Source organism: Zosterops lateralis (genome assembly GCF_965231275.1).
Source record: "Zosterops lateralis genome assembly, chromosome: 4".
In the NCBI taxonomy this organism is placed as follows: Eukaryota; Metazoa; Chordata; class Aves; order Passeriformes; family Zosteropidae; genus Zosterops; species Zosterops lateralis.
Window position 1 is genome coordinate 6396194 of NC_139765.1, and position 70760 is coordinate 6466953.

The 70760-nt window shown below is 44.2% G+C and overlaps 3 protein-coding genes across 5 annotated transcripts; 2 read left to right on the plus strand and 1 right to left on the minus strand.

Moving 5' to 3' along the window:
• Positions 1-8702: 8702 nt before the first annotated feature.
• LOC310908985 (protein mono-ADP-ribosyltransferase PARP12-like) lies at positions 8703-32293 on the plus strand. 3 transcript variants are annotated; one of them, XM_083860479.1, is made up of 17 exons: positions 8703-9037; positions 12388-12520; positions 14321-14573; positions 14685-14801; positions 15181-15249; positions 15797-15865; positions 17009-17077; positions 17346-17459; positions 18683-18784; positions 19815-19938; positions 21143-21308; positions 23060-23180; positions 23729-23825; positions 24235-24316; positions 28099-28229; positions 29721-29872; positions 30464-32293. In XM_083860479.1, the coding sequence occupies exons 1-17, from the start codon at positions 8757-8759 to the stop codon at positions 30844-30846; spliced, it is 2463 nt and encodes an 820-aa protein (XP_083716605.1). In that variant the 5' UTR covers positions 8703-8756; the 3' UTR covers positions 30847-32293. The 3 variants fall into 3 exon arrangements, with proteins under 3 accessions (XP_083716605.1, XP_083716606.1, XP_083716607.1); XM_083860480.1 differs by having other exon boundaries at positions 24238-24316; XM_083860481.1 differs by lacking the exon at positions 15797-15865.
• Positions 32294-33482: 1189 nt separating this feature from the next.
• On the minus strand, positions 33483-48927 carry TTC38 (tetratricopeptide repeat domain 38). The gene is made up of 14 exons (XM_083858817.1): positions 48868-48927; positions 46598-46675; positions 46079-46160; positions 45556-45727; positions 44411-44584; positions 43493-43568; positions 42371-42490; positions 40723-40782; positions 39933-39971; positions 39095-39176; positions 38064-38229; positions 35932-36091; positions 35571-35644; positions 33483-35110 (listed from the first exon to the last, which is right to left on the minus strand). The coding sequence occupies exons 1-14, from the start codon at positions 48889-48891 to the stop codon at positions 35017-35019; spliced, it is 1401 nt and encodes a 466-aa protein (XP_083714943.1). The 5' UTR covers positions 48892-48927; the 3' UTR covers positions 33483-35016.
• Positions 48928-49230: 303 nt separating this feature from the next.
• PKDREJ (polycystin family receptor for egg jelly) lies at positions 49231-55254 on the plus strand (the record flags this gene model as incomplete). Its single annotated transcript, XM_083860312.1, has 1 exon — positions 49231-55254. One exon carries the CDS (start codon positions 49231-49233, stop codon positions 55135-55137), a length of 5907 nt encoding a protein of 1968 aa, XP_083716438.1. The 3' UTR covers positions 55138-55254.
• Positions 55255-70760: the final 15506 nt, after the last annotated feature.

Genomic DNA, 70760 nt, shown 5'->3' on the forward strand with positions numbered 1-70760 from the left:
AAAGCACAGCCACCGGTCCGCCGTGCCCGCCACACTGCCGTAAAGCACAGCCACCGCCCCGCCGTGCCCGCCACACTGCCGTAAAGCACAGCCACCGCCCCGCCGTGCCCGCCACACTGCCGTAAAGCACGGCCGCCGTGTCGCTGCTCCCGGCGCTCTCCTCCCTCCCGTTATTCCAGAGCCCCTGGAAAGGGCTCTGTGAACCTGGATAGTGCTCAGGAAAAGCCTTAAACAGTGGAGTCCCTTCAAAATGACGCGCATCAGCCCCAAAATTATGGGAACCTCCCCAAAACAACGGAGGCCCCACCGAACTAGACCCCCCCCCCCCAAAATTATGAGGCGCTCCCCCAAAATGATGGAGAATCCCCTCAGAATGACAGGGGAACTACCCAAAATTACGGGAACCCTCCTGCTAAATAAAAGCGACACCCCGAAAATTATTTAAAGCTCGCCAAAAAATTACGAGGGAGCCTCCAAAATGATAGAAACCACCGCCCGAAATGCGGTGAGTTGGGGGTTGGGCACCCCCAAACCCCAACTCACTGACCAGGGAGGTTTTGGGGTGGCTCCCCCAAATAATTCTGTATCAATAAGTCTGTAATAATTAAGGTGGTGGGGGATCCCTAAATGAACCCACCGGGGGGCAGCAGCAGTACCGAGGTCTGTCAGCAGGTGGCAGCAGGGACACAGAGCCCATCCATATCCCATATCCCATATCCCATATCCCATATCCCATATCCCATATCCCATATCCCATATCCCATATCCCATATCCCATATCCCCATATCCCAGACTCGTCCCTAAGAGTGAGCAGAGAGAAAAATCGGGATTGACAGAGGGAGGAATTAGTGATGGCCACGGCAGGCGATAGTGGTGGGTGCAGGAGTGTTACCATCCAATTTAAACCCAGAAGAGCAAAGAAAACTAAGTCTCTGTGTATAAATCGGAAAGAACTTTGAAGGTTCTTTGAAATATATACCCCAAAAGGAGATTAAAGCCAAATGAGGTTAGATGTTGCTGCCAAAAAATGATATGTTTCATTTAATAGTAAAAGAGGCACAGAGAAAGAGAAAAAGAGGAAAGAAAGAAACAGAGAAATAAGTGTGCTTGGGGAGTGAGGGACCTGGGAGTGAGTGACAGGGGTTAGGTGGAAGTGTATCACCCATCCGAGGGTCCCAGTGATGCCCCATTTCTCCCCTCCATCTGGTCCTCTTGGTGGTGAGGGTCCCCTGCTGCTGCCACACGCACCAAAGAGTACAGAATTCCGTGAATTAATACAGGCTTTGGGGTAAGTGGGAACACTCATGTGTCTCCCTTGCAGGGGGCCAGTTTGACACTGTCCCTTGCAACCCTGAGGGTCTGTTGCATCATGCTGCAGTGTTTGGGTGCAGGGTCTGGGGACCCCTTTGGAGAGGGGGGCCCTCTGATGGGCCGTGTCACCCCCTGAGCTGTGGATAATCTTTTTCCCTCTATGCTGTGGATAATCTTTTCCCCTCAGCTGGGCTCCTCTGCACAGTAGAGGATGGGTGGTCACTGCCTCTGACCAGAGGTTTTCCAACACACACCCAAAGCCTTTTTCCCCCCACCCTCTGGTGCAAGGGGCTCTTGGAGCCTGGCAGCTGATAGTCCTGGGGCTGTGGTCTCCACCCTGAAGGTGTTCGGCTTGTGCTTTTTGAATGGGTCCAGGCCTGAGTTGTTATTTTATCTTACCTTCATCAGCAAAAGGAGTAGGGCCTCTCAAAGCCCCAGTCAGGGTGTGGTGGTCTTCTCTGCAGCTTCTGTAACACAGTTTTGCTATAATAGACAAATGTTTAAGTCATAAACGATAATATTTCAATCTCTGACAATGGGGAAAGAGGGCAGAATGAACCAACAGGGACAGGCAGCTGGACAAACAGATGGAAAAGGTCAAAAAATAGCAGCAGGGTACAGAGCAGAGAGGAAGGGATAAAAAGTGGAAACAGCAAGATGGATGGAGAGAGAAAAGAGACAAAAAAAGGAAAAAGCAACAGACTATGCAGCAGGAAGGAAGGAGTTAAAACACAGGGCTGGGAAGCAATAAGATGCAGGGAGTGTGTGGGACTCAAAGCAAGGGACAGGGAAATGGAAAAGGAGAGGCAGAGGAGGAAACAGAACTACACCATCCACAGGGCTGAGAAGGAAGAAACTGAATTACAGGGAGCAGCACAAAGAGAATCAGAGTAATTAAAAATACTGATGGGCTACAAGATAGAGAGGAAGGAATGAAAAAAACAGGGAGCTGGAGCCAGAGAGAGAGATATGGAGAAATTAAAAACAGCCAGAGGCAACAGGGCACAGAGAGGAGAGAAAGAAAAAACAAGGATATGGAGCCAAACACAGAGATGGCAAAATAATATGATAGCAATGGGGTAAGAGAGGGAGAGTAAGGAATTAAATGATAGGGATAAAGACCTGACACAGCACCACCTGCACAGGAAGAACAGCACCAGCTAGGGAATGAAGAATTAAAACAGGGACAGGGAGCCTGAGGTGGGCAGAAGAAAGATGGGCCTCAGGGAAGGAAAGGAGGAATTAAAGATTGTGACCCAGTACCAGACTGAGAGATGAAAAAAGAAGTAATTGATAAATAGGGAGCAGGAGCTGGAAGAAGGAGAGACAGAGCCCAGTACAGGACAGAGAACAAGGATTTCAAAATGAGGGGCAGGGAGCAGAGCAAAGAGAGATGGAGAAAGAAATAGGCTCACTCCATGCTACAGAGCCAAGCAGGAAAACCTTGAACAGGGACAAGCTGTCAGACAGAGAGACAGAGATGGTAGAAACACCAACCTCCAGGATAGAGAGGGAAGAACTCCAAAATTCTGCCTGGGAGCCAGAAACAGACAGCAAAGGAAGAAGAAACCAGGGACTGGAGGGCAAATACAGGGACAGGGAACTGTTCAGAGCAAGATGGAAAAAGGAGACAAGGGTGATATTGGAAACATATATGCATATGAAAATTCAGAATTTTAGAAACACTCTTAAAAGAGTGAAGGGGAAACAGGAATATCTAGCTTATTTAGCAAGTTTGCAAAAGTAGAAAACCAGCTTGTAATAGAAACGTGACTTGTTAGGTAGAAACAATTTGTAACAGAACACGCAGGAGTTTAAGTTCTAGGTACAGGCCACAACGATAAGATGTATATTGTGAAAACTCAGTAAAGCAGGACTTAGGCATTGTGAAGACCCGATAAAGCAGAACGGGTTGATTAAGAAACCAGCAAGAACCAGGCTCCCGGTTGTGGCCAGGACAACCTAACCCGGGAGCGAGCCAAACCCCGCTGTGCCTGCCCAGAAGTGGAGGTCAAGCAGCCAACACCGAGAAAAACGACTTTTACTTCATCACAGACCCCCGCCCGCCACCACCAGGAGGCAAATCACCACAGAATATAATTATAGTATGAAGCCCAAGGAGGAGGAGAGCGGGCGGGCAATGGGCGAGGAGGGAGCTGTGGGCTCGATGTGTATTTAAATCTGAAACCCGTCTGAGACCAGGTACGCATAATTGGTGGAAATATCCCCTATGCGTCCCAGCCGGAATAAAACATACTGCTTTACAATTTTAATTGTAAAGTCCTTATTCCGCAACACAAGAGAGCAAAAATAAAAAAACTGCAGCTCTAGGAAAGAGGGAGGAGTGGGGCAGGGAGGGTCCTGGGACACAGGAGGGGAGACAGAACCCAGAGTACTCAGCACAGCTCTCCTTCTTGGCACTGCTGGGAGAATTTGCCATTCCAGGTGCATCTTTCTCCTTCTCTCCTCCCTTCCTCTCCTGTAATTCCAGCTGCTGGGCTGTCATCCACCTAAAAGAACTCAGTGTCTCAGATCTCTTATAACATGAGGCTTTCCAGGCACATGGCTCCACTCTCACACTGCAGCTGTCCCACGCTGTGCTCACACAGAGGGATCCACAAGGCACAGCCATTCTCCAGTTTCCAGAGCAGACTGTCACACAGAGCTCACTGGGATGTTCCAGGTCCCATAGCTGACCTCCCCATGGTTTTGGCTCTAGAGACAAACAGGTCCCCTCACATCCTGAGCTGGTCCCTGGAGATGCACCTGCCCCCAGCTCCCAGGCCTTCACCTTTACCCCAGCTGCTCCATCACATACACATCTGCACTCACTCCAGTCGATGACTATCCCCTCATTTTCCCACACTTCTTCCTCCCCTAAACTTTTCATAATATTTTCATCCTTTCTTGTACAATCCAAATTGGCTTTTTCCCATTTTGGCTCGTGCTCCTTTTCCTCCTCTCTGGACAGGGACATGGGAGCCATGTCCCTGCCCAGCCAGCCCCACAGCCCCAACCCATTCCAGGCAAGAGACCTGAGCAGAGTCACAGTTAAAATTTACAATGAAGAGTGTGTCTTCTTCCAGCATCTTCTTCCAGGGGATGAGACAGTCTGAAATGATTGCAGTTATTGGGTGTGTGCAGGGGCAGGCATGCCAGGTGAGAAGAGAGCCCCTGTCTCCCATCAGCTGAATTTTTATCACACAGCTCAAAGAAGCCTCAAAAATATTTGGAAAGCCTCAGGCAAGTTGTAAACGCAGCCAATTAGCTAAGTAAGCAAACAGTACTGAACTGGTGGAGGGCTGTGTAAGAAATGGAGAGGGGGAAACAAGAAAACAGTGCTGCCAGGACGTTCTGCAAAATGCTATTTGAAACAGTCTGGGGAGTCCAAAGCAAGAAAAAGAGTTGGATGTGGGGCAGAGAACTGTAAGGTGAGCCGAAGTTCAGACCAGAAAGAAGCGTCTCAATAAGTAGACTGGGGGTGATGATAAGAGAAACTGAACAGGTAACATGCCAGAAAAAAAAAAAAAAAAAAAAAAAAAAAAAAAAAAAAAAAAAAAAAAAAAAAAAAGAGGGGAAGCCGGTTTGACAGCATCATTCCCAGGCTGTTTCTGCACGCTTTAGCCATCCCCTCAGGGAAGAGCTGCTGATGTGGTCAGAGCCAGCAGGGAAGCTGGGCTACACCAACAGTTTAGAGCAGGAATAGCCTCGACTTCACAAAGAGCAGGGCAGCTCCAGAGACAGGATCCAGTGTAACGACATCCTGCACTTCAACTGCAGATACATCAGACAAGGCGCGGTTTTTTTCAAAATCCATCTGCATCCAGTCAAGCTGCAGAAGTTGCATTTAGGTATGCACTCATTTCACTCAGCTCCCCAGCTTTCATTCACATTTCATTCAATTTACCCGACTCTGTTCACACTGTCAAAACCCCATACTCACATCCCCTGAGGGGTGCTGGTCTCACTAGGTTCCATGTTGACTGTAACAAAAGGGAAGATGGACACCAACCATCACAGCCTTTTGTTATCTCCTGTATTATTTTCCACTGGCAGTGGAAAACTGCCTTAGAAAGGTTGTGGAAGCCAGCACAGACACTTGCAGCATCCTTGTGCTTCACAGTCTGGCTACTCCTGCCTCCACGCACTTCTTTGCGTGTTTTCTGTTGTTTCCACATTCTGTGATCTGCTCCCAATCGAACTGAGGCATTGATTTGGAAGAATTAAAGACTGTAGTCAAAATAGATAGTGCTGAGATAATGTAGCTAGGACTTCCCTTTTGCTAACAGAAGCCAGACTGAAGGAACTGATAAATCTTGGAAGGAACTGATAAATCAGGGAAGCTGTCAAACTGGGCTTTTGCATCCTGAATAATCAATAGACCCCATGAATACAATACAATCATAAATCAAACAGTCCTGGAAAAAACAGGATTTAGCTGTCACGAACACTAAAGGTTAAAAAGTCAAGGGAGGAAGACCCATCTTACTTCATCATTTTGGGACCCCACCCTATAAAAAAGACCACCGACCCATTTCAAAGAACAAACTACACATGCTTGATGGCTTTTTGGGCTAATTACCATACGAAGCGGGGAATGGGAGGTATCAGAGCTATGAATATGCATTTGTGGTTTGTGTATTCAATACTCCTGTACATAAAAGACCCTGTGATGATCTGTAAATTGCGCGTGTGTTTTTGGGAGCGATCCCACGCTGCCCAGCGTTGTAATAAACATACACTTTCTAACTTTAAACTGTTAGAGAGTCTTTGTCCGTCATAGTTGGATATTGGTATTAGATCAATGTCCATAGTTTTTTAATAAATCAGAACCAACAAGAAATAAATGTTATTTGTGATGTGCTGTATCTTCTTCCCACGTCCAGCATGTCAGATGGTTGGATTTCCTGCTGACAAGTGGTCTGTGCTACAGAATGCAGAACTTCCGGTTTGAGAAAAAAAACATTTCTCGATTTTATTGCCCTAAGCTGTGGGTTTGGTTATACAACACAGGCCATTCTCTTAACCTTTGCTCTGCTGTTTCTTCTGGTGCTTCCAGACTGCCACTTCCATTCATACTTTGCTCATACCAATCAATATTTCAGTTTCAAGTCTCTGCAAGCTGATTTTTGCTTACTATAGAGTCAGCTGAATACCAGAGTCAGGGCAAACAAGGAAATACTACAGCTGCAAGTGTTGAACACCAGAGACAAATGTTTACAGGGTAGCAAGAGGTCACAGCAATCCAGCCACACTGGTTTCTAACTTTAAGCAAAGGGCTTGATACTTAAGGCTGGAATCACTATGCAAATAACAACATTTTGGGACTGTTTCATACAGAGATCCTTTTGCCTCACCCAGTTGTGTTGTTTCACATAAATTGGTTCTGTTTAAAGTTGCTAAGGAAGTCAAGTATTTGGCCATTTGTATCTGCAGAACATAATAACAAACAGGATAAATCCAGCAATGTTTCTTTGTTTGCTTTTAATCAGGCCTGATCCAAACCCCTTCTTGAATGTATTTAAGTGGAAAACAGAACATGCTTGCCAAGACTGCATTTGTAGCTTCTTTCTGCTTTCAGTGCTTCACTTTGCTGCTCCATTCTGTTAATACTGTTCCAATAAAGTATACAGCAAGGTTCCTCAGGACAGCAGTTCAGATTTCTGAGTGGATTAATTCAGAAATGTATGTTTTCACTGGAGCTGTCTGAAAAAAACCAAAGACAAATATCGATGAGCAAATTACTGTACAGTTTGCCTGATTCATTATCTACTCTTTAAAGCTGGCAATATATTGCTGACTCAATGTTTGGATCATTTTCTACCTTATCAGTCAGTCCTGAAACTACCTCGAGTATGAATCTGAGTTTTATTATCCTTGACGATCTGTTGACAACCTCAGAATGCCAATACCCACACCTAGAGCATAAACCAATCCAGAAATTCAATTTACTTCTCTAAAGCTATGACGTGGCAAACTCCTCCTTCTACCTCTCCTTTTCTATTGCTTTTTAAAAATCATTTCATTAGTTCAATTATCATAGGAAGAGGACAGGTATGGGGAAATATGCCCAAAGAAAAGGTTTTAAGTAGCCTTCAACAACAAAAAAGGAGCATACCACAGGCAGTACCACCTTGGCCTTATTCCTGGAGGTGGTTTTCTCTTTATGACAGTGACTGTGACTTTGTAGCTCACATGCCTTTCCAATCAGGCATCAGCAACAGGCAACAAAGACTACTCACTTTATTTTCAAGGTTAACTTCCTGATCCAGAGGGAGCAGTTGATACTGTCCCCTGAAAATTGTGCTGCCAAAGGGTTTCAGTGTAAAAGTTCATCTCAAATGGATTTAATCCTCGACCTTCTTTGGATTCAGTGTTTGCTGTGCTTCCTTTCCCATCCCCAGCCTTACTTCCACACTAAGAGGAGCCTGGCAGTGCTCCTTCTGTAGTGGTTTAACCACAGACAGCAGTCTGGCCCAGGCAAACACTCCCTCCCCACCAGTGGGACTGGGGACAGAGTCAGAAGGGTAAATGCCAGAAAACTCCTGGATTGAGATAAAGACAGTGTAATAGGGAAAGCAAAGGCTGCACACACAAGCCAAGCAAATCAAGGCATTAATTCCCTGCTTCCCAAGGGCAGCCAGGTGTTCAGCCAAGCCTCGGGATGACAAACTCCAAATGTCCCAGCCTTCCTCCTCCTCCCAGCTCCTCACCGTGGCTGTGCAAGGAGCAGGAAAAGACCTTGGCTCTGTGCAAGCCCTGCTCGTCAGTAATGAAAACATCTCTATTATCATTCCTGTGCTCAGGACAAATCCAAACACACAGCTCCACACAGCAGCAGCCACTGGAAGAAAATGAACCTTATCCCAGCCAAAACCCCAGCACTGGGGACTGTCCCAAACTTCAGGACTCTGAAGAAAGAAAAGTAATGGCATTGCTACATAAATACTGGAGTTATTTGTACTATTTGTGCATGTTATGTGTTTTATCCTGAATTATATGCACTAGACTCGTGTTGGTGCAGAGAAAGCAGAAGTTAGCCAGGTGAGGAGAGGTTAGGAAGGGCGGCGGCCTCATCTCCTCAGTGTTCCAGGCCGGGTTGGATGGCGTGTGGAGCAAGGAATAGTGGAAGGAAACTCTGCCCAGCGTATGGGGCAGAACGAGACGACCTTTGAGACTTTTCCAACCCAAATTGCGATAACAACAAGGAAACCTGACAGCGCTTTCAGTCACTTCTGGCACTATTTTTCTCGCGCTGTTGGGCCAAGCAGCTCCAGGCCTGCAGGTCCCTGCGCCACGCGGCCCAGCCCAGGCCCCGCCCGCGCCTTCGGTTTCGATTCCCGCCCGGCGCTGCCGAGAGAAGAGTCCCCGCCCCGCTCCTGTTCCTGTCCTGTTCCGTTCCCCGCAGTCCCGCTCACAGTCCCGACTCAGACAGAGCGGCACGATGTGCGATCCCGCCGTGTCGTGTTTCCTGACCCAGGCGCTGTGTGCCCACGGCGGGCGGCTGGGGCTGCGGGAGCTGCAGGAGACCGTGGGGCTCTCGGCCCCGCAGCTGCACGACACGCTGCGGGCGGCGGGGCCCCGCCGGTTCCTGGTGGCCCAGGGCGGCACGGTGGTGGTGGCCGTGACCGACGTGCGGGTCTGTGTCCTCAAGGAGTGCGACGGCTGCGAGCGGCTGCACCTCTGCAAGCTGCACCTGATGGGCAGGTGCAACCTGGGGCCCAGGTGAGCCAGGGCAGCCGGGGGGGGGCTGGGGGCGACCGCAATCCCCTCATCCCCAAACAAACCCCTCACCCCAGTCCCCTCACCCCCAAACCCCCTCACTGCCCCCTTCCCCTCTACCCCAATCCTCTCATTGCCCCCAATCCCCTCACCCCCAAACCTCTCACTGCCCCAAATCCCCTCATCCCCAAACCCCCTCATGCCCCCAATCCTCTCACCTCCAATCCCCTCATCCCCAAACCCCCTCACACCCCTCATTCCCCTCACCTCCAAACCCTTCACTGCCCCCAGTCCCCCTCAATGCCCCAAATCCCCTCATCCCCAGTCCCCTCCACCCCAATCCCCTCATGCCCCCAATCCCCTCACCCTAAACCCCCTCATGCCCCCCAAACCCCTCACTGCCCCACAAACCCCTCATGCCCCCAATCCCCTCACCCTAAACCCCCTCACTGCCCCACAAACCCCTCACTGCCCCAAATCCCCTCAATGCCCCAAATCCCCTCACCCCCAAACCTCTCACTGCCCCAAATCCCCTCATCCCCAAACCCCCTCATGCCCCCAATCCTCTCACCCCCAAAACCCCTCACTGCCCCATAGACCCTCATCCCCAATCCCCTCACTGTCCCCAATCCCCTCACTGTCCCCAATCTCGTCACTGCCCCCCAAACTCCCTCACTGCTCCCCAAACCCCCTTACTGCCCCCCAAATCCCCTCACCCCAAACCCCCTCACTGCCCCCAATCCCCTTGCCCCCAAAGCCCCCAGTAACCCCTCACATCCCCCAAACTCTCTCACAACCCCGCTCATGCCCCCAGTAACCCCTGACACCCCCCAAACCCCTGACACCCCACAACCCCTCGCATCCCAAACACCACTGCAGGTGCTGCTCCCGCCCCGGTGCCCCGGGAGGAGCGGGCACTAATCCCGTTGGATCCTTGCTCCGGAAGGACTCATGTCCTGCCCCCCCTGTGTCAGTAGAAGCCGGCTATTTGAGGTTTTTTAATTTCCTTCCTTTTCTTGTTTGTTCAAATCTACTCATCTCCGCACCCATCGCTCAGCCCCCACCCTGGCATCTGGGTGAGATAGTTTACACCTATTTATTTCTCGGAAGGAAAAAGCAAAGTGCTGACGTTGCCCTCTGGTTTTGGTCTCTAGAATAGAGTTACCAAAGTTGAGTTTTGCAGTAAGTCACTGCTTGGCTTGTGGCCCTTTCTTTGAGAGGCACTGTTTGATCAGCCGGGTACATCAGTCTCGGTTTCTGGAATGGGCCACAGGTGGCCAAAGGTGGTGCCTAAATTAAAAAACATAAAGGAAACCAAAGGCAAATGCAGAATGTTATGAATGCTAGGAGACCAGCTGTGATTTCAGCTTTATTGGAAACAGTCTGGGAAGAGCAGCCCAGCTTTGCCACTGCAATTACTGATGGAAGAACTTTGTAGTTGAAGCCCCCAAGCCCCAGGTCTGGTGCTGGTGCAGTGTTAGGAATGTGCATGATCCCACTGGATCCTTCCTCTTCTGCCCCGGCAAAATGGATCTCTGTGCACTAAGATCTGGATAGCACGAAGGGGAAAAGCCATCTCTCGCTCTCTCTCATCATTAGGATGATAATATTTTCATATTTTTTTGTTACAGTACAGACAATACAGTAAACTCTCATGGCATTCACTATTGGAAATGCCTTGATGTGTGTGCAGACACTCATGATGGATGACTTTGTGTGAATTACAGTTTGCAATGAAGCAATTCCCTTGAAAATGATAAACCATTCTGTCCTCTCCATAACACCAAACATTTAAAATCACTTTGGTATGCGTTAAAAATTAAAAAAGCAAACAGCATACCTTTCATGGGAGGGAGCTTGATTAAAATGAAAGGGCAGAAATTCTGCTAGGTGGACCACATAGATCAGAACAGAAACTATTTTTTAACTGATGAGGTTAATCTAGCCTTGCTTCCAGGTCTTGCATCCTTTTTGTTTTAGAACACCTGGAAAGAAAAATGTCCAGGCAAGTTACTTGGGTCTTCTGTTTCTGTTTAGTAGAATCATTATTTTAGTCCAGTTAATCCTGTTTTTAACTAATGTCTGGCAAGTAGCTTTTCACTGTTACTTTCTACTTTTCCTAAACATCTTATTAAACTCAACTGTGTAGTTATCATTGTATTTGTAGAGTTTTTCAACTCTTTGATTTGGAAACACAGACTCGAGTGATGTAGATGAGTGTGACTGTCAGTGGAGTCTCAGGCTGCCTGTGGAGAGACACTGGTGATGCTCTGTAGCTTACCTACCTCCACTGCCATTAATTGAGTGCCTGCAGCATCTAATACTCTTGGAAGGTTGTTCCTCAGGACCAAAGACAGCACTTCTGCCTTTTCTGTTTACTTGCATGCAAAGGACGTGTCCAACAGGTAGCAGGGGTCAAAGGGAGAAATACCTACACAAGGGTCTGTACAGAAGGATTGGATCAGACACAACTTGGGGTAAAATTCACTAGGAGAGCTTCAGGAGTTAACTAGAGGCTGAAAGAGTGAAGGGATAGACCTGAATCTGGTAAATCAACAGGTACTTTTAGTGTTTGAGTATGTCTTAACTTAAGGCTGTATCAGATTCTGTGTTGAAGATCAGGACATATTTTGTTGAAGATCAGCCATATTTTACTGCATTGAATTAATGCACAGGCCGACTTTGTGTCTCCTCTCTGTTACTGATGTGCAATACCATTTCAAATAGATGTAAAAAAATCTGCAATCTCCCTCTCTAATTCATACTCATCAGACTTTTGGCTTTGTAAGTGGCAGCACTGACATAATTATTGTAGCTTAATTGCTTCCTTAATCAAAATTTTAAAGTTAAACTTTCTTACCTGCTTTTTGGTAAAACTTCACAGCCACTGAAGATAACAAAATGTGTTGTTTTCAACACATTTTCACTGTCATTTTTGTTTTATGCAGACTCTTGCATATTTCTTTACTTGCCACCCCTAGGACAAAACCTTTTATGTTAACAAAATTAAAGCTGTTACAACTTCAGCACTGTTGGTGTACTCCTTTAAAATTAACTTTCTCTCCAGCTGTTTAGCTCGTGTGACTTGACTTGGATCTTCCTGGAGGCAAAGAATTTGTGGGGTTTGGCTGCATTGAAGTTAAAAATGAGGAGGGATAGGGTCACTGCACTTGACAGAAGAGTTCTGATGTTTAGTCCATTCTCTGGCTAATTACAGGCACCATCTAAATATCCACAGAGACTCTCACCAAGCCACCTTTCTCTCGTGGCTTTTTCCAAGTCTTTGCACATTATCTGAGGTTCTTTAAATCGACTGAAGGAGTAAACTGATATTTCTATGAATTTTCTTGCAGCTCTTGTAAGTACTCCCATGACATCCTGAACGCGGAGAACAAAAAAGTTCTAAAGAAACATGATTTGTCTGGCCTTAGTGAGATTGAGCTGCAAGTCCTGCTTCTTCAAAATGATCCATTCTTCCTCCCTGATGTAAGTTGTACTGATGTCTTAAGAGAAAGTTTTTGTTCCTTAGGAATGGGAGAGGGCAAGAGAGAATGTGGAGTTCTGATCCTACTGTCCAGCTGTTAGGATATGAAACAGGATTAGTCAGAATGAAGGAGGAATGGGAAGGGCAATGTGAAACAATATAAATCCAGATCTGTGAAAGGGCTGTGTAATTTAAATAGTAAAAAAACCCACCCCACAGCAGTAAAAGTGTTTAATAAATACCCAGAGACATGCATCTGGAGAGGGCCCTGTCATCTGAGATGTGCCAGGAGCAGACCTGCCCTCTGATAGCAGGAGGTGGGCAGCCAGGCTGCAGCCTGCCTTGTGTGCCATTTCTGTTATCCCAACAGGATGGCCATAAAGCTGCTCAAAATAAGTAAACAAAATTGTCAGCAGCTTCACCAGAGGTTTACAAAGGGTGAGATAAGAGAGAGTTGAAAGATCACAATAATTGTACATGCTTTCAGAGTAAAAGGTATGACCAAAACCCATTTTGTTGCTTCTTCTCTTTGAGATGATGGAGGCTAGGAAGTGAGTGCCCCTTCCCTTATCCAGTCCATACAGGCCTGCACACATTTTGGGGCTTGAGGGTATAAGAGATAAGAAGAATCTGTGAGAAAATGACCAAATGACTGCAGTCAGTTTTGTGTCAAATCTGTCTCTTCCAAAGTGCATGGAGTTTTTGTATTCTGACTTTCTACAAAGGAACCTTTGCCCAGTTTGTATGCCACTCATTGATTTTGTTAAATTTGGCTGGACATTCCATTCTGGTTCAGCATGTGTGTTTATAAGGGCAACACACTGTCTTCAAGGTATGGCTTTTTTCAGTCAGTCATATCCTATTCTGGCTACTGCTGCTCCTGGTAAAGAAATTACAGAAAGTACTGCCCTTGTCTTTTGCAGGTTATAATCTCCAACAGATTTGTTGATGCAACAGTTCTATTGTTTCTTTGTCCCCTGCTGTGAAAGTGCTAGACTTTGACAAAATAGGTGTTTTTTTTATTGTGTAGTGTTTTAAAGTATGTTTTACTGGCAGACTGAAGGAGCACAGTGGTGATAAACAAGAATTACTAATTGTGCTCAGTAATGAGCAAATAGTAGCAACTATTCTTGGGTGGTATTACCCTTGAGTGCCTACTAGAAATCTGTTCATCCCTCACCCATGGCAGGCATCATTAATTACCTGTAATTGAGCACTTTAACTCCTATCATGCAGTAAAATAGCAAAACCAAGAGAAAACTGTGATCAGTGCAGTCCATTCATAAACCTGAGAGTTTGGAGGTGGGATGTAAAAGCCAATTTGGCTGTTTCCTGCTTAGAAGTGCTGACTGGTTGTGTGTGTGAAGATGTGGCATGTAGGAAGCTCTCGAGCAAGAGGATGCAAGGGGACAGCTCCATGAAATGATAAGTAATTTCACACAGTGTACGTCTTTTTATGGAGATCTTTGTTCCTTGTTGTTCATTATGCTGTAGGGTTTTTTTGAATAGAATAACTGGAAACCACTCTTGTTTTATGCAACTGTCTTGCATCCATTTTTGGCACTTCTAAGTTTGTTGGATTGGCTTTTCTTGGAAACAAAATATGCAGAACTTCAAAACCGAAAAAGCACGAGTCAGCTTAAAATACCTGCACCTCTATGCAAGAAATCTGTCTAGAATAAAGAAGTCACAGTAAACACATGCCTTTTAATCACCATTTTTCTGCTGTTAAAGCTGCATGGTGGACAAAGAAAAATTCTAACGTGCTTTTCCATTTCCTATTGTATCCTCCCCACTTTTAGCCCTGCCACTTCTACAACAAAAAAGGTCATCACTGTATGCAGCAAAACAACTGCGACAAGCTTCACGTTTGTCGGTACTTTCTCCTGGGGAAATGTAAATTTCCTCAGTGTGTGATGTCCCATAACCTCCTGGATCGCCATGCATCCAGAGTGCTGGAAGCTGGAGGCATTGATGGGAGGATGGCTTCAAACTTCCAGGCTATCTGTGACTACAAACATGTGGAATTCAACAGGCAGCCCAAGAAGGGCTATGGTAAGTTGCAAGGAAAAGTGGCCATAAACATGATTTGGAGTTTGATAGAGGTAGAAATTGTTCTTGCCTCACCTCCCAGCTAAACCCCATCGTGCTTTTTGGTGCTTTCAGTACACAACCATAGAGCAAGAAATAATGGTTGGCAAAAACCAGCAGTTACAAGGGTTAAAGAAATGAAGATAACTCCGGAAACAGAGAAATCCACGCTTCATGTGCCACCTTCAAATGGTAAATACCTAGATAATAGTACCAACCCTTTCCTTGTGGAATCAGCTTTTGTATTTCTTCTCTTGAAATATATATGTATTTTTTCCCTCTCTGCTATTACGCACTTGCAAGTGTGGAGTAAGTCATGGCACAATCATGTGGGAGGAAGAATTGCACTTTTATTGCCTAAAGTAATGCATTCAAAACAGCAGTTGAGTGGCTGGCACTAACTGTGTCTAGCTAGGGTTTCTAACTGTAATTGCACCTCTGTTGTATCAGCAGTGGAGTGCCAGTAGAGAATGACACATGTAATGGACATAATTCTCCACAGAGATTGGGATATTGCCAGCCAGCTGAGCTTCTGGCCCAGCAGTGCTGTTCATTCATTCTTCTCCTGCAGGTCCCAGCAGCACTGCACCTGCTCAGAGCCAAGACAAGCTGCAAACAGGAGCAGGAGACAAAGATAAAGGTATGGATTGTTTCTTATTGTTTCTTACCCTCCATCTTGAGACCAGTGGTTTTCATTGGGACTGGAATTCACACAGCCTGACAGCTCCCAGAGGCAGTTGAGTGCAGGTGATGTGCTGAAATCCATGGTAGCAGCAGAGCAGTGTTGGGATTTCTGCCCAAGCATTGTGCAGCGCTCTGTACTGTCCTGGGCACATTTTGTCCTTCCTGGGAAGGTGACAGAATTATTTCTGTACATTCAGTATCTTTCCTTGCCTTCTGTCCATAGGCAATTAGTGTAACTTTGTCAGTAGAGATGTCTTGATATACCTTCCAGTGAATGAATAGCAACTTGTAAATCTCTTGGTCTTCTGTGCAGAGGGACCTTGACTTTAAAGCTTGTCAGGGTCCAGTACTCTCTGAACAGGTTTTTCTAGACATTCCACCTGTGGATGATGTCATGTTTCCTATCAAATCACGTGTGATGGACATAATTCTCCACAGAAAATGGGATATTGCCAGCTCAGTTTCTGGCCCAGCAGTGCTGTTCATTCATTCTTCTCCTGCAGGTCCCAGCAGCACTGCACCTGCTCAGAGCCAGGACAAGCTGCAAACAGGAGCAGGAGACAAAGATAAAGGTATGGATTGTTTCTTATTGTTTCTTACCCCCACTCTTGAGGCCAGTGGTTTTTCATTGGGACTGGATTTCACACAACCTGACAGCTCCCAGAGGCAGTTGAGTGCAGTTGATGTGCTGAAATCCATGGTAGCAGCAGAGCAGTGTTGGGATTTCTGCCCAAGCATTGTGCAGCGCTCTGTACTGTCCTGGGCACATTTTGTCCTACCCAGGAAGGTGACAGAATTGTATCTGTGCATGCAGTATCTTTCCTTGCCTTCTGTCCATAGGCAATTAGTGTAACTTTGTCAGTAGAGATGTCTTGATATACCTTCCAGTCAGTGAAGAGCAATTTGTAAATCTCTTATTCTTCTGGGCAGAAGGACCTTGGCTTTGACGTTAGAGTCAAGTACTCTCTGAACGGGTTCTTCTAGGTATTCCACCCATAGACCGTGTCATGTTTCCTATCAAATCACATGTGTGATGGACATAATTCTCCCCAGAAATTGGGATGTTATCAGCTGAGCTTCTGGCCCAGCAGTGCTGTTCATTCATTCTTCTCCTGCAGGTCCCAGTAGCACTGCACCTGCTCAGAGCCAAGACAAATTGCAAACAGGAGCAGGAGACAAAGGTATGGATTGTTTCTTATTCCCACTCTTGAGACCAGTGGTTTTCATTGGGACTGGATTTCACACAACCTGACAGCTCCCAGAGGTAGCTGAGTGCAGCTGATGTGCTGAAATCCATGGTAGCAGCAGAGCAGTGTTGGGATTTCTGCCCAAGCATTGTGCAGCGCTCTGTACTGTCCTGGGCACATTTTGTCCTTCCTGGGAAGGTGACAGAATTATTTCTGTACATTCAGTGTCTTTCCTTGACTTCTGTCTGTAGGCAATTAGTGTAACTTTGTCAGTAGAAATATCTTGATATACCTTCCAGTGAATGAATAGCAGCTTGTAAATCTTGTTCTGGGCAGAGGGACCTTGGCTTTAAAGCTTGTCAGGGTCCAGTACTCTCTAAACAGGTTCTTCTAGATATTCCACCTATGGATGATGTCATGTTTCCGATCAAATTACACATGTGATGGACATAATTCTCCACAGAAAATGGGATATTGCCAGCTGAGCTTCTGGCCCAGCAGTGCTGTTCATTCATTCTTCTCCTGCAGGTCCCAGCAGCACTGCACCTGCTCAGAGCCAAGACAAGCTGCAAACAGGAGCAGGAGACAAAGATAAAGGTATGGATTGTTTCTTATTGTTTCTTACCCCCACTCTTGAGGCCAGTGGTTTTCATTGGGACTGGATTTCACACAGCCTGGCAGCTCCCAGAGGTAGCTGAGTTGCAGCTGATGTGCTGAAATCCATGATAGCAGCAGAGCAGTGTTGGGATTTCTGCCCAAGCATTGTGCAGCGCTCTGTACTGTCCTGGGCACATTTTGTCCTTCCTAGGAAGGTGACAGAATTATTTCTGTACATTCAGTGTCTTTCCTTGCCCTCTGTCCATAGGCAATGAATATGGCTTTACCAGTAGAGCTGTAACCTCGATACACCCTCTCAGTAGCACTGCACCTGCTCAGAGCCAAAACCAGTTGCCAACAGGAGTGGGAAATAAAGATGAAGGTAGGATTGTTTCCAACCCTCCAGTCTTGAGATGAGCTTATCTAAAGAGAGGTGACATCACGAAGGTGTTCTGGCTCAGTGAGCCCCACACAGCCACTTGCTCACTTCTCCCTGATCCCCAGGGGAGGAGAAAGAATAAAGGCAAAAAACCTTGAGGGTCAAGATGGGGGAGGGAAAAAAATCCTCAAATAATAAGTGGAAGAGGAAAACCAAGCAAAAGAAGTGATACAGAGGCAGTCACTCACTGCCTCCCATGTGCAGGCTGATGCCTAGCCAGTTTCCTAGCAAAAGTAGCTAAACCTCCTAAAACTCCCTTTTATTACTGAGCTTTATGTTATATAGTATGGAATAGGGTGAGTTTGGGTCCTTTGCCTACTTGTGTCCTCTCCCAAGCTATTGTGCACACCTGGTTCTATTCACTCTGGGGGCAGGGTGAAAAACAGGCCTTGATGTCTATCACTGCTCAGCAGAAGCTGGGGCATGAGTGTGTTAACAGCATTGTTTTGGTCCAAAGTCTACAACAGCATCATATGGGTTGCTATGAAGAAAATTACATCTTATTCTAGCCATGTGCAGTACAGTGACATTTCTGATGTAGCAGAGTGATGGAAACAAAATACAAATGTTAACTTACAGCAATGACAGTGCACTGTTCAATCATAATAATAATGGGATTCCTATGCAGATCTGTATAATATACTTACTCACTGAGTGTCCCCAGTCCCTGGGGGAATTGAAGCCAGCTGAAGCCTGTTGCTGTTTTCAAAACGCTTTGGTTGGTTGTTTAGGTTTAATACCTCTGTGTGGGGCTGAGCCCTGTGTTCATTCCCCCCATGCTGGTCTGGCTGACTCAGAGATAAACATTTCTCCCCCAGTCAGTCTGCTCAGCTGACAGTGCCACTTGTGCACCCTCTGCTCCCCTTGGTGTGGGGACAAAGTCAGCTTTTTTGCAAGAACCATGGTCAGTCACACCCTGTGGTGTTCTGAGCTTCCCAACACTGCCCTTGCCCTTCCTCACTGAGACTTTTTCCAGTGTCAGGATTTACTGTTCAGTCACAAAGCCTTAACTTCTGTGTTGGGCTGTATGGGAGATAGATCTTGAAAGTGCTTGACTTTGTTACTGCAGTCAAATCCTTGTTGTTTCTAGTACCAAAGTACCAGAAGTTCCAAATGCAGGATCTTTCTCTTGGAGCAAATATGGACTGCTGTGTTCTTTGCTGTAGGTAAAAAGGACAGCTCCTCTGTTGAAGATTCAAAGGACGACAAAAAAGATAACTGTGATGAGATCTGTTTGTTCTATGTCTGGAAATACTGCAAAAACAGGGGTGAGCTTTATGAAAAGTAATGTTGTTGTTGAAGAGTTGTCTGCACTGTCCTGTCCTGCTCAGTGGCTTGGGCTAGTGGTGACAATTGTGCCTCCTCAGTAGTTTCTTTTCTTTCCAAATCATTAATAAACACTGTCAGAATTACAAACATAATCAGAGAAAAGCCAAATGGTGTACTTAAACCCTTTCTCCTCTGGATAATCCAGCCTATTTCAGCCCTTTTGATGGGGACAGGCTTTGGGTACGTTTCTGTGGCAAAGCCCTTTAAGTGTGAAGTGTTATTACCCTTTCTGTAGCCAGAAGATCAGGTTATGAGTTGACTTTATGCTGTCATCATTGACAGCTCACAAGTGTATACCACTCTTTATTCCTGCTGTATCTATCCTATGTACATCACATAATAGCCATATTCTCCCTCATTAACTCCTTTAAAAAGTGATCTGAGGTGTTAAAACATCTCTAAAAAACACAGTAGTTGTACCAGGTAAGCTAAAGATAAATCTAGTCCATTGTCTTTTTGGTAGTGGCCAGAACAGAGGTCTGAGGGAAGAATACAAGTAATTGTATGGAGTGTCAGAAGAAAACCCTTCAGGCCTTGGCAACCACCCCATGATTTCTAAGGGACTCAGGAAAAGAGAACCAAATATTTCAGAGTGTTTGTGTGATGTGTGGACTGGACTTTACAGCTGAGACATTTGGTTGTGTGACACATAACGTGCACTTCCTATCTGCTCTCCCAGCTTCCAGTGTTGTGTCTCAGCAAAGGGAAGGTTCTGGTGCATTTCAAATATATTTGCCAGTATATATGTATATATATATATATTATATATATGTTGCTTTTCTTGGTAAGGCTGCAGAAACACACCCCTTCTGTTTTCAGCACTCTGTCTTCAATGCTTATACCAAAGCCCAGGAGAGAAAGCCTCAAGGTGTAAAAGATGCTGGTTCTGTTTTGTTTTTTTTTGTTGTCTTGCTCTCTGTGTTAATGATTGAGTTCTTGAGTTCTTGACTATGTCTGATTTCTTTACAGATAAATGCAAATCTGTTCATTACCATTTGCCATATAAATGGGAGATAAATGATGGATTGGACTGGCATGACCTTCCCATGATGGAGGAAATTGAAAAGGCCTACTGTGACCCAAAGAACAGCAGGTGTAGTAATGCTGGACTCCTTGCTTGGAGTATTGTGTAGGAAAACTTGTGTTTTCTTCCTAAAGATGTCTGATTTCTCAGCTTCTGGTTACTGAGCCTCTCAAAAGCTGGGAAGGATGTAAAAATGAGATTTTTTTTTCCTTTTAAAAAGGCAAAGTAAGAGTGATTGCATGAAAATCCCACCCCAATTTTGTCTTCTAAAAAGAACAAAACTGTATCTTGCATTTAAAACTCTGTGGAATGTAAAAACCAGTGGAATACAGTGTTTAAAATACTAGTATTTCAAATCATTAATCAGTTTATTTACAGTAATGAAGTTGGGGCTTTTGACAGCATTTCAGAACTGGTCCTTCTCTAGGGCTATTTCTCTTTTACTACAGCTAGTGTCTGTAATAACAATAATAGTAGTCTATTATGTGCCTAGAGACATTTTATGAAATGTCCTTTGTGTAAGCAGCCCATCTAATTCTTCTCTTTTTAAAAAATTTCTATTTTAAGAGTGTATTTTCCTTTTAACTCCTTTCTGAAAAGTCCCAGTCAAAGCTACCTGGATTGATAGGGCACCCAAGTCTGGCTTCACAAAATGGTAATCTAGTTTTGGGCCATGCCTCTTAAGGCCTCAGATGATTTTGATTTGCAGTTTTCTGGAGATCACAAGCAATATTTCCCAAGAAATCCATCAAAGTCTTCCTCCCTGGGAGTTAACTTTTCAAGCCCTCCAGGAGTAAGAGCCCAGGTGGCTCCAGTGATGAAATGCAGTTTGCAGAACTCACAGCTGTGGTTGCTGTGATTGCATCCTCTGTAACCCCAGAAAAAGAACAAAGTTCATAGGCTGCAGGTGTTTTCTGGCAGATTCAGTCACACACTTTGCACATTCTGCTTTTGTGCTAAGACTGTAACCACACTTGGTTATCACAGAAGTTCTATTCGCCACACTGTACTTGGAGCTTGACATTGTCTGTAAAGCTGTCACTGCTACATGTGATTGAAGTGGTATTTGGTGTCTCACAGGCCAGAGTACACTTCTGAAGCTTGAAAAAATGGTTTTCAGAGCTGCCATGTGCTGTGGAAAATAAATACTCTTATGTCAGGTCTAATTAAGTTTGGTCACATTATATTAAAGAAAATGGAACAAGCTTAAACTGGGGATTAGGGGATAAAATATGCACTGCTAACTATAATAAACCTGAATTTGTCATTACAGCTTGCCAAGTAGGCACATTGATTTCCAGACAATGACCTGCTGTTCTTCCTTGATTCAACGGCTCTCTACACCATCATCAGTCACAAAACCCACATTCCTACTGACCACAGAGTGGGTTTGGTACTGGAAGAATAACCAAGACAAGTGGATTGAATATGGAGAACAGGTGAGTTCACATCCTGCGCTTTGAGTCACTTCTGCAGGAATCTGTGGAGCCACTCTGCATCATTTCCCCTTTTCTCAACAGGATTAATTAAGTGAATCCTTGTGCTTGAATTTTACAGCATTGGGTAAGGCAGTGAAGCTACATCTGTTCATAACAGTCACGATAAAATGCTGACAGGCTAGAGGGAAGAGAGCTCCCTTTTGGAGTTGTCCATGGCTCCTGCAGAGATTCAACAAATAGGCACTGTCCTTTAAATGTATGGGAAGTAGTTGGCTCTTTTCTAAGCATTGCCCTTCTTCCTTGGACATACAAGGGTTGCTCTGCTCTCTCAGGTCAAATGCAGTCTTTTTCCATGTATATCCAAGTCCTCTGATGAGAAACTAATCTAGCTGAAAAATACAGGAAAAGAAATATATATAGAATCTCTCCTCCCCCCAAGGCAGATGAGTTTACCCCATATGGTTTACGGTATAGCAGCACAAATGGTAGAACCCAAAGATGATCCAGGGACTTGGAAAAGTACACAGGGAAAGGTGTTGGACAGAGCATAGTTTAAAAGACTCAGAATAACCTCAAAGAGTACTCAACCTCAGGGAGTCACCCTGAGAGGTGTCCCAGGTCCAGCTGTGCAGCTGCTCCTTAGCAGGGAGAGCTTGCAAGGAGCTTACTCAGGTTTTCCTCATTTGTGGAATGAAGTGGTTGGCTCATAGGTAAATCACAAGCAAAGTGAGAGGTAAGACTGAGACTCCTTACACCTGCAACTTTTATTTTTTCCTTGGCAGATTAGTCTTGGAAGAACCACCTGCTATTCATGCATTAATCACATCATCAGTGTTTGTTTCCAATGCTCACCATGTCACCCCGTTCCTTTGTGGGTTTTCAGAAAGCAGGTTGCAGCTAGAAAAGTTCTTGGCCTAGGTCTTTGCTTCCTTTGGAGCCTGAGCCAAACTAACTCTGGTTTGGTAAGGACTTGAGTGTCCCCATCACACCTGGTGACAACTCAGCCCTGACCCTCCTGCCCTGGGACTGGGTAGAGAGGGAGAAAACTCATGGGATGAGATAAAGACTAAAAGATAAAGTCAAACTCTGTGCCCAAGCAAAGCAGAACAAGGGATTCATTCCCCACTTCCCTGGGACAGGCAGGTGCTCAGCCATCCCAGGAAAGCTCCATCATAGTCACACGGACTTGGGAAGACAAACACCATCACTCCAAATGTCTCCCCCTCCCTTCTCCCACCTGCTGTGTGTGCTGGAGTGGCACCTTACGGTCCAGGATGTCCCTGTGGCCAGTTGGGGTCAGCTGTCCTGGATGTGTGTTCTCCCAATGCCTTGTGTCCCCCAGGCCCATCACAGGTGGGGTGGGAAAGGAGCAGAAAAGGCCTTGGCTCTGTGCATGCCTAAACTAAATAATAACTAAAACATCCCTGTGTTATCAGCACTGTTCCAGCACAAATCCAAAACACAGCCACTGCCAGCTGCTGGGAAGAAATTTAACTCTACCCCAGCCAGAACCAGCACAGCTTGTTACAGGAATTTAAATGGAATATATGTGTGCCCATCACTACTAATTATGTGTTTGTGTTTATGTTACAAATATTCAGTACTCAGCCTCAGGCCACCATAGTTCTGGTTATATTCCTTATCATCCTACTCTTAGTTTCCTCTTTCCCTCTACCCCAGCTAGTTATCCAGTTTATTCCTGACTGTGATACTTACCATTCTCTTTCTTTTTTTCACTTCTCCCCACAAAGGAAGATGGGATGAGCACGACCTCACCATCTTCTGCTGTTGTTGAGAATTTGTATCAAGCAGATCCGTGTGCTGTTGTACGTTTCCAGACTGACCAACATAATTATGAACTCAATCTTAAAGGTAGTAATTTTAAAGGTTCTCATCTACTCAGCTGTGCAGTGCTTTGTAGAGTCTTGCAAAGTCTCCCAGCTTTTAGAAGCTGTGACTCCCTTTCCTGACACCAACAGTTTGACTTACTGGAAGTGGGGTAGTGATGACCTAGAGGAAATTCCTTACAAAACTAACTTTCCCCCCTTATTCCTTGACACTCTCCAGACTCACATCTGACCAGAAATATAAAGGTTCATAGTCTTCACATAGTCATAGCAAACCTTAAGTAAAGTCAGTTAACTCTGGGAATGGTAGAAAATAGAAGTTAGGCATCTTTGTGCTGCTGTAGCAATGTGTAAAGGGCATGAGTGGCTTGAGGGAGGAGGCAAGATACAATCACAGAGTTACAGGAAAGACAGGAAGCTTATACAGCCTTTGTGCAGCTATTCCTCAGCAGGTAGAATTGACACTGAATATGCAGTTTTCATTAAAGAATGACTGATGATGACAAGATGACCCCCATCTTGTAGACTTACTAATGACTTCTTTTTTTTTTCCTGCTCTTTTTTCTCCCCAAGAAATGACTCAGACAAACATTACTTTTAAAACTCGAAGACAGATCTGCAGGCGACCAAAATTTGTGTCTTCTGAAGATGTGCAGAGGATAAAGACAAGGTAAGTGCTCTTTAGGTTGTTTTTTCATATTTTAGAAGTAATTATAAGGCAAAATGGCTCCCAGTACTGGCAGTAATTGTACAAAGAACACAGGAGAAAGTCTGTCCATGGGACTGAGCAGCAGAAGCTGTATCACAAACCAGTTTTAGTGCATCACCTGCTGCCTGAAGTACATGTTACTCCAGGTACTTCAGCCACAGCTGTTACTTAAAAAAGCAAATGCAAGAGGCCTGTGATGGCTGAGTGGCAGCATGCAGAGCCCGGCTTGCAGACTGAAGCTCTTTCCCGGTTTCTTTGTGGTTTATTTTGTTAATTTTTAAATACAGGAATTGGCCAAGTGGTCAAATCTGAGTGTTTGGAGCAGCAGTAGAATTACTAACACTTCATTTTCTTTCTGTCTGTGTGCAAGCAGCCAGAGGGATTCTTCTATTCCAAGCAAGACCTGTCCTAGTCACTGGGATGCATCTGCACTGCCTGATATTGGATACAAGGTATCTTTTTTCCCCTCCTTCTTGTAATTCTCATAAAAAGGCGCAGTTCAGAGCTTAACTAATCAACTGTAACTTCGTAAATGCTAAAAAGGGACAGGAGTAATTTCTTGGGTGGATGTGCTAAAGGTCTAAGTGATCTCCCAAGGGCTCATGAAAGAGGTGCCAAATTGCCTTGAACTTCAACTGCATTTTAGGCTTTCACATACCAAAAACTCACCAAACCAAAAACTCAGAGCTCCAAACAACACCAAAAATTCACCAAATTCAAGACAGGAAGAGTAAGTTTGGAGATCCAGGAAAGGAAGTCCGTATATTCTCCAGTACTGCCACATGTATCACAGATCTGAGCACAGACCTTGACCTCAAGAAATGGCAGAAATAAAGATCTACAGCCATAAAACAAAAACAGCATTGCAGTCATGTCTTCCACAAAACAAACCCAACCCCTGTTAGTCCAAAGTCTATGTTCTTATTTGATCTACAAAGACCAAAACAAGTGTCTGGGTGTTTTTTAGATTACTAGGTCCTGCAGTTCTTCTGGAAGGGCAGCACAGTTTGTACAAGTACTACAGGACTCTAGAAAAAAAAAGCTTTTTCATGTTAAACTTGTTCTTTGTGTAGTGGTTTTGACACTGCTTGAGGAACAGAAGCGTAAGAGGTTTTCCTTGTTGACTGTGTCACAGAATCTTGTGTGGTGCTGACCAGACTGTGCTGGCACAGATGCCCTGGGGGCAGAGGAGCACCAGTGTGTGTCTGTGTCAGTGTCAGGGGTGGAGTAAAGCACTTCACTTACAAGAGAGAAGGAGTGCTGTGTTGATATAAAATCACCATGTAACAAGATTTGATAGTGAAGGTGGCAGTGGTTTAACAAGATTTGATGGCAAAGTACACTTGATTATTCACTGCATAGAGGACAGGGTCAGACAAAACTGTTAGAGAGACCCTCCTGTTGAGTCATGACTTTCATAAAGAAAAGATTAAATAATAATGAAAGTGTGTGGGAATCTGGCAGGCAGCCCATTTGAAGATTTGCCTGTGATATTTGGAGCTCAGTGCAAGTACCAAAGGGAGTATGCTCTTCCCTTGGCTTATCAGCATCTTAACTAACAAACAAAAAATTTCCCAAAGAATGCCAGAAAGACAGGTAGCTCTGTTCTTCTTAGGTCTCTTGAGCTGTATGTACTTAATTGCTTCCCATACTTGCTCTGAAAACTAGTCATAATTTTAGTTGAGTACATTTATTGGGGTGTTTTTGGAGTCACTGGGGTGAATGTGGGAGGCTTTGGAATGCATTGCCCAGATCCATAGTATTTTTTGGTTGTACATGTGGGGATGTGTGAGTAGAAGGATTGCCTTGTTTCCCAGAGCTCAGTTTGCTTACTGAGTTGGCACCTTAAAAAACATCTTTTAACTTATGAGTGCCTTTCACAGGAAAGGAAAAGTGACAATGCCCATGATAACCTGTTGGCACTAAAAATGAAAGCCTGAGCTAGATTTTAAATCTTTCTGTGGGACCCTAAGGTGTTTTTTTTGCAGTAGGTAATATTGGGAGTGGCTGGGATTCTGCATGCTTGTGGTGACCATTGTAAGAGCTGACAGCTACAACTCGATGAACTGCCTTCTCTTCAGACATTGACAAATAATCCTGGCAAAATCTGCTGCGCTGGAACTGATCCATTTTAAAAAGGAACATGTGAGATAGGCAGAAAGTCATCTTGGCTTAAAATGAGATGCTGTGTTTTGGTAACATTGCTTATTTTTTGAGTGTTGCTGTGTCTTAATCTGTAAGTCATTGAGAATAGTTCTGCTGAAAGAAGTGTATAAAATGCACAGTGGAAATTGGTAACACTGATTGGAAAGCTGGTGTGAATTTCTCCTGTCTTTGTTTTAACAAAGTGGAAATAGTAGTTGTTAAATGTTTTAAAGGAAAAAGAAAAGAATTGATTATATCCTGAAACTTCATGCTGGGTTTAAAATTGTCTGTTTAATGTACAACTGAGAAGAGTGTGCAGGCCAAGGATTGCTGCCCTGTCCCAGGCACAGGATGCAATGTGAAGAGTGTCTGTGCATTTTATGGATGTCACTTCTGGTGAGGTCACTGCCACCAGTACCAACCCTGCTCCTTCCAAAACCCCAGTGAAGCAAAGCTCAGGGTGTGAGTCTGCAAGAAGCTCTTGTGCAGTCCCACACTGCATGGTGGGAATTACTGCCAGAGCAGTCATTCCTTTCCTTCTCTGCCTTGGGAACTCTGCTCCTTGATAACAGGGTAGCAAATGTTCACTCTCAGTGGGATTTTCCTTTTCAGGCCTGAAGGTGAAAAATGCTGAAGAAGTTGTGTAGTTATGCTGTATCAGTCTTCACCACCACCTTCAGTGTGGTGCTGTGACCTTTTATTAGCACTAGAAGCATCCTTGGGGAAATAAAAGATGTAGTACTGAAATACAGTGACATGATTTTCATCACCTGATGGTGAGCAGCTTGGGCTGTGCTGCCACAGACTGTGCAGACAATAAGTACTTGCACATCCTGATTGTTTTATGTGTTGTGCTATAAAGCTTTGGAAAATGCTCCTGTATTGAGACATTGGAAATTCCACTCACCTTTTTAAAGGCTTTTAAATAAATGCAAAGAAATAGTTCTTTCTTGTGCAGCTGACTTTATTCTTAATCTTTAGAATACTTCCCTGTAAGTGATCTCCTCATTAGTAAATACTTAAATGTAGTTGTGAAACATGAGTTGTATCCTATTTTATTTTTTTCTGTAAGCTCAGCCTTCTAAAACGGGGGAGTTTTTGCCTGGTAGGGTAAGATGTTAGTTTCTTTGTTACCTTTTAGGATGGCCACAGCTTTCCTGCTTAAAACACTTTGGAATGTGGGATTTTGGGATCTCACTTTGTCATGCTGAGTCTCCACTTGGCTTAAGTTGTGGTAAAGTGGAAAGTATTGCCAGGTGACATCAGCCTGCCAGCATCACACTTCTGCAGTTTATGGAGATAAATGTTGATTCTAGAAGGTTAAAGACACGAGTTACTTTGGAGAAAAGATGGAAAATTTATGCACAACATAAGCAAGCAGAAAAGCTCAATGTTTTAATTATGTTTTGCATTAAATTATCTCGGGGGAAAATGAGCATTTCTTAATGGATTTTTAAACACAAAATGTATGGATAAATAAAAGGATAATGGCTAAATAGACTTTGTTTCCGTTGGGAAAGGAGATGTGTTTGTTTAAGCAGGTATTTGGTGTCACATTTGTTTAGAAATGTAGGGATTTTTCTCAAGTCCATATTTAAGTGAAGCTTTCTACATTCTGACTTTGAAAAGGTAAGGCACTACAATGCTGGGAGGGTGTTTGTGTTTTGTTTGTTTCATCTTTAATAGCTGAAGGTCCCATAAATGTCTAGTTACAAGTGATGCTGTTATCTAACATATTTTGTTCTTAATCAGCTTTAGATATAGAACTGACACTATCTGGAATAATCTGTCACATTTTGGTTTTGCAATTTCTGTTCCATTGAGATTTAAAGTGTCAACTCTTGGAGGTGATAAACCTTTCAGCATCCTTCCTGAAGAGAGGTGAGGTGTCCTTGCAAAGGAGGAGTAACATAGTGATTTACTTGGTGTTTGGTTATTCACATAGTCAGGATCTAAAACATTTAATTACCCTTCATAAGCATAGTTTGGAGACCCTTCTGAAAGTGTGTATCTGCTGGAATTAGGGTTCTGTGTGTTCCAAGCTCACTGCAGCCTCATGCCTTCTTTTGCTTTGGTTTGTGTTTTACAGGCAGTGGTGATCAGCAACATGACCTGTGAATACAATGGAATAAAGCAGCTGTTTCATCAGACTATGAAAAATTACAGGATCCTTAAAATAGAGAGGATTCAGAATCCATCCCTCTGGAAGGTGTTTCAGTGGTTAGTACTTGTTTCTCTGTCCTTACGAGGAGACAGTCTCCAGGAACAGCTTGTCCTGTATGTGCTTCCTAGAAAAGAAAGGAGGTTGCCACCTGTGCCTTAACGTGACTGGTATTTCATTATTAGCAGTTTTGGAGTGAGATTGGTGTCTGAGGCCTTCCACAGCATGCCATGTTTCTCTTGGGAAGTTCCCTTTGCATGGCTCTTTGGGAGAGTGGGAGAAGAGCATGGAGAGAAGGATAAGCAGGATGCAAAAGTGGGATGAGGATACCCACAGGGATGTGGGGCAGTGATTGTCTCGGGGCTGGAGCAATCACTGACTGCTGCACACGTGCTCTGTTACAAATCTTTATATGAAATGCTAAAAAGAGTAAACGCTGCTTGGGCCTTTTTGTTCCAGTCAGATTTATTTAAGGTGCTTTTGCTGAACAAAGCCAGTATTCACTGAGAAAGAATCCTTCTATTTTAACTTGATGATCTCGGAGTTCCAAAGCTCCCTTCTAGTTTTCAGCATCTGCATCAGTGATACTGAACTCCAGGCTTAAAACAGTTGTCTAGTTTAAAACAAGAGTAAAGTATTGAAGGATTGTATGGCATGGTAATGGAGTAGAAAAATACTGCTCAAATAAGTGCTTTCACCTGCAAAATGACTGAAAACCCAGAAAGTTATCAGCTACTGATTTCATAAAACTTTTTCATCTAGCAAAACGTAAGAGGCTTCAAATGCATATTTATCCTCTTCCAATGAGGTAAATAAGCTAAGCAGGCAGAGTTTAACATTACCAAGTCCCAAGGATGATGGAGTAATTTGGGTTGGAAGAGACTTCAAAGCTCATCCAATCTGCCATGGACAGGGACATCTTCCACTATCCCAGGTTGCTCCTAGCCCTGTCCAACCTGGCCTGGAATAGTTTCAGGGATGGGGCAGCCACAGCTTCTCTGGGCACCCTGTGCCAGGGCCTCACCACCCTCACAGTAAGTTCTCAATGAACAAGTTTCAGGCTGTTGCTCTTAACTTTTTATTCACTAATTTACAAATTGAAAGGATTCTCCCCTCCCCGGTGGCTCTGGTTAACTTGTAGCTGATGATTTTCTGAAGAATATCACTGTCTTGTCCACTTCAGCAGCCTGTGAAAACCTGAGAGGTGTCTGGATGCTGTAGGATAATGATGGGAAATACGAATTAAGCCTTTTGTTGTTATTTCCCTTTTGGCCCTGCTCAATTCAACTGGAATAGTGTCAAATGCCTGAATTCCCTGAGTGAAGCCAGAATTACCTAGAATTGCTGAGCAGTGGTGTCAGTGCAGTGCTCATCTCGTCCTTGCTCATCGTGCTGCTGGTGTGTCTAGTCTTCCGAGAGGAGAGAGCAGCCTGGAAACCTCATCCAGCTGACATTTACATGGATGTTACATAGTTGTTTGAATTGTTTAACAAACCTCTTTTTCCCTTTTCTTCCATGGCTCACAGTCTCCTGTCCTTCATTTTTGTCAGGCAAAAGGAGAAGATGAAAAGGGAAAATGGAGGAAAAGAAGTCCAGGAAAAACAACTGTTCCATGGAACTGACATCTTCTCCATGAAAACAATCTGCACTCAGAACTTTGACTGGAGAATTTGTGGAAGCCATGGAACTAACTATGGGAAGGGTATGTAGAAAGTGAGATGTCTGCTGAGACTCCCCTGATAGTGGAGTAAATTTCTGAACTCTTTATTTAACTATAGACAGTGAAAAAAAAAAAAAAAAGAAGAATTGGTATTATGATCCTTCTGAAGAGGGCCAGGATTTGCTTTGGGTTGGGAATAAGCCTTCTCACAAGATGTCAATAGCATTAGAGCATTCGGGTTTGCTGCAGGTGGCATTTTCTGATGTCTGAGGTCATAATTTGAATTTACAAGAGAAATTAGTTTGTTTGGCAGGGAGCAGAGGGGTGTGCATCCCCTCAGTGTGATCATGAAGATCCTCAGGTTTTCTTGTCTGTCCTTCTCATCATAAGACAAAGACTGCAGTGTGCTTATTGATACAGCTTTTTAAAAGTTACTCCTAAAATAGCAAATACTGAATGGAAATTACATAGTGCAATCCCTTCTCTTGCAAAAATTTCAGTGGTATTCTGTAAACTGAGTAAGAGAAGTCCTGAAAGCTGAGTCAGATCCCTCCTGAAAACGCAGGGGATGCTCAGATTTTGCTGCCACTGAATAGATTTTCCTCACAACCACGTTTTCATTTCATTTTTTAGGCAGTTACTTTGCCAGAGATGCCTGCTATGCCCATTCCTACAGTCAGCCTGCACCACAGGGACGCCTGATGTTCGTGGCTCGTGTTCTGGTTGGAGACTACGTCAAAGGCAACGCCGCCTACGTCCGTCCTCCAGCCAAGAGTGCTGACAAGCTGTGTCTTTATGACAGCTGCGTGGATGATGAGTTCAATCCTTCTGTGTTTGTTGTCTTTGAAAAGCACCAGATTTACCCAGAGTACATAATACAGTATGAAAAGGAGAGAATAAGAGAGCAGAAAGAGGCAGGAATAAGAGCGTATGGAGAGCAGGGAATAGGAGCGTATGGAGACGAGGCAACAATAAGAATGCAAAAAGATGATAGGAAAAAATGTGTTATATCTTAGAGGAATGTGGCAATTTGCATCCCTCATCTTTGTTTTTCGTATTGCAGTTGTTCTCCTACTTGGTGACTTCTTTCTTTTTACTACAGTTTTCGGAATGTTAATCCAAACAACTTTTGCATTGAGGAGGGCTGGCAAAGCAGATGTTGTATTTCTCATGAGTGCCTTATCCTCCTCTCTTCCTCTCTTAAATGAAGCATAGATATTTCGATAACCATAGCAGGAAAATCAGAATTGTGGGATGGGAAATTGAGTGTTATGACTGCTGTGGGTAAATAATTGTAAATGCATCGTTTGAAAAAAAATAGAGAGGATTTCTCTTCACAAACAGTTAAAAGAAAAATTAACATTACTGTAGTTTTTAAGGAAGCTTTCAGGTTTTTAGTAGCCATAGATTCTTTTCAGAACAGAATGCATCTGTTCTTGATCCTCTCATCTATCATTATTATAAACAATTCAGTGTAGGTAATGATGACTTGAGCTTGTTTTCAAAGCAGTACTTGTTAATGCTGGTACATGTTTCGAGCTAAAATGGTAAACAAAAACTGAAAAAGCATATTTTAAATCCATGTTGTTAGTGTCTCGAGAAGTTTCATCTGTACAATGGCAGATGGATCAGAAAGCTGTTGGATCAGATTCTTTGTAGAAATTTGCAGTAACTTGCTGTAACCTATACAAAAGCAGAGTTCAGCTGAAACTGTGAAAGCCACCACATGCGAGTAAGCAGACAACCAAAACTTGGTGGTTTGGCTGCAACTGACGACCATAAAGGACACAAAGGCTGTGTCCCAACGAGCCAGGCTTTCCAGTGGATGTGGCCACGTAGCACAACAGGACAGGAGAGACTCCTTAAGGAGCATATGGACGGTCTGTCCTGTTGGTGCATTAATTTTCGTTTTCCAGACGTAGTACGGGACCGAAGGAGACCAGTGAGGTTCTCTCCAGGCCAGAACTGCTGTCCTGAGGCACCATCACATGCTCTGCTGCCCACTTGAGTGGGGCAGGGTGCTGACAAGTGAGGGTCCTCTGTGTGTTTTGTGGGCGATCCTGGGTCAGAAACCTGTGCAGTTCCTACTGGATGTTGTTAGCAGGAAGTCTGTAAGTGGATCAGACTCTCTGTACCAAATGCCATATTCAGGCAGTTTAGCTGTTCAGAGCGAAATTGGGAGTGAGGACAGAGGAGCAGTAATTTTTATATTCAGATAAGCTTTGCAAAAGCAGCAATAGCCTCTAAGATTTTTTTGCATCTGTGACACAAATCTGTCAACCACTCAAAGATAGCAAATTCTTCCCAAGAGGAACGGAAAAGATAAATCAAGAAAATCTTACTAAAATGACTTAAACTAAATGAAAATATGCGGGGAAGGTTTTAACACCTTTTAAGATCTCTCTTGTTTGCCTGTAGACTTCCTAAATTACTGAGCTTGCTGTATTTGCAAATAAAACCTGTTTTCAGACACTTTCAGCGTGCAGTTTGTCTTTACATAAACATGGCAAGACTAAATATGCTGAGTGAACCAGCCCCTGCCTGCATTCCCTGTCTTCCTCCAGTGTTTCTAAACCAGGGAACTGTACATGTGGACTGCCATTGTAGGGTAAGTGCTTAGCTAATTGCTAAGGAGAGATTAGCATGATTCAGGGAGAATATTTCTGTAAATTAACTTCCTAACTAGGAGATGTTTAATATTAAAGCAGTGGGGTAGAGTTTGTAATTAAACAGCTGCTCTGAGCAGTTCATGAAGTCCTAAGAAGGTGAAAGAATTGAGGTAGTGGCAGAACTGGTTTTAAATCTCAAGGTAGTGAGATACTGAGAGGTTCTAAGGATGTAATTCTTTAATATGCAGATGAGGAACTTTTAAAGAATCTGAATGAGGCACCTGTAGAAACCCCCACGCCTGGGAGGGGAGGGTGGCAGTGGGATGCTGACAGCTTGGGATCAGTCCAGTCACCACACACACACAATAAGGACACAGCAGTACAGGAACTGCAGAGCTGTTCATGGTCCAACCCACTCCAGGGCAAGGATGCAGCTCTCTGGTGCACAAGGCTTTGGCTTTTCCATCAGAGGAGTGGACCAGGGGTGAGAGCTGCAGCCTGGATTGCTCAGTGAAGGGGGAGGAAAGCTGGAAAATGCATATGCTGACTGCAGGAGGATGGAAAAGAAACAACAGTTCTCCCACCTTGTGGCACCTCAGCCTCTTCCTAACAGGCACCAAGGAAAGCCCCAGGGAGGCTGTGCCAGGCTTGGGCTGTGACTCTGTGAGCACAGAGACTGCTGCTCTCCACTGCTGGATGCTTCTGGCCACTGGGATGGAAACCAAATGGGTGCACACTGTTACATGTCTATGAAATCAGGCTGAATAACATGTTTAAAAAAGCTTCACACATGGAAAGAAGTCATGCACTTGCTTGCTCAACAAAGATCATCTTTGAATTTATTAAGGCAAAGCAGACAAAATTCTCAATCATCTACTGAAAGTAGAGATGTCATTCATTACACTGATTACACTGATTAAACCCTGCATAGCCAGCCAGAGCCTTCTCAGGCTTTTGTTCCCTTACACAATTTGTTACACTCCTCGAGTAAAAAGTTACCTGTCTGAAGTCACTGCTTGAAGTGCACTTATTAAAAATAACAGTAAAAATGCACTGTAATTTGTCCCAAGTGAGTCACCCCCCACCATGACTGAACAGACCAGCAGTGATGAAGCTGAAGAACAGCACACCCATAAATCAGAAGACCTGAGGGCAAGGAATGCAATCCCTTCAGGGTTTCATTATTATTGCTTTAAAAATAAGGCAGTTCTGCCTCAGGGGAGGATTGGGTAAAGTAAAATGTCAGCAAAGGACTTTCACCTCTTGTTCCACATGCAGGAACTCCAGAAGCAGTGCAGAGCCCAGCTATGGAAGTGCTTTCTCAGGTCAGAAGGGACCTGTAGGACAAGGCTGCTGTGGGACATGGGGAAGAGCCCGAGCTGGACAGGAAGGAGGGACAGGCCTGTGGGGCCAGGAGAGCTTTGCAGATGTGGAAGCAAAGCCAGAGCTTGGGCAGTTCCAGAGTGGCATTTCTATGACAGAAGAGGAGGCATGAGTTCAGTTTTGGTCTGAAATATGATCTTTCCCATCATTAGGGATTTCTGGAATACACTGCAAGACAATGCATTAGCTGTGGGATGCTGCAGGAATCCAGAGGCACCAGAGCTCCCTCAAGGCCCGTGGCTCACAGCGTGCCTGACTTGCAGCACTGAAGTTTATCCCATCACATGGGCTGGGGCAGAGCTGTGTTCATTCCCTGAGCCTCTCTCCATGGCAGAGAGACCTCCTGGTCTTCACCTCTCTGAAGTGTGGCTTTAACCCTGGTTTAAACCCCACTCTGCCAGCATGCAGGGACTCTGGAGTGAGATGGTAGTAAGGCCTGACTATCCAAAAGCTCAGGGAGGCACAAAGACCCAGTCCAACACACTCTTCAGAGATGGTACTGTTCAGCTGAAATCCAGGCTTTTCCCTTTTTTCTGAAAGATTTAAAAGTGCTGAGGGAGCACCTATGTCAGAATAGTCATTATTCCTGGCTGGTTCTTGTCTGGTTTCATTCACCCAGTACTCTGCTGTGCTCTATTGAAAGGAAAAATTTAACATTTTATGAGAGGGAGTTTAAAAATGGAAAGACATCCTGAATGCAGACAGATCTGTGACTCCTGTCTGAATGGGCTGGAAGCTTGATATGAATTCAGTTCATGCCTGTATTGGCTCTGGCCCCACACCTTCCTATTAGCTTTATTTAAAAGCTCCCTTTGAATTAGCTGAGCAGTTTACTTCACATGTAGGCCAAGTAACACACTGGGCCAAAGAAGGACTGAAATCCAGGCTCTGTAACTGCACTGTGTATAATCAGGGTCAGAGAGAACCTCCAGGAAAACATTCCAGAGCAGCAGTGCCTTTGGGATGTTCCAGAAAGCTGTTCCTTATCAGCAAGTTTGCTTCTTTCCTTGTGGAATCATCTAAGACACAACCTCCAGAAATGCAACAGCTCTCTTTTTTTTTAAGGAAATTATTCTCAGATCCTTTAACCCCGACTACCTCCCCAGGTTCCTTCACAGCACCCCTGCACTCCCTGCAGGGACCCAGACTTTGTGGAAAGCTCCTGGCTCTTCCAGCTGCAGCTGGAGGAAAGCCCTATGCCATGGAATGCACAGCTGCTGCCTTCCTGATCAGTCGCTCCGTCATCGGGGACTTTGGTCTCATCATGTCACGTTCATGCAGGAGACACCTGGGAAAGGAGGAGGAGGAGGGTGAGGAGCAGGGGATAAACTTGGACCTTTCTGCCAAACAGGCTGTGCTGAGGCAAGTCCAGGTGGCAGAGCACACCTCTGACTTCCCAGAAAAGCAGATGTCAGCAGTGGCACTGACTGGAGCTGCAGCAGGTCACAGAAGTTTAGCAGTGCACAACACACATGGCCAACAGGCCATATTTGAACACAGAACCATTTGAAAATCAACTACCCCTGAACATACACAGATCATCCATCCAGGCTTCAAGAGTCCACTCTGGGAATTGGAAGCTATTGTACTTTTTATCCTGGTTAAATGTGGCTACATGTAACACAAATGCTTTCACATAATTTTAGCCTTAAATTATTTATTTCTTCTTACTTTTTGAGTATATTCATTACCTCTTACTTTTAGCAACAATGCTATTTCCACAAATATTTATCAGGGGAAATACTCACCTTGCAAGGTTTCGTTTGGCCTTTGATTTAGAATTTAAAGCAGCATGAATCAATAACAGGCTGAAAACATCTCTCTGAAAAAAAAAAAAAATCAGCAACATACAAACAAATAAGTAATTTATAATGTATTGCTGTTTACAATGTCTTGGTTACCAAACTATTAAATTCACAGGAAGGAAAGATATCAACATTAAAAATTAATAGCTAACCCTGCTAGTAAGCATTTGCAAACAGGATTCAGTCACAAGGACAGTTCAGCTTTTCACTGAAGCTGAAGTGCTGTTGATGAGGTAAGTGCTTAATGGCAGCTACTGAAGGGGGATGAAGTCACATCAAAAAGTCTTTTCTGCATCTCCTTTACCTGAGCATCACTGCCTCCCACTTGGACTAGTTCATAACGGATTGGGTACAGCAGGTCCACAGCTTTGTCACAATTCCCATTTTCAAACTCTACAAAAGCCTGGCACAGTGGCAGCCCCAAACTAGGAGCCAGGGAAAGCTGGTGGTCTTCACAAGGTGCTCTGTAGAATGAAAAAGTGGTTAACTTCCATAAACCAAAGCATAAATAGCCATATTTCAATGCCAGTCTGCCACTGCCTGCAAACAGGATTTTGCTGGTTTTTTTTGTTTTTTGTTTTTTTTTTTTTTTTTTTTTTCCTGTACAAAGCCTGATGTTTCAGGCACTTGACTCAGGTCATATCTTTTGGTGTGGTTATGTTACTGTCACCCTTTTGTTACTCATCCAGCAATCAGTTTTTATCCTCCTGAATATACCCACAAAAGGCACAAGCCCAACCCTCTCCTAGCTCTGCAATAAACACTTTGGGAAAGGACAGTAAGGAAACTGCAGTTTCCCTTCTGCTGACCCCACCAGGACACCCTACTGCTAATCCTTTGTCTACCAGTCCTTGCACACAGCTCCCAGTCATGACCTTGCAAGCCAAGCCAGCTCCTCCTCAAGTCCTGCTCCTTTCACTGGGCCAGCCTTCATTTTCCAGCAGGCAACACTGCCCTACGTGTTTATCACTCCTTAAACAAACTGTGGCATCCTAGAAAGATAAAAGTGCACAACACACGTTCATTTGAAGCAGCTCGAGACAGCCGGTGGTGAAAATGATGGAACAATTCCTCATTGACACGTTGTGTCCAGCAGTTCCATGGAAAGGAGCTTGTGACTCCAACCACCAGAGAGCGCCATGGGACACCCGACAAATTCCCAGCAACTTTCCATGGCTGGAAAAAAATGGCTGAAAAATCCCGGTGCAACGCTAGCTGGGATTGATGCTCGTGCCCGGGTTGTGTCACTGCTTTCTTAACACACACAAAACGCCTCGGGGGCAGCATTTATATATAACATGTTTGTGATAGACACGAATTAATCCATTAATATAGCCCCTTCAGCTCACAGCCTGCTTTCTCAAATAATGAAATTAAGCTTTATGCTATTTCAAACTACAGCTGAAAATGTACAAATGTATTATTAAGGCTGTAAGTAGGTGAAAGGAAGCACTGGGTGAACGAATAAGTAACATATATGAACACATGTTCATTAAAGCCTCTGTGATGGGCATTTCTCTGTACTTTATAGATACTGACATACTTATATAAATAATAGAATAAATAACAAAAGATATTTGCCGTTTTCTCCTTTAGTTAAATGAGACATACTTAGGTTTGCTTTGAAAGTTTTGTTTTGTTAAGTATTCTTAAAAATTACATTATTCCTCAAACTATATACAGTCAGGAACAAATAATTTCAATAGTGAAAATTTCTTTATAAAAGCAAAGGAAGCAACAGATGCTTAAAGAGAGGGAAAAAAGGATGTAGTAGGGGGAAGAAATTGAATTTAGCATCTATAATCAACCCCTTCAAAAAAAGCCCCAAGGCAATTTCCAGTCATTGAATACCTAAGGGAACAGAAAACTGTTATTGTTTGAATGTAGTACTTAAATATTCAACTTTTTCAAATAACTTAATTTGAAAGCAAAATATTCTAGATTATTACTTTAGTAGTACTTGAAACCTAATTTCCTGCAGATGGGCTTAACAACACATCAAAGAGTGGCCATTAGAATATCACTGCCAGCTCATGTTCTGTTATTAACCTTTTAAATCAGAGCCGAAAAGATCCACCACAGACAGCTGACATATCTTGTAGAATATTCTTATTAATATACTTTACTCCTTGTCTGTATCACAGCTCAGGGTGACCCCACTAAAAGAAAACAGACAGCAACTGCTCAGGTGGTGTCCATGCCCTCAAACACAAAAGATTTCTGGTCAACAAGAGGAAAACCCCTCTAGACATTAACTCAAAAAATAAATATTGATATGGGTCTCCTAACTGGATGTTTCCCTGCTCAAACCAACGTGTCCCAGTGACATGCTGAGGCAGGGAGGAGTGTGTTGGAGCTTCAGCAAGCCAGAGACATCATTGCCCTGAAGCTCATTGGGCTATTCACTGAACCCAGTGCAGGAATTCCTTTGCTCACCTGGCAAGCTCCTGCAGAGTTGTCAAAAGCTCCTCAGTAGTTTTGTGGTCTTTGGCTCCAAGGAAAGACATCAAGAAGTGCACATCATTGAACAGAAGAATGTGATCCTTGCTGTGCTTCTTCGTGACCCCAAGCAGATCATTCCACCTGTCCCCAAGCTTTACACCTAAGAGTAAAAACTACTCCTGTCAATAACATTGCCACATGCAAAAGTATGACTTTGCAATGTACTTCAGTCACTCAGCATAAAAAGCATTCCTATTGAACTCAAGGGAACATTTCCTGATGTGGCAAAATTTATGCAGCAATAATGCTGAGCTGCAGCCTGCCTTATCTGGGCCAAGAGTTTCTTGACTGTCAGGAGCTCAAAGGCATTATTTTAGTCTGCATTGTGTGAGCTTCTGGCTTTATTATGAGATTGCTCACAATGTCTTGGAGGTGCTGCTCACCACCTGTAAGAATCCCAAGACACAGTGAGAAGATGGATTTAATAAAACCCCCAATACATCATTAGTGTTTTAGCAGAACAGGGTGAATTACTGTCTGCCCACCATGTCCCCTGCCATGAACCCCAGTGTATAACCACTGACTTAAAAAGGGGGAATGCCACTGGGTTAGGAGAGTACAAAAAGCCAGAAGCTCTTAAGCCCATACTAACTATTTCAATCAGGATCAAAACAGAGGAAAAAGGGTCTAACTGGAAATTTACATCCAGAAATGTGGGATTTTAGAGGCTCATGGACTTGATTGCTCAGCCTCAGACCTCCAGGGACAATAGAAGTGAATTTGTCAGAGAAGAAAGTATGTGACCTATGCTGGAGCTGACTGCTATGCCACACTGGAATGGAAAATGGAAGCTCTTGGGAAGAATAAAGCTTATGGACATTATTAGGAACTTTACACTGATGCTCTTCTCAAGTTTCTTTTGAAAAAATGATCAAGCTTGCTGTGTAATTACACTGAAATACTTCTCCAACATGAACAGCAGGGGAAGGGAAAAAGAAAATTACAGTGGCCAGAGATTATCCTACCTTCCAAATGAAGCCTGTACAGCATTGAACTGTTATCAACCACATCCAGGATGTTTCCATTTGCCAGGCATGGGGGAGCAATCTGTAATCACAAGTATATCCAGGCTGGCCAAATGATGTGCTACTAGAAACTTCCTTAGATTATCAAACTTATTTTAACAGTACTAAATTAATTTTATCCTCCTGTTAATTCAAAATTACTTGTTTTGTAATAGTCCTAATTGCATCTTTCTTGAGTACAGGAGTTTGCAATGACAGAAACTTACATGGCTTTACACGTGTTGTTTTTCTCAGTAAATACGGAGAGCCACTATGGGATTTTATTTTTTCCAAAATTGTGCCATAAATATTACTTCACTTGATCAATATATATATATAGCAATTTGCCCAGCAGCTTTCTTAGTGCTTGAAGTATTTTTACAATCCATACTAAGATGTGCTATGTTATATCATTTGATACTGCTTATTTACAAAGGTTGTTTTGAAATCCAGACAGTTGACTTCGTACCTAACATGCAAAACCAGTTATTTGTAAAGGTGACTTGACTTTATAGCAAAATTAATTTACATCCTTTAAAAGGTACAAGAAACATGGACAGAATGGAAATCAGCACCACTGTAGCTCTTTCAAGCACTCAAACTATGTAACACTCAAGTCCTTGGGGCATTTTCCCCAGAACTGCTGAGAAGTTGTTTCCCTAAAAGTCTGTAATAACAGATATAAGAAGTATTTATACCAGATCACACACTGTGATAGGTTTCAATCTCACACAGAAGGAAGAAAGCATACATCATGATCTTGCATCAACTCAGTAAAGAAAAAAAGGCCTCTACTCACATGCTTGTCATAAATTGTCAAAGCAGCTTCATATTCCCCCTGGGAAGGCAAAGGAGGACTGTGTGGTTAATGTGCAGACACAGAAACCAGCAGTGACTGGCAGCAACCAGAGACAAGCACATCAACAGACCTCAGACCAGCTCTCCAGGACTGCCTGATCAAAACAAACCAAGCCAAAGAAACCTCGAGGTATTCAGAGCACAAAAACCTGAGTTTAACAGGCAAAATGATCAGTATGTTGAGGTTTCATCTAAGGATAAGTACCAATACTGGCACAAGTTAAGCAAGAAAAACAAATATGAGGTATTTGCCTCTCATTCTAATGTTTCTTTCAGGGATTTTTTTGCAAGAATCAGTGCATCCCATGGTGTATGCAAAGAGAGGGGAAACAACCAGTTTTAAGAGTGCTGAATTGGTAAGAATTTTGTTAATTTTTGTCTCAGAATTAGAGATCTAAGTATCAAATAATGGTGCTAAATACAATTAATGAAACTACTGATCTTCAAACATGCAATAATCTCACAGCAGTATTTCAACATTCTTAGAAAGATACTGAAACTTTTGACCAATGCAATTAAAATTCTCAAAATAGCAGTAATAAAGGACTATGCCACTTCGTAAATGTAGCATTCTGCTGTTTTATAAAAACATCCCTTTAAAGAGCTGATCCCCCCTTCCCCCCTAGTAAATGTTAGTTTACAAATTAAATGTTAGTTTATAGTTCTGCCTTTTAAAGAGCTTTAGATAACCTATCTGGACCATAAAGCACATGCATGAAAATATCTCATACCTTTTCAATGTAGTATAAAGCCCAGTGCCAGTAATTATGGCAAGCAAGCATATCACTGCTCTGGAGAAAAAAAAAAATTTAAAAAATAACTTTCCTTTTGCAGTTCAAGTCAAGTGCAGTTTGTTTTTGTGAAAGCATTAAAAATAGACAAAGATACTTCCATAACCCTTTGGGGAAAATTAAAATACCAGAGAGGTTCCCCCCTCTCCTTCTACTCTCTCCCAGTTCTGTAGTTAAACTTTATGGTGTCACAAGTGGAAAAATCACCTTTATTGTCATACTGACAACTGTAACAACCACTTTCAGGAAGCACAAAGGTAAATGCTCCAAATAAATGTCAGGGCCTTCCAGTGCTAAGATAAACATTCTGGTAATCTTTGCTTGTTTAATATTAAATCACAAAACAAACCTGAGCAACAGAAGCAGTTATGTGCTTGGCATGAACACTGAAAATATCAACCTGAATATCCTACTGCCATTCCAAATGTCATATAAACAAGATCATGGAATTACCTGACTAAATAAAGCAAAACCTTTTCCCTGCTGCTAAATTTGAGTTCTGAAAGAGATTAAACTGCTAGAGAGAAGTGGGTTTGCATTTGATTTTATATGGATGAAGAGTATGAATCACAGAGACATGCAACTATTTTAAGAAGGAAGAGTTAAAAAAAAAAATCAATCCAAAATCACTGACTGGTTTAAAGGTATCACCCAAACTGTCAATCCCCTACATCATTATTTCATTAAAACTAACATGTTAAAAGACAAAATGCTTTCTGGGAAGTGACAGGTGTGAACTTCAAGCAGGAGTTTTCTGTCTGCACTTCCAAGCCCAGTATCTGAATGCTTAATTTAAAAAATAAAACAAGCACAAAAACAGCCTTTCTATCTCTCTGTGCAGTCCTGCTCCTTGGGTGAGGTGGAATAGTCAGCTCAGATGACTCTAAAACAGACTCTTGTGGGTTCTAGCAAAGGCAAACCCCACTTCCCTCAGCTCTGAATGTAACAGACTTTAACACTGGGTAAATGCTGTCAAACACAAAATGAAACTTAATTTACAGCAAAGGACCATGTGACAGACTAATTAACCTGTTCAATACTCTGAAAGATGGTATCAAGCACGTTGGATATATAAGGTAACTGATACACTAGAAAGTAATTAGTACACTAGAAAATATAAAATAGCATGATTTATCTTTTCTTTACAATTGTTCTTAAAATCCCTTCTCCATCCAGAAAGCAAACAAGTATTTTAGTCTCTTGAAACAGTTGATTTGATTGTGTCATTTTCCACCTCATCTTGGGTTACATGAGGAGATTTAGTCAAGTCCTTCAACTGACTGTCAGTGCTTACCTCAGCCTAAGTAAGAAGCTTGTGAAATAATCAGTGGTCACTTTACTTTTATAACCACACAAAGATCAGAAATAGGAACAGTCATGTCCCTCAAAATGTTCCACTTCTTCCTGCCTCTTGCTTAAAAAGCTGCTGCACCTCAAGGGAGGATTCCCTCTAACATGCAAACTCTGCATTGACTGTAACAGGTCTGCAGATAGGAAGGAATTGCAGGCAGAGGACTCAAGAACTTGGCTGCAGGAATTAAAGAAAACCTAAAAGGAGCTTTTTCAGAGATGTCACAAAAATGTTTACCTTCCAGTTCTTTTCTGTTTCCTTCATGAATTTTAAGCCTTTCTCCACCTCTGCTTTCATTTCATTTACATGAGCTATAGTATGGACAGACCATGCATCTGTCTGATTTATAGCCAAAGCCTGTGAGTGAAAAACAGGAAAACATGATGAGCCTTACAAACTTGCAGATACAGACATATATCACTGCTTATCTAGAAACAAGAGACTACTTTTTACTTGCTGCACGTTAAGTGCATCCTTGTACCACTCCAACTAACCACAGCCCAGAAGTCTGATTTGGACAGAAAAGGAAGAGAATGTCTCCTGGCTGACTTCACTTCCCAGCTTCTGCTGCAGGGAGATGAACAGAAAACACTTTAAAATGCAGGCTTTGATATGCCATGATATAGTGCCTTGAAGACAACTATTTCTTTTCCAAAAAAATGGCCAGCTCTGAATATTCAGCCAATTCCTCCTCCATGGCCCAACAACTCCCACAAGGCTTTTGACATTTTGCAAAGTTAGTCATAAACCTAGTAAAGGTTTAAGTTTTAGGGTTTGGTCTCTATTGTAACTTCCAGCAATTTGATGTAACAGAAGTTTTGTCAAGAACTCAGACAATTAGAGATTGTGTCTGAGACTCCTGGATCACAGGGATAATCCTGAGGACTGGAGAAAGCCAACTGTCTTCACAGAAACAGGCTGGCTAATACTGATCCCCAGGAACATTGTTACAGTTGTTCAATAATCCAGGAACAAGCATTTAGGGGAAAAAAAGGGAGCAGGAAGCCAAACATGACTGACTGTCAAGAGCAGACTGCATCAAAACAATCCAACATTCTTTAATAGGAGGAAACAGCCAATTATCCATGTGGAAGCAGCAGATGGGCTGGTATATGGATTTTATAGGGCTGTCCTGACCCATCTGACAGGGCATGCTCATAATCAAGTGACGGGAATACACTCCAGTGAAACTGTCTTGATGGGGCAGAGATGTGAAAAGTCATCAACAAGTCTCACAAAACTCTGTGAGCATTTCCACGTTGAGCTTTATCTCTTTGCTACTTTGACTAACAACTGGCAGAAACCATCACCCTGTCTGAGGATTCTCAAGCCTTTTAGCACCAAGAGCAGGCAGTTTACCTCACGGGCAACCTTCTCAGCACGGTCAAAGAGGTTTGTTTCCACAAGTCCAAAAGAGTAGTAGCCCTTCACGTAGCTAACGAAAGGGGAAAAAGAGCACATCATCCATTTATAACTAGGTTTAATCCAGGACTGAAAAAACATACTAGAAAGAGCATTAAAGTCAAAAAAGTCCTTGTAGTGCAACAACAAGGGTTCAAGCTCTCAGGATACAGAACTACTGAGCTAATTCTCAGAGAAGTGAGTGACTCTGAGATACCAGCATGTCAAACAATGACAAGATGCACATCAGAATGGACATTTCCATCTCTGGATGAGATGGAATCACCAGCTACACAGAACCAGCTCTGATCTCCATAACAGTTGCAAGATGCAGAATTAAAAGGCTGGAAGTGGGACACTGCTGCCACCAAAGCTATCTGAGCATCTCAAAGGCAATCTTTTACATTTTCCCCAGTGCCCACAAAACCACAGGAGGGTGCTTTTACATGAAGTGGCTCTTTAAAACTGGTTGTAAATCATCCCCATTAAGCCATAAAGGCCCGACATTAAGGAAAATTAGGGATGTTATGTGCACCTTATTTACTTAATGGATCAAGATGAATAGTGTTTTTTTTGGAAGAAATGAAGAAATTTTGCCACTGCTCTGGGTGAGGACATGACTTTACCCTGTGTGTTACACACCATGTGTTATATTTGACAGCAGAGAGACACAGCTCACTTAAGAAAAATCCCTCAACAACAGTGTCAAGAGGGAGACACATTCTATCTGTGGTCAAGTCTGAGGAACTTCTACACTCTTGACTTTTGTCCACATGTCTGTTTCCAAAAGACCCTGAACTTGTAAATCTGAACTTAAAAACCACGTAGTCCATGCACACCAGGTAAAGAGCAATTTCCACCTGAAGCATGACCCACCTGCTCAGTGGAACATCCTGTGTCCAGAAAGGATAAACACGGGCCACAGAATCTCTCATCTGACGTTGATAGCCCAGGTAGAAATAAGTGTCATGGGAAAACTTGAGGGCCAGCAGGTCAGTGGGGTGGCTCTGCAGAATCTGCTCCCATAGATCACAAGCCTTTGGAAGTTGGCTAGAAATAAATAATTATTTCCATTGCTGAAAGAAGGAACACATGCCTGCCCCTAGTGTTAGTCCTGAACTCAAACTAGGCTGAAAAACAGAAAACTCAGCACATTCAGCACGAACTCTTATTCTTTTTCTTGAACAAATTCCTTAGTCTTTTCTAAGCTAATAATGGGATTATCTTCATTTGGCACCTTCTGAAAAATCTTATGAAAGAAATTGCGTTGGGTTACATTAAATTACTGTAACACACAAGGAAAATGAAACAAGCTTAAACCATAAATCTAAAAATTTTCCTACAGGGCTGAATAGTTCCTACAGGGACCCACCATAATTAATGCAACTTTGTATGTACAAAGTCACCTTTTCCCTCTCCTTTTTTTGGGGACCAAACCCAGCGGGAGGACTTCAGTAGCTTCCTCATTTCTTTTGCTGAGATGTGAGGCAAATCCATGCTCATCCATTTGTTTGGCGAACAAATAATGAAAGTGAATCATTAGCCCATATGCTCTGCAGTTCATATAGATTTATCATATGGAATGAAGCAGTGAGTCTCTACAGCATGTGTGACATTCTTCTCTCCCTGTTTTACAGGGGAATAGGTTTTGACATAGGGAGACAAGGGAGAGAAGTCTGTAACTTTCCTTCTGTGCATCTGAGTCAGGACCCTACTGTAGCCAAATACTTCATTTCTTAGTTCTAAACAAAACAGATGGACCTGTAGTAGATTTAAAACATGGAGTGCTTAATGCTAGGAAGTGGTGTCAATAGAGCACTTTACCTCCTACAGTGCTGCTCCTTAGCTAAACACAGCACTTCGGGTGGAGAGAGAAATTCAGGGACACTCAGTGACATCTCACCCCCATCCTTTGCTAGATGTCAGCTAATCTCACACACCACTACTGCCAACCTTCCCTTCTGCCTGCAGCAGACAAAGACACCCGTCCCAGTCCCTCAGCAGGCTGCCAGAGGACTCACCCCCTGGCAAACAGGTCCAGCGCCGACACGTGCAGCCTCTCCCGCTCTGTCAGGGCCTGGGACTGGGACAGGGCCACCGTGGCTCTGACGGCGCTCGCCAGCTCCTTGTCCAGCCTCACGGTCCTTCCCGTGCCAATCAGCTCCAAGCCATTGGCAATGACGTGTCCCATTGCTGCAGGGAACACCACAGCACCAGCTCAGTCCACAGCACAGCCTTCAGCTCCATAAAATACCAGAGGAGCTGAGCATTTTCAGTGAAACTGATTTGTGGACACAGGGGTCCAGGTAATCTCCCTGAGCCTAAAGTTCTCAGAAGGTTTTCATGACAGCTACTCAAATATTATGTGAAATAAAATTAAAAAAACACCACAGGAAAGCATTCTGCTTGCTCTAGATTTTGAGGAAGCTTCACAGAATTCTATAAATTATCACCTTGCCCTTGCATAAACAAAGTCAGTTAAATACCAGGACAACAGGCATTAACCCAGCACTTTCCATGCTCAGAATCAAAGGTCATACTCACTAAAGTCTGGATCTGCTGCTTTTAGCTTGGAGAGACATCCATCAATACCTCCAAGGCTCTCATCATTGGTCCAAGTTGCATACTGTAAGAGAGGCAGAGCAAGAGAGGGTTGAGAATCCTCTGTGATACTGGACTTCTTTTTGTTCTCAGACACTTAAAATTCAAAGCAAGGCAAATGACTAAAAGACAAATGTTGCATTCAGGTAGGTTTAATGTAGTAGAAAAAAACCTGGGGTTTAATATTGTTCTGTCACCAGCAGAACCAACCACCCTGGATTTCTATGAGGTTTTGTCAGCTGGCTGATTTGCTGGTATCAAGTGGAATTTCACCACAGCTGCAGCATCTGGCACAGCCCTCTGCTAAAAGGGTTTCCTGCTGCCAGCTAAAGGCTGAACTCCTGTGGTGGCCTGATTTTGAGGCTCTCCCAGCTGACAAGAAATTTAAATATCAGCTACAATTTACAGTGTTTCATGCAGGAATCCCTCCAAATCCCATTTTCTTGCAGTTTTCAGTCATACCTGTGTCAGCACAGCATCGAAGAGTTTACAGGCCTCATTGCTGGTGGTGGACAGGACAAGTCCAGCATCCTGCCAGGCCTGCACAACAAACAAACAAACACAAACGTGCTCCTTTTACACCCTCATCCTCCAGGACACACTGACAGATGTTCAAACTGATGCTGTTCTGATCTTTTCCTCTCCTATAATCTATAAACCTGTAATCTTCTATAAACAATAATGTTCTTTTGAATCAACTTGCAGACCAAACAGCCCGGCAGAGCAAATCCACTCAGTCTCAGGAGTTACCCAGCTGAAAATTTGGATCACAGATTTAACAAAAACAAGAACGTGGGAAATGGATAAAGCTAAAAAGAAAACCAGAATTGGGCTGCCATAATTTTTAGTAACATAACATGACTGAGGCACAACATCTCCTGGCTGGCTGCTGGCAAAGGAGCAGAGTTCATTTGAGAAGCTGCCCCAGTCACTCCAGCACCATTTTAATGCAGTACACAGAACATAAAGAAAAGATATATATTATAAAAACAGACCTGGGGCGAGCTAATTCAGACTTCTCCTAGTGGGGGCTTAGTCCTTTCTGATGCTGCAAGAATTCAACTCTTCTCATTTTACATTTTAAAGCATTTTTCTAGCTATAATAATCTGTCAAAATTTTTAAGTAACCAGGCAAAGATAACTTTGTTGTTAATATATCCTGAATCTTTCCTCCCACTGTGGTTGGATTAAAGGCTCACATTCCAACAGCTAAAGCAATTGAGTCTTCAAATGACATGCCTGAAAGACTAGACCTGAACCTAAAATGACACATTTACTTTACAATTGGTACTGAAATTGGCCAGAATAAACTTTCTAGCACAATTTGGTGCACTAGAAAGCAGGAATTTGTTATCTGCACAGGACACACCCTCCCTGTCCTGTGGGTGTGGTGAGACTTTGCAACAAGGTCTATACCCATCATAATCATACATTTTCATTAATACTTATGTAATTGCTTCTTATCTAATACACAGAACTAATTCCTGGAATGAATTTGCATGCATTTGCCTCCTCCTGGAAGTTATTTTATGGCCATGGAGAGTCACAAAAAGGGGTCTCTGGTGGTCCTGTTCACTGAATGCTTCAGTATTAAAGGCCAACTTTCCTTAAACTTTTTCTTTGGGCATTTGCTGTTGTCTCTGTGTTACATAACTTGTAAAAAAAACCCCACTCTAGCTCTTCTTATCTGCTTCTCCACTGGTTCCAGCCATGTTTATAATCCTGTGTGCATATCTTTAAGCCCCTTTATCTTTTTTTTTGCCAGTTATTCTTTAAGCTCTATTCAGCAACATCGGGGGAGCTGAAAATTTTTATTCTCTATGTCATTTATCATCCAGAAAAAGAATAAAGAGAAAAGTCAAGTGGGTAGCAAGGTTAGGCTTGCTACTTACAGGCTATCTATCTTCCATGGTGCCTTGCCCTTTCCCCTTCTCTAAGATTACAGTTCAGTCATGAGATCTAGTGACTGTTTATTTGTATTTTTTTTCTCTTAGCTGGCTCTGAGAATTGTGCTCTCTGTGGGCTGCAGTCGGCACCTCTTGAATTCCTTGTGTGACAGATCCCCAGAGCTCTGTCAATCACACACCTGCCACACGCAACTTCCAAGACTTTGTTTTAACCTGCCACTGCCCTAATTAAACCAAAACACAACCATAAAAGGAGTTTATCAGAAAGAGAGCACGCACATGACTTAATCAGCAAGCAGCTCCTGTAGGGTGCACCCTTTGACCCGAGGCTGGTTTAGAGTTAATCGAAGGCCTGACCCACGGAAAGGGCAGGTGGGAACAAGACCCAGAGATGCTCAGACATGGGTCTGCTTCCCCAGCAGAAGGAATGGGTGCAGCGACCCTTCCCCCCTTCCAGATCCCAACAGCCCCTCATCCTGCCCTCCCCTCACAGCCCCCCAGCGGCGCCCTCGCCCTGCAGACCCTCAGCCCTGCTCTCCCCTCACAGCCCCTCAGCCCTGCCCTCACCTCGCAGCCCCTCAGCCCTGCCCTCCCCTCACAGCCCCCCAGCGGTGCCCTCACCTCGCAGCCCCTCATCCTGCCGTCCCCCCGGCAGCGCTGCCCTCTCTCACCTTGCAGCCCCACAGCCCTGCCGTCCCCTCACCCCCCCCTCAGCCCTGCCCTCCCTCACTTCGTAGCCTCTCAAGCCCTGCTATCCCCCCGCAGCCCCCAGCCCCGCCGTCTCTCTGTCGGTCCCCTTGGCGGGGCAGCGCAGCGCAGTCTCACCCTGCAGTCCCTGAGCGCAGCCATGCCCGGCTCGGCTCCGGTCGCGGCTCCCAGGCGGGCGGGGGGCGGGGGCGGGGGCGGGGCCGCGCCGGGCGCGAGCGGCGGGCGGTGGGTGCCGGGCACGCGCGCCGCCCCTCAGGGAGGGCCGCGGGAATTCGGCGGCGATTATTGATTGGTTGATTGATTGCCCCCAATCTCCAATTTTTGTTCCTGCTTCCGGACCGACCTCCAGGCGGCGGCGTCCGGAGTTAAATACTGTTCTCACTAGCTGCCCTCCGCAGGGCGCTGCGGTGCCCTCGGGCTGCTGTCCCACCCGTTGGGCCTCCCCAACGAGCGTCCCCCGTCCCGTCCCCTGTGGGCGCCATGGCCGCGCTCCTCCTCCTCCTCCTCCTGCTCGCCTGCTGCCGCCGCGGCTCCCCGGGGCGCCTCCAGCCGTCCCCGCTGCGGGTCAGCTGCCCGGGCCCTCACGGGCAGGTCTTCCAGCGGCGGGACAGCGAGCACAGGGTGTCGTGCCTGTGGAACAGCACCGTGAGCCTGCATTACCGGCCCGCCCCGGGAGCAGGGCCCGAGGGGGAGGAGGAGCGGTCACCATCACCGCCGTGCTGCCTCTGGTACCTGAACTCGGCCCCCGTGAGGAATATTTCAGGCTGGTCAGGCCGGGTGGTGCTGCAGGCAGGACAAGCTCCATCAGCCGGGGTCTCCAGCCTTGTGACAGTGCAGTGCTCATCCTCCTCCTGCGCTGCCCCCGAGTGCTTCCACCGCAATGTCAGCGTGGAGCTCTGGGGGCAGGACGTGCGGCTGTTCGTGCTGTGGCCGCAGACACACATCACCCACGTGTGGCGGCCGCTGGAGCTGGGCTGGTGTGCGCGCCTCAGCAGCGCCGGCTGGCAGTACCGCTTCAGCAGCCCCGGAGCTGTCCCCTCCACCCTCCTCCTTGCCAGCAGCGAGCACCGGGATGCGCCATCACCTGCTGCCTACCCGACAGCTGAGCTGCAGCAGACCTGTGCCAGCTACTACAGCTACCGCCTGACCGTGCGCTACAGGCGCCCCGGGACCCACCTGGCTTTGCTCCGTATTGAGCAGATGCCTGACATCAGCCTCAGCCTCCTTATCAAGGTGGAGCCTGACTTGGTGCATGTCCTCAGCGTCAGCTCCAAGCTCCTTAGTGTTCCTCAGCAGCCCCTCAGCTTGTCCTGGTGGCTCCAGCCCCTTAGCCCGAGTACACTTGCCTACAGGCTGGTGGACACGCGGGCTGTGGGAGGTTGGCACTGCTCCTACAGTTCATTTAGGCTGTCGAGCAACTTCTGTGCCGTTTCTACACCTCAGAGCCTGGATGAGATAGTGGTGGCCAGCATGTACTTCCATGTTCATGGGAAGAGATTTGAGGAATTGGCCGGGGAACTGCACCTGCACAATGGTACCCTGAACTTAACTGCTGGCAAAGAAGCTCCCATCCATGTCAACCTTTGTCCAGAGAAGACCAACAGCAGCACTTACATTTTCAGGTACAACCAGGGAACATTTCACACATCTAAAGACAACAACAGCATTTTTTCCACAGATCACTCTAACACACGCACTGTATTCTACCAATACAAGGAGCTCTCCTACTTACTCACCATAGAGTTTCTGGCCTTACAGTGGTACAAGCTCAAAATGTACCTTTATATGAACCAGAAGAGGGTTTTAATTAGGCCACTGGCAGAAAGGGACCTTGACGTCCACGTTTTCAGCAGCGGCCGTCCTTCTTTTCTGCAGAACTTTAGTTATTTAGTGTGGTTTATCCCCGCACAGCTTCCGATGCTACAGTGCGAGTGGACCTTCCATCTACAGCTTTTTGGCACCAAAAAAGACCACGTTGTGCAGAGTAGCACGTACACGTACCACGACCACGTAAAAAATGCCGCGCGTTTTGTCCGTCGCTCTGCTCTTCCCTTTGATGCAGAGAAATACACAGGGTTTGTGGCAAAAGTGAACTGCACCAGCAATGCACCTACGCCAGCTCTTTTAAGCATCAGGGTCAACAACTATACTGCAAAAACCATAGAAACACCGGTGGTTTGTGAGAAAAAGGAATGCAAGATATTGAGGTGTTGGATTCAGAGACCTGATTACAAAGACATAGTCTTGTACAAGAAAAAGGCATCACAATTTTTCCTCTTTGTCAAGTTGGAGGTAGACTGCCACATTGGCATATCTATCAATCCTTTATGGCACGTCTATCCTGCTAAGGACACAAAAACTGAGCCGGACTGGTCAAAGCCAGTAAACACTTCTGGAATGTTTGGCGTAAAAATGATACATTTAACTGTTCCCAGTAATTATTTAGATTACGGGCTGTATCTGTTTTATTTCAATGTTGAGGTAATTCCAATTAGGACCTCAATAGTCCTCCAGGCCTATGATACGATTTATGTTGAGATTGAGAGAGCTGATCTGTTGGCAAATATTTCAGGAGGCTCGGTCCGCAGAGTGCGTTTTGCTGAGAGCTGGACTCTTGATGGCTCTAAATCCTCTGATCCTGATTCACAGGAAGGACCAATGAAATTTACTTGGTATTGCACTAAAGATTTGGCAGACTATAAAACCATGAAATTCAAAGTGAAAAGCAAATGCCATCCATTCCAGAAGGATTTGAGATGGATAACACCCTCAGGTCCCATTCAAAAAATACCAGCAGAATCCCTCGCAGGAAACACCTTATACTACTTTCGCCTGATGATTGAAAAGGGCAGAAGGAAGGCTTATGCTGATCAAGTTGTAGAGGTCTATCCTGGCCCTCCACTCTCTGTCCTTATGAGATGCCTTGAAAACTGTGGTGCCAGCTTAATTCCAACAGAGAGATTTTCCCTATCTGGAAAATGCTCAAACTGTAAACCAAGCAACAGGCCACAATATTACTGGACCCTTCTTTCAGACGCCGCTAAAGAAGTTCATTTTGATTGGGATTCCAAAACATCAACGGGGAGGACTGGGGCTTACCTGTCTATACATGCCATGGCTTTCACAAACCCTGTGTATCGATACTATATACTTCACTTAACTGTAACTACCTGGGATGGTAGAAGCACATACTTCAGAACAGCCTTTTCAGTGAACACTCCACCTCGGGGCGGCACGTGTAACATCAGCCCCCGCTACGGTGTAGCCTTTCTGACAAAATTTGTTGTTAGCTGTAGAGGATTTTCTGACAACGATTTACCTCTGACGTATAAAGTGATAGTACCCACCGAAGCTACCACAGTGAGTTCTGTGGTGGAAAACACATTTGGCACAATTCTGTACTTTGGTTCTCAGCCTACAACTCCTCCGTCTTTTCTCCCAGTCGGAGAGCGCTCTCGCAAATACGGTTTGACGCTTTACGTCCAAGTCCACGATTCTCTCGAGGCGTTTACCCAGGTGAATTTACGTGTCCGTGTAAGGAAGCCCCTTAAAACTCAACCCCTTTCGGATGTGTTTCGTGAACTGCTGGCTTCAGCAAGGCGTTTAAGCGCGTCTGCTAAGCAGACTGGGGATCGTCTTAGAGCTGGTTATTTGGCTTATCTTGCAGCCTCACTCTTAAACACTGTTAAAGAGACACCAGCTGTCCAGCTCCCTCAGGCTCCGCTTCGGGAAACTGTGGTTAAAATAGCCTTGAATATTTCAGTAAATAACATCATGGAAGTCAACCAAGTAGCGGCTGTTCTTTCTGAAGTCACGGAGGCAGTTGAGAGAATGAATTTTAGGTCACAAGACCTTGCCATTGGGAAACTGACACAAGTAACAGAAGTTCTGAAGAAACAGAGAAGTCAGCTCGAATGGTCTGAGGATGCAGAAATTCAGTCCAGTGGAATACTAAGATGCTTGTCCAATGTCCTGAGAGCTGATCTTCTGAGTCTCAAGAATGTCAGTGCAGATGGAGTTAAACATATTTTCTCCATCATGGAAGTTGTAACAGATGTAGTTTTCTGGGGAAAAGTCCCTGAAGAAGTAGAAACTCTAATAGAAACAGGACACTGGAATATCACTCTGAAGAAAAATGAAGCCTGGAACATTTCAAATCATTTTTCAACAGACACCTGCCACAATTGCTTTTATCCAAGAATGAAAACAGGAAATGGTTCAGGAGTGACCCCGAATACTGTGTTTTCCACTGCCATTTTTGAATTTGATGAGAGCCCCTTCCCTTGGTTAGGTTACACATCAGATATCGCATCAATGGTCATGGGGTTTAGAATGGCAGAGACTAAGCCTAATAGGGATCTAGTTCCGGCCACGCCTGAAAGGGCAGACATTTTTCTTGTCAGGAAAGGTGGATTTACAACTTTTAATTTAGTAATGGGACCCGATAAAACAGAAACTTACACAACTGGAGGGTTTAGTTTTGAGATCAATAAAACTACCCCGACCATATACTTCGAGATTGTGACAAAATTAAAAGCTACTTTCAAAGTGCTGATATTTACAGATACCAATCTCACTGACACTCAGCCCATAGCCTCGTTCGCTGCTTCTCATAACAAGCCAACAGTTGCAATTGGAAATGGGACCGTTGACGACTGTAGGATTACAGGTCCCTATATAGTCTGTCTCCCATACACCCTGCTGTCAACCATAGTGCAGGAAAGCGGTGCAGACACTCAGAACATCTCCATTGTTTTGGAAACACGCTATATCTTGAGGTACCCAAACCAGAAACTGGTGGGCATATACGTCTTTAATGACTACTGCCTATTTATGGATGGAGTTGGGAGTCAGTGGAACAAAGACACGTGCGTGGTCGGCCCCTTGACCAACTGGCAGAAGGTACACTGTATCTGTGTGTCCGTGCGGAAACGCAGGAGTCTGGCAGCCCTTCCTGCACCCAGCATCAAGTTCCTGGCAGCCAAAGTGGTAGTTCTTCCCAACACGGTAGATCTGGGGAGAAACCTGATAGTAGACTTACCTAAAAACCCACTGACCCTCATAACAGTGCTGGCTATTTTTGCCGTCTACTTGCTTTTGTGCTGCTGGGCTATAAGAAAAGACAGGGTTGAGAAGGAGATCAAGTACATTATCGTTCTGCCAGACAACGAGGCTTCTGATAAAGGGATATTTTTGGTCACTTTGTACACAGGCAGTCGCTGTAATGCAGGGACCAAAGGAGAGGTCTTTCTGCAGCTCATCGGCCAGCGTGGCAGGAGTAAATTCCGTTGTTTATGGCACCAGCCTTCTCCAGCTTTCCAACGGGGAAGCATTGATTGCTTTCTGATAACTACTACGAAAAACTTGGGAGATATTCATTCCTTCAGGATCAGGCTCAGCAATGAGAGCAAACCTCCAACCTGGTTCTTAAGCAGAGCTGAAGTTGAGGACATGTCCACCAGGAAGGTCTGGTTCTTTCTGTGCAGAAAATGGCTTTACCTTAACACAGACAAACCCTCACGAAACTGGAAATTTTCTGTTGCAGACCCCCAGACACCTGTACCCAAATTTGACTATTTTCTTATTAATTTTAATAGGAGACTGACAGAGTATCATCTATGGCTCTCGGTTTTTGCTCCTGTTGTCACTGGGGGTTTCACCAGGTTCCAAAGGTTGTCTACGTTTTTAGCAGTAATATTATTCACCTTGCTTGTTAACATTATGTTCTTTAATGCTGAAAAAGATCTTGAAACTCCAGCGTACCTGAGGTATTTGAGATCAATAACAGTAGGAATTGAATGTGCTTTGCTTACCCTCCCTGTGGAAATATTAATAATCGCCTTATTTAAGTATTCCCAGAGGGATCCTCCTCCTGTTGTGACTAAGATGTACCCAAAGGTAGATTCTAAGTACTGGAATAGTTGCGTAATATCTGAAAAAGAGGCAAACGTAATCGACATAGAGGAACCGACTGTGGATAAAAAGCCCCAGAAGTCAAAGTCCAATATTGCAGAAGGGGGCGTCTTTTCCAAATTTAGGAGACTGAGCACTACCATCAGGCAGCTTCGCAAGATCCCAGACAATGAGCCCTTGCTGTGCTGGTGGTGTATCTCTGTGGCCTGGGGACTGGTTCTGAGCATAACTGTGCTCTCATCCTTCTTCATTGTGCTCTATGGCTTGTCCTATGGCTACCAGACCTCCCGAGAGTGGCTCATAGCATCTGGAACCTCCTTCCTTGAGAACGTGTTTTTCCATTCAATTCTGAAATCCTTACTTTTCTCAGCTCTGAGCACAATTCGTCCAAAATACCTGGATGACATCAGATGGGTAACTCAGGAAAAGCGTGTGGAGCTTGACTCAGGTGAAAAAAGTGGGAAACGTACCTGAAACTTGCTGATGTCAGAGGCACCAAGCAATATCAGCCTTTGGAAGCTGACAAAAACAAACATTCAGCTTCTTTGCCTGAGAAGAGCAAAAATTAAAATAAATGCACTTATTTCTATGAAAGCTTTCGTCCATCGCCTTTTTATCACTGCTATTAAATCCTGCATATTCCACAACAGTTTCCACTAAAGCCAGTCCCTGAGTAGAAGCTGCTTTAAAAAAACTTCTCCCACCCAAATTTTGTGGCCAAGCATGACATTGTATCTCGTGGTGAATTATTTAAAAAACTATGGATATTGATCTAATACCAATATCCAACTATGACGGACAAAGACTCTCTAACAGTTTAAAGTTAGAAAGTGTATGTTTATTACGACGCCAGGCAGCATGCAGGATCGCTCCCAAATATACACCACAATTCACAGATGATCACAGGGTCTTTTATGTCCAGGAGTATTGAATACCCAAAACACAAATGCATATTCATAACTCTGGTACATCCCATTCCCCGCTTTGTATGGTAATTAGCCCAAAAAGCCATTAAGCATGGGGAGTTTGTTCTTTGAAATGGGTCGGTGGTCTTTTTTATAGGGTGGGGTCCAAAAATGATGAAGCAAGATGGGTCTTCCTCTATTTGAGCTTTTAACCTTTAGTGTTATGTGGCTGAATCCTGTTTTTCCAGGACTGTTTGATTTATGATTGTATTGTATTCATGAGGTCTATTGATTATTCAGGATGCAAAAGCCTAGTTTGACAGCTTCCATGATTTATCAGTTCCTTCCACGATTTATCAGTTCCTTCCACAATTTATCAGTTCCTTCCATGATTTATCAGTTCCTTCAGTCTGGCTTCTGTTAACAAAAAGGGAAGTTTAGCTACTTTACCTCAGCACTATCTACTTTAACTAAAGTCTTTAACTCTTCTAAATCAATGCTTCAGTGGCAGTATCAACCCCTGTGCCCAGCTGGCAGAGGTGATGCCCAAGGTGATGCTCCGTGCTCAGCATGGCTCTCACTTCTGCCTGAGCAAAAAATACCCTGAAGGCATTTCGGCGTGTCCACCCCGAGAACTGGGAAGGCGTGTGTGTCCATCCCGAGGGCTGGGGACACTCTGGGGACACCAGTGACCGAGCAGGGAACGAGGGCGAGCAGGGCGCGTTCATGGGGACACAGCGCCCCCTGCCGGCCGCCCGCCGCCCCTGCCCCGTGCCGGAGCCCGGAATTGGCGCGTGGGGAACGGGAACGGGGAAAAGGGGAAAAGGGAACGGGGAAAGGGAAAAGGGAATGGGAACGGGGAAAGGGAAAAGGGAACGGGGAAAAGGGAAAAGGGAACGGGGAACGGGGAAAGGAAATGGGGAAAAGGGAACGGGGAACGGGGAAAAGGGAAAGGGGAAAGGGAAAAGGGAACGGGGGAAAGGGGAGAAGGAAAAGGGAATGGGGAACGGGAACGGGAAAGGGAACCGAAAACGAGGAAAAGGGAACGCGGAAAGGGAGCCGGGAATGGGGAAAGGGAACGGGGAACGAGTAAAGGGAATGGGAACGGGGACAGGGAACCGGGAACGGGGAAAAGGGGACGCGGAAAGGTAGCCGGGAACGAGAACTGGGAAAGGAAACCGGGAATGGGAACGGGGAAAGGGAAGTGGGAAAGGGGCAGCCCCGGGAACTGTGGAGAGTGCGCGCCGAGGGGAGCCGGAGCCGGCGGGAATGGGGAGGGAAACAGGAGCTCGGGAGCAACGGGAAATGCGGGATAGAGGGCGGAGGGACACACGGGAATCGGGGAGGAGAGGAGGGGACCCAGGAGCGGGGGACCAAAGGAGCTGGGAGATCCCTTTGGGGTGGAAACGGGGACCCAGGGAGAGCCTGGGGGAGCCGGGAACTGCGGGGCAAAGGGGAGCCGGGCAGAGAACCGAGATCCGTGCCGGGAACGCCAGCCAGGGGAGGGGAAACCGGGAGAAGAGGGGGAGGATGGCAGAGCCCGGAGCGGGGAAAGCAGCCGGGCACTGCCCACCGGGAGACACTCACGGTTCCCGAGCCACAGGCCACTGTCTTCCCACTCCTTGGAGCCAAAAAAGTGGGATCTGTGCACTAGTAGTAAGAATATGTAACTATATTCTTACAGCTGAAATGGCATGCTTTGTATAAACAAAACATAGGACCTTCATGCTTCTGCATCCCATACCAGAAATATTTTCCTCATCCCTTAACTTCCCATGGGAATTACCGGCAAAGAAGGTGTTACAATGAAAACATCAGTGATGCCTTGTCTCACTTGGTGTCTTGCCTCAAACAGAGTCTGTGATCTCTGCAAATATGACAAAGTTATGTCAAAAACCTGATGAGGGGTCCCCTGAAAGTTTTATTCTGCCCAGATGCAGCAGTCTGAGGCTGTTCGGACCAAAGAAGGTTTTTGTTTGATGAGATTTGTAGGAAAATACCAGGGTTCTCCTGGAAAAGTGACTTGTAATGGAGATGTGCTCCCCAGGCTGGTTGAGATGCCAAGCTCTCCTTGCATCTGTTGACTAAAACAGTGGTTTTACTAGCACAAAAGTCACTACACCAAAAAAGGTGTAAAAAGCCCCAAAATTCCCAATAGATAGGCAAAACCTGAGATTTGGATTAAGAAAGAAATCAGTTATCTGTGTGGTTGCAATGGTTTGGGCTTCTTTGTTCTTTAGTCCAGGCCTGGAAAAAAGCAGAAGAGGATTGCCAAGTGGTTTTTGATCTTTTTGTCAAAGCCTGGTGAAAGCATTTGCACCTGCTCTTTCTGTTTTCTTTTTTGCTGCCCATCTAACACCTGAATAGTGCTGCTTCCTTTGAAGTCTGCTTTTAACTACAAGCCATAAAAACTTTGCACTACGCCTTCTCCCCCAGCTGTTCATTTATTTTGTCATAATTTTCCCAACATGAGTGAAGTTATTACTCACTAACCGTGCTTGGAGCCATGGGTATGTGCAGAGAGGAAGCACACATTTAAATCTGGCATGAAACATCACAGTGTTTTTATCTACCTAGACTTATAGCCAGCTCTTTGAAAAACATGGGCAATGTACAATTTCTGTCCAGACCCCATCAGCTCTGCTGCTTAATTTGCTCTGCTCTGAGCCCACACTTTCCTTTTGGACTTCAGTGAAATCTTAGTCAAACCTGTCTGTGTTTGCTGGACAGGTGGAGATCTAAAGCCAAAGAAAAGTTTATTAAATACCTTGACATGTTGAGGATGCTGCCAATTCTCAGTGGATTTTGAGCTGCTTGGGTAAAAAAGTCAGAGCATGGGACCCAGGAGAAGCAGCCCACTTTGGTTTTAGTGAATTCTAGGATCTGCATATCTCCATCCATGATTACATTCTCCATATGAGAAAAAGTCACTTTTTTTTTTTTTTTTTTTTTTTTTTTTTCTGTTGTACCTGTGATGAGCAGAGAATTAAATTCGTCCAAAAGAACTTCTGGGAGGAAAGAATGTAAGTGTAGACCCTCTGGAGAGCAGACTGTGCAGGGTACAGAGCATGCACAAAAGCAATATCAGTGATAAAATAGGTCTTCAGCTGTCTAAGAACACATATTTTTCTGTGTCCTACAGAGAATTATGGCAGTGGTTCTTATATATGTGCCTTGATACCTGTTTGATGCATCAGGTGTTGAAAGAAGTGCAGCCTCAGTACCTGTTTTTTTTTTTTTTTTTTTTTTTTTTTTTTTTTTTTTTTTTGGCAAAGTAATCCAAGGACTAGTTGGGAAGCAAAGTCTTTCTGACAGGGGTGAGCAGAATAACCTGAAGACATTGCTAAAAATTCAGGAAGTATCGTGCCTGCTTGAATTCATCTTATTCCATATTGCTACATGGCTAGAAGACAAGAATTCTGACATAGATGTATGTCAGGGAGTTTGGAAGCTGCTCACCCTTGACTAAAAGACTTTATTTCCACTGTAAACTGTAACCAGTGAAGTGACCTTGGTGTGAAACAAGGAACCTGTTTGCAATTTTTTGTGACAGAATTCCCAGCAAGTGCCCTGGAAATGAAAACTTTCTAAGGGTTGGGTGACCATGGGCTTTGCTCTATCAGATGTGCTGCCAGTGGATCTCTCTGGTGCTTTTCTGTGCTTACTGTTCACACCAGATGGGATAACAAACCTCAAGGAGTATGTCCCAGAGGAAATGAGCATGGCTGCAGAAGTTGTAGGTATAATAGGGACAGGCCTGTTTTTATTCCCAGGCTTTCTTGAAGCTGGCACTCTTCACCCCATACCCCTCACCCCTCTGGGAGTTTTGTTCGCTTTTCCTTCTGGATAGTTTTTCTTTACTTCATTCTGCAGTCCCCAAGTCAAGCTCAGTCCTAACAAAATGAGAGCTGAGGTCACACTTTATTGGAAAAAAATTCCCTTTCCCAGGTATGTTAATGCTGAACACCTTCCTGGCCACAGGAGATAGTGGGCACCAGCTCCACAGCACGGACATTGTCACATGCAACCCCATGTCATGGGGCTGAGTCTTTCCTTACACTCCCAACTTTGCTTTCTGTAGGGAGATTAATCACTGGGGCTGTATTTCTTCCCTTCAGGATTATGTCAAATGGTAGTGTCTTATTTCCCCACATACTGTGTTAGCCTCTCCTTCTCTATTTCCTTAAAATCTTGGTGTTCCTATTTTCAGACTCTGTTGGAAAGTATTGCACTAAGTTTAGATTGTGCTTAACAAAGCTGATACTTTCAGTGGTACATGTGTGGCCCTGCACTTAACTTTCTTTAAGGACAACATAAAAAGCAATGGTCATCACTTATATATTAATAGAGCAACTTGCTATTCCCCACTATGGCTATTAATGTAACAAATTTCTACTAGGGAGCTGCAGTTCAGAAGGAAGACAAAAATTAGTTCAGGACAGAGGGTTACTATGGCTGTAGGTTAATTTTTTTACTGTGGCTGAACCAGAAGGAGATTTAATGAAATCAGACCTCAGGTCTGGTTTTTCCATTTTGGCAAAGAATAACAATTCTGTGATCCAGAACTGATGATCACTTCAGCAGCACTTCAGTGCTTGGGTCTCTTGTGTTACGGGTAGATGATGCCTTGTGCAGCCTTCCCATGTGAAGCTTTAAATTCTCACCTAATTTGAAGTTCTTATTGAATGCTGCCTAATTTAAAGCAGACTGCATGCCATCTCTGAGTGAGGGGCACTTGAGCTAGGTTTTTGTTGAGTGTTGGTTTCTCAGCTTTCTTAAATCATGGATCTTAGGTATAGATACCTTTTTGAGATTCATTGTGTGTTCAGAAAGTCTTTTTACCTAAGGAAGGGGTTTGATTTGCCTGTCTGTGATGCTCCTTTTTCCCTACAGCTGTTCAGAAAACACTCTGGCTTTCACATCTGTGACCACCTAGACTGTCTATCCTGCTGCTGCCGTGGGGAATCCATGGAAGCTGTTGTTCAGGAGCAGGGCTTGGGGCTTGCCATGCCTAGAGGGAAGCCTGCAGGGATCTCTGTTCCTCTCAAGCAGAGAAAGCATAGCAATGCCAGCACAACCCCCCAGCCTGAGGGAAAAGGGTGCTGCAACAAATCAAGGTTTAATTCAATCAAGTGATCTTTGAGAGAGTGAGTGAGGGTAGAAGTTCTGAATGGTCACAGTTGGTGAAATTACAGTCCTGGGGTAATTCATGCTGAACCCAAGGAAAGTCACCTCAAAGGAAGAGCAGGGAGGCAGCTACAGGTGACCTAAACATGCCTTCAGGGATGTAGAACTAAGGAATGGGAGGAAGAAAGTTGTTCACCTGGGGATTAACTAGCAAGTAAGAAGGTTCTGCTGTTTTATCTACTACCTGATCAATTAGGCAGCAGATCGTTTCTCTGAAGAAGGCAAGAGCATTGCTGGTGCTCAGGTGTATTTAAATATCTGTCACATCAAACACTGGCACATGCCAGGGTATGAACTCCTGCCCTTCTACTAAAGAGCACTCCTACCTGTAAAAAATCCAGCTGTGAATATTTTAATAGATTATTGTCATCAACAGTGGATACTGCAGGAAAATCCTGGCAGGTAAAAGAAACAAAGGTTTTGTAGGAGAGGATTAAGGGTGTGTCAATGTTGGTTTTATCTGACAGCCTTTCAAATCAAAGCCTGCATCTGTTTGTAGGCACTTTGTTTCTTGTATGGTTTCTCTAGTTTATCAGTGACTCAGAAATACAGGAGTCTCCTGTGGAGTATTAAGAGGGGCTTAACCTATGCATTGTAAATACTTGTGCTAATGAGGTTTGAAGCAAAGAAAATCAGATTACTTATCTGTGCTACTACTTTGCCACTGACCCTGACAATTTAAGAGTGATTTATGATTTCTGGCATGCCTTCCAGGCCTCTTAGCAGAGTGCTCTGAGCAGAATTGCCCTGAAGTCTTTAGGAGTCTCCAGAGAACTGGACTGAGAGCCGTTTCCCCATGTCTATATCAGGTATCAGTTGCAGACAGCATGGAGAAAGACTCTTTCAGCACTACCTAACACATGTCTTTCTTTTGCTGCAGTTATTTCCTTACTGTGGCACTGAAATCTGTGTGCTTCACCTTTTGCCAGGACCCGTGAGCCAACCTCACACACGTCCTGCAGCACTCCAGGCTTGATCTGGCGGGTTTCTGTGGAGCCTGTTAGCTCAGTGGTTACCCAAGCATGTGGGTAACTGTGTTCTTTCCAGAAGAGCTGGGCATGTGCGTCAAGTAAGGATGTGTTCAAGTGCCTTGTGGCTTCCAGTCAGAGTGGAAAATGCTTGGGCAGAATTCAGTTCTAGACAAGCTGTTGTCAAAGACCTGTTCAGCGTGTGTGTCAGCCAGACAGACTTGTGTCATGTTGCTGGGACATGCTGCTGCTTCAGAACATTATAAGGTAAAAAAACCCCCCAGTGGTAGCACCTGGTGATTATTTGGGCCACTCGTGGTCACAAATTTGACTGTCCAAATTATTAGGAAGAGATTAGTGCCCTAGACTTTCTTCTCAAGAGATCCTTTATCCTGCTGCTGGTTTGCTAGAGAGAAATGAGTTCTCACTCTGCTTCCTGTGTCTGGAGGGCAGACAGACCCCTGTCACACTGTCACATCCTGCTAAGATGGTGTGTGGTGCCAAACCAATGAGCTGATCAATGTGATAAACCAGTGTCTGGCTCAGCTGGGTTTATGACATAAAGACATGGTTATTCAAAGCAGGTGAACTTTTTGGAAGAGACTCTTTGTGAGAAAGTGCATCTCGGGACTTGTCTGCTTGGTGGTTTTGACTAAAGGTGTGAAGCACATGCATGAACTTGCTATTGAATATCTTTCTTCAGAAGTAAATGGCTTTACTTTGTTGTATAGCAAACTTTGCTTCTGAATGGGAGCATTCACTCTGAAATCTGTGTGTTCATTGACCTCACACCTTTAGTTAGGGACCTTAACCTTCCCAAGTGCTGATGTGTAGACAGGCTCTCAGGACAAATGATGTTCCCAGTGAAATAAAACTTGGTACAGCTGCTACCAGTGACTTGTAAGCTGGGAGTAAGATGGAAAGCATCATAAATTCATCTGTGTCTTGCAGGCAGGATCATATGCTTTTCAACTGGCATAGCCAAAAATGTGTTTGTACATAGATGTCATTCCTTCCCAGTGGCAGGCACTGAACAGATTCTGTTCTACATGCCGATGGTTGGTGAGAGAGCAGGTGTTTCTATATCTAACGTACTTCAGCTCTGAACCCAGGGCTGATATTTTAACTTGGGATCAGGACATATTCATTCCAAAGTCTATGACCCTCACTGCCATAAATACTTCTTTTTTTGTTGTTGTGGTTCTTGGTCTTTTGCAGTGTTTTAAAGAAAAAGGCACCATTATAGTCCCCTCTATGTGATTCAAATGACTTTCCATACTCTACTTCTTTGGGTTTAATGATTTCTCCTTTTTAAGGAAGACTGATAACAAAAAATTGCATGCAAGTGTTGATCTGAATCTCATTCAGACAAGTGGGTGTGTTGGTATTCTGCAGCCTGCAGAAAAGGTGAAGTTAAGTATGTCAGGGAGACCTAGCTGGCAATCCTAAAATGCAGGGTTGAAAAAGTAGACTTCTTAGCTGAGCTGGTACATAGCTTGAAGAATCCAAATTACAATATACAGGGAGAAATGGGTAGCATGTACATGCTTTACAACTAACTGACAAATCTGAAAACACTTGAGTTAATTAAATGCTCTCAATCATCCCTCTGAGGCAGGGAAAACTCATTATATCCAAGGGTCATATGGTTTGTGAAAAAATATGGTTTCCTAATGTGTTCTCAAGGTGAATTTATTTGTTAATCCAGTGTCCAGCCCCATTTGTGTTACATCGGAAGAACTCTGTGCTTCTGAAATGCCAAGAATGACAGCGGAAAGGCTGGTGGTAAAGGAGTGATGAGGTAAGGGAAATTATTTCCAAAATTAGGTTTCAGGGTTTAACAGGCTAGGGCTTTCTAAACTGGCTGTCTGTCATGAAGCCTCTGTAGCCCCTGAGGATCTCCCTGATTTTCTGGGACGTTAGATGACAAGTAGTCCCACCTCTGCTTCACCTTGCCCCTAGTTCACCTTGTCAGCAGATGTCTCTGAGGATTCAGTTTCACTCTGTTGGGCAAGCAGAAATAGCAGCTTACTGTCACCAGAAGAGGGATGTGCAGGTCCCTCATCTCAGCCCTGCCTTTCTGCTGGTGCTGCAGTTCTGCTTCTTACCTTGAGCTACTGTTAGCAGCTGTTGGATTCCTCTGCAAGCAAATTTAGTGCCTTAAAACCAATAAAGAAAAAATATATTGGAAGAAGAAAAATATTTTTTTTGTTACTGCATTAGTAAATAGTGTGATTTAGTAAGACTGAAACCATGGAACAAAGGTGTTGGGTGTTGGATACCAGCTGCCCATTCTCTGTGGTTTGGGATCACCTTTAGTGCCAGCCTGTGGGCTGCATGGCCACCAGCTGAGTATTGAGGTTGGAGTGTGTTAAATGCTTCTGGAGCACAACTTTTGGTTTATTTTTTCTGAAACCCTCTGCTTTGTGTGCTGTGAGACTGCTCTGTGGTGCAAACCCGTGTGGTAAGGAGGACAAGGTGATTTGTTCCCAGAGCTGAGCTGAAGCATAAATAGAGATGTGGCCTTAGTGGACTGAATCAGGTCTGCAGGGAAAGGTCTGGCTGCAGGGCTGGAAGAGTAGGAATGCCCTGCTGTCCTTTGGCAGGCTGTGGATGTGCTCAGCTGGGAGCTTCTCAAGAGCTATTTGGCATGATGTGGAGTATTGAATAGCAGTGCTTTTTCATGTGGATTGGACAATCCCTTGTCAGACTATGTGACATCAGGATGTGTGGACGTTCACTATGTATTTATATTTTCAGGGACCAATGCCTCTTCTCTCTCTGTTAAGTAGGGATAGTTTGACCAGAAATTATGCAGTTACAGCTTTGTCTGCAGACATTAAACTCCCCATTAAAAAAAAAAAAAAAAAAAAAAAAAAAAAAAAAAAAAAAAAAAAAAAAAAAGTGCTGTGCTTTAAATGCATGAGTAGCTTGATGGAGGCCATCATGGTCAACAAATCCATCAGGAACTCTCTGGAGCTGGCATGTACTCAGCATTTCACCCCAAAAAGACTCCTCAGTTTCTTAAAGAATGGAAACAGCTGTTGATCACCACCTGCTGGGACTGTTGTCCTTGGGCAGCTGTCTTTTTATCATTGCAAACCCCACAGTGCTACTGGTTTTCCCTCTTCCACTCAGCAGAGCAATGCCTCACCTTGGATCAGGTCCATTTCTGAAGAGTATGAATGTGAATCTTAATTTAGGTTATCCAAATTCAGTGGTAACATCCCAGATTTATTTGGATTGCTCGGGTGCCAAAAGAAAAAGAATAATGCTGAAGCATCACATTTCTATAGATGCTTTTAAGAAATAGCTTCACACCTCATCTTTCTTGGCTTGCTCACAGGTCCTCAGTGCAGTGCTGCAGGAAATGTGCTGGACAGGAGGCCTTGTCCAGTGGCTCTGCACTGACAAGGGCTGGGAATCCTGCAAGGGGAGCTTTGCAAACACAGTCCTGTCTTTGTGCCCCAGGGACTTGCTGACAGGATGATCTGCCATGGTTAGATGCCTGATCTTTCCTAACAGTGGAAGGCTCTGGCCATATAATTTTCTGTTTGAGTGGACAGAAAAAGGAGAGAGAAACACATTCCTGCACACACTTGTGTGTGTACAGAGGCAAGGAGAAGGCAGTACGAGTTGACAGAATGCCTTTTACCCATATTATTACCACAATCCAGGTTTGATTTAAGCCCAGGAGTAATCCAAGTGCCCCTGCTGGGTGCCCTGCGCAGACAGACACTCAACTGGCTCCTGTATTATTTTGCCTGGAGCTCCCAGAAAGAAGAAGGCTTTAGTTTTTCCCAAGCAGGTTGCCAAATTATTAATAAATGCACTCCCTCAACACCCTGGAGCAAGCAGTACAGTCTGTGACATAAACTATGCACACTGGAGGTAACTGCAAGGCTCTCTGCCAACAGCTCCTGCTTTCAGGAGTTGGGGACCTCAGCTTTACAGCAGTGACATAACCCAGAGCAGTAAAACCTTTGTATTTTATACTCACATGCAGCTTTGGAGGAGAACTTCTGGTTAAAAGCTGTGCAGTTGAAATGGTGACTTGACAAGGTACTGAAGTTGGCCATGCTGAGGAGTGCCTGTCATAAAAAATAGAAGATAATTACTTTCAGGAAGAGCATTGAGAGAAGCTTAGTGAGATGACATTGAGAGTTGCTCTGTGTTTGGAAGAGAGATAGTAAGTGCAGTAGAGGACTGAAGGCAGCTGCAGAGTTGAAGGTTTTGAAGAGAAAAGGAGCTGAAGAGCTGCTGCATTGCCTCATGTACAACAGCAGGATGAGCAAATCAAGTACAAAAGGCTGATAACTTTTCAGCCTCCACAATTTCCCCCTCTCAACCATCCTTTGCTGTGAAGTATACACTCGAAAGCCTGAAATTATTCTTTTGCAGGCTTGTGGAAGAAGCCTATGTCATGAAGGATCCTTTCACCCCTGACAAGGACAAGTTCCTCATTGCTGAGTCTGATTGCAGTTTGTGTAGCAGAGCAGTGTGTGTTGGTACAGTAAGTAACAAGTAAAGCAAGCTGCTTCAATCATTTATTTTTGTTCTGGTCCTGGTGACCTGTTAGAAGAAGATCAGGCAGCAAAATCTCAAACAATCCATTTTTAAGGCAAACCATTCCCCCTCGTCCTATCACTACATGTATGTTAATTGTACATAATTGTATGTTCTCATGGATTCCACCAGAAAAAGCTCTCAGTATTAAAACAAAATGATCAACTGTGAGTGTTCTATTTACAGATGAGCACAGTCCAGCCTCTCAAGCACAAGGAGTGCTCTTTTCTACTTTCTTAGCACCAGGAAATGCAAGGGCAATATAGATCACACACAATAGTAGATTGGGTTTTTTTTTTTTTTCCATAAAGGGAATATAAATGTCCATGGATTGTTAGGTTTGCATTCACAGCACAGGGCTGTCATCCTATTTGCAAAAGTTAATGTTTAAAGAGAGCAGGGAAGACAGTTGTACCATGCCATGCTTGCTTTCTGAAGAAGAATGAATTTAAGTAGCAGCTGGAAAGCAACCTTAAACTGTGAAATCTGAGTGGAGTCCAGAAAGGTGGTATAAAATAACTTAATTCCTTCTTCTCAGTGTAGATCTGGCCCCTTTGTTTGCTGTAAGTCTTAGATTTGGGGAGTTGGGCAGACACAGCCAGAAGGATAGTGGCACACTTGGCCCAGTTTAGTTGCTATTCTGACTTGTGGGCAGTCAGCACCAAGGATGGGCTAAGAGGAGCATGCAATAAAACCTTTCTCCAGATTGGGTTTATTTTCTTGTTAAAGAAATTTCTTACCCAGGTTTGTCAGGCATCCAATTCCAGGAGAAAAAAAAGGTTTAATAATTGAATGGTGCAGCAGCAGGAACAGCTCAGGCTGCTTCCTCCAGGAAGGGCCTAAAATGGGATTTTATACCCCTATATTTATATACCCCTATATTCCCATGGGGGATTTTGGGTCAGGGGTGTTCCTGCTGTTCACTGGCTCCTGCAGGGTCTCGGGGTGACCAGTCCTCTCCCAGACTGTGATGCAGGGCCCTGAGCCCTTTGTTAGGAAAAGGATCTGTGTCATTCCCAGCTCGTTGCTGGGGCCTCCAGTTGTTTCCTACCATGGCACAGTGTGCAGCTGGCATGGGAGCTTGCACACCCAGCTACCTGCACTGGGAGTATTTCTCAATATCCTATCTCTGAAGTCTCCTCTGATATTTAAATGACTGAAAACCACCAAAAGTGATTGCAGCTCAGAGGGTTTGGTTTCTTTTTTTCTATTCTGAAATTACAAGAGGGAGTTGTAGGCTCTGACTAGGTGAAGTGCCAGCACTCTCAGGCTGTGGCTGTGGTGGCTGTGGGCTCAAGCTTCCAGAACCAGGTTGCTCAGGGAAGTTGTGTGGAAGGAAAGCTCACAGGAAAGAGCAGGATCTTCCCTGCTGTCCCTGCTGTGGCAGGGGCTGACTCCCTCCCACACACAGCCCCACAAGGAGCCAAGTGCAGCTACTCAGGGAGTTTGGGCTTAGGGGCTTGATTCCTGCCCTGACAGGCCAGGTTTATCCTTCCCTTTTAACAGCAGAAAACTGGCAACACAGACACATTTGGGACAAACTTGAGCACATTTAACTATTTTCATTCCCAAGTGAAGTGTCTTGAATTTAGGAAGGATTCAGCAGATATTTCCAAGTGTGGCAGTTTGAGCTGTTAGAAATAGAGCATTTCAGCCTCTCAGGGTCTTTGCACACACTGTGCTTTTCTGAATGAAGGTGGGGCTTTTCCTTTGCAAAGAGGTGTTTGTTTCAGTTAACCTAGGCCTTGGCAATAAATAGAAAATACTTGAAGTGAACTGATGGAAGCTTCTAATCTTTTTGAAAGTCCTGCTTATTTCTCCTATTGTGGAAATTTGTCAGTCATTTACTGCTTGTTATCTGAGTTTTCAAGATTCTCCTGATGGTATCACTCAAAGTAAAACATTGATTGTAAATAATTGAGAATAAATTTCTTACCAAACTGGCCAGGCCAGATAGTGAATCACACATATGACTATGGTTTCAAAATGAATTTAGCAATACTGCTTAGGTAACACTGAAAGAGATCTGCAGAAATGATAATTAGTGCTTTAAACACCCACACCATAAAGTAAGTAAACACATACTGTTCCTCTTCATGTAGGGAAAATTAAAAGTCCAGAGAAGTAAAAATTTATCCAAGGCAATAGTGAGAGACAAAGTTAGGATAATATCTTTGTATTGATCGTGGTTCCTGCTTGTGCTTAACCCAAGTGTATCAGTTCACCCCTGAGCTGAGTTAAATGTTAAAACACAGGAATTGAAGCTGCAGAAAATCATACTTGGGCCTCTTTGGCAAAGAATCTGTACCAATTGGAAAGGTTTTAGTGACAGATTGCTTTTAATATTGTGGTAATTCAGAATAGTATTAGGCTAACATGTGGCAAAATTAAGATTTCTCTGACCTTGGATTTGGCAAAGGGATTTTAGCTAGCTTTTATACCTAAGGAGACTTGAGAGACAGATCAGATTTTAGGCTTTTCATGAGACAACCCATGCTAGCTGAAGTGTATTTCCTTACAGTTGCTGTGCCAATAAAAGTCATGACTTAGCAGCTGTTCTGTATAGTGCTCATAAAGTTAAATATCTCCAAATATCCTCTGAAGTCTCACTCAGTTAATTTACTTCAATCATTTTGTAGCCTGTATCACCCTGTTCAAGTCTTTTATCAGAGTGCCTTGATAAGTGCCATTAGTTCAACTGGGAATAATTCCAATGATTATCTGTAATGTCTTAAAACATGTCAAAACCACACAAAAAGAGAAGATAACAGAAATGCTTTTAAAAGTCCTTGGGCAGGTTGAGTGTCCTTCTTCCTATTACCCTTTCAGAAAAGGGGAGAGGAAATTATATAATCTAACCAATATTAGTAATTGAAAATAGTTACTTCTGTTTTATTGCAATACTTTCTAAAGAGATGGGAATAAAGGTGGCTTTTGGAGAAGAAAGGAGGAAAGTGAGTTAGTTGCATCCCTTATTGCTCACCTCAGCAGAAGGTGACAGAGCACTGACCTTGGACATGACTGTGGGTATTAAATGATAAATGTAATACTACAGCTGCTTCCCACTCTACTTCTAGTCATGTGGGGTCAGTCCTAGATATGGATGGGCAGAGCCTTTCCTTTACGTATTGTGCTAAAGATACCATCCCTATATATATATATATTACTTTCAGACATGATTCATGGCAAAACAGAAATAAACCATGGCACTTCTGTTTTGCCTGAATTGGACTATTAAATTTGAAATTGAAACGGCCCCTTCCTGCATTGGTCATGGAAGGGAGAAAACACATTAAAGGATCATCTGATGAAACACAGAACTGTACCAGGATAAGGGTTTAAAAGAAAGGCTCTACATAGTGAATTTAATTCATAGGGCATTGAAAGAAGAGTTAGGCTGAAAACCCCAGGACTGAGAGAGCAGGACTATGGGGTGCAGTGGTTCATAGTCATGATTTCCCCAGCTCCTGTTGGCCAAAATCTGCACTAGCTGGCAACTCATTTCAGCCAAAAGACTGGAAGTTGAGCACCTTTGTTACCTGTGAGAAGCTGTGTCTTGGCACTGGGGATCCCACCTGCAGGAACAGCCTCTCCCCTCCTTTGCCATGGCCCAGTGGCCACCCCTGGGAGCCCTGAGCCTTGGAGCTGGGGGGGGCTGTGTGCCATTTGGCAATGCAAGCAACAATAGCCAGGCCAACTAAACTCTAATCTCCCCTTTTAAACTGGCAGCTTAATGTATTAGGGATACCAAGAGACAAAAAACAATAGGCTCTGGAGGTTGTGCAACTGAAATCCACTTACAGGGCTTTTCAGAGGCTGAGGCCTCACACTCATTCCTGAATATGAAGGGGCCTGGCAGTCAAAACAGAAAAGGACAATAGATGAAGAGAAGTTGTTCTTCAAGCTTCCAAGTCACATGGAAGCAGGCTGATTGTGATTTTGATATAATTATCAGCTGAAGCTGCTGCTAAAGCAACATAAGAAACAAAAGCATTGAGAGGAACACAGGAATAGCCAAGCCTAGCTCCCAGAGAAAGACCAGCTGCAAATGACCATGGCAAGGGGAAAACTTTGCTATTTAGATAAGTCCCAGGGAATCCATTTCTCCCCAAAAGATGTCCAGTTCTATCCAAACTGATGTCTTTATTCATTCTTAAATCCCCAAGAATAATCCATCAGCAACACCAATTCCAGCTTACCCATGAAATCCTATTTGGAATTTGGTGATCAGCACGTCAAGAGAACCAGGGATGTCAAGTCTTGCTGCAGAGCAAAGGAATAATACATTAATTAGTTTCTCTTCCAGTTGTACAAACTTTACATTGCAAATACATTAAAATGTTCCATCCATTTTGTTTCTTTCTATTCAATTATTAACTTCTGCTTACAACTCCTGGGAAAAAAATTAAATATTGGGTCTGTATGAGTTGTGAACAAAACAGGGATAGCAAAAATGCCTTCTTTGCACAAC

Coding starts and splice junctions, on each gene's coding strand:
- LOC310908985 (XM_083860479.1), top strand. CDS start 8,757: ATGTGCGATCCCGCCGTGTCGTGTTTCCTGACCCAGGCGCTGTGTGCC. Junction 12,521..14,320: donor ATCCATTCTTCCTCCCTGAT/GTAAGTTGTACT, acceptor CCCCACTTTTAG/CCCTGCCACTTCTACAACAA. Junction 23,826..24,234: donor GTGCAGAGGATAAAGACAAG/GTAAGTGCTCTT, acceptor TCTGTGTGCAAG/CAGCCAGAGGGATTCTTCTA.
- TTC38 (XM_083858817.1), bottom strand. CDS start 48,891: ATGGCTGCGCTCAGGGACTGCAGG. Junction 36,092..38,063: donor ACTCTGCAGGAGCTTGCCAG/GTGAGCAAAGGA, acceptor TTCATTCTACAG/AGCACCTTGTGAAGACCACC. Junction 35,111..35,570: donor GCCAAACGAAACCTTGCAAG/GTGAGTATTTCC, acceptor CTCCTTTCCCAG/GTGTCTCCTGCATGAACGTG.